Source organism: Amborella trichopoda, chromosome 3 (assembly GCF_054954075.1).
Source record: "Amborella trichopoda isolate Santa Cruz 75 chromosome 3, AtrichopodaSantaCruz75HAP2 v2.0, whole genome shotgun sequence".
Lineage (NCBI taxonomy): Eukaryota > Viridiplantae > Streptophyta > Magnoliopsida > Amborellales > Amborellaceae > Amborella > Amborella trichopoda.
The window spans coordinates 35123862-35192160 of NC_142338.1; the positions used below are offsets into that span (position 1 = coordinate 35123862).

Consider the following 68299-nt stretch of genomic DNA (forward strand, 5'->3'; position numbering starts at 1 on the left):
CTACTTATATGAATTTGTTTATCCAAATACAATAGAAAACATATAAAAATTTTGGTCTGCCTGCTATCTCATTGTGATTGTATTTCTCTAGCTCTGTTTCTTCTTTGATTTCTTATTCATGTCTTTGATGGAGCTGTTTATAGTAAATACTTCGACTATTGGCTCTCAATCATGTCCACTAGTTACGATGTAGTGTGTGTAGTGTCTTAATTTCTTGTCTTAATGACGACGTGTGGTCTCACACAATTGTTTACGGATTTTGGAATGTTCATCTCATCTTAAACATATGTTGCGTCATCTTTATCAGGCACATCATTCTAAAAATATGTAGTATTTTTCATCTAAATTGACATATTTAGTGTATGTAATCTTCTAGAGCATTTTCACAAATATTCAGACTTTTAGGCTTTAGAATACGTGAGTAACAATCAGAGATATTTTGTCAATAATAACCTTTAAAGGAATATGATAAATGTATTAAAAAAGTATAAAATAGAATAACAATAGTTATTTTTTATATCCACCTCGTAATGGGTGCAAATTCGTCAAAGAGTCTCGTAATAGGTAAATGAAGGTTAATATACATTTTAGAACTATACTAGGGGGTCATAGACTTCATCTGCAATACTTCATGAATGTATCAAAGTATCAACTCAAATTTATGCGAGTCTAATATTTTAGGTCAGATTGAGTATTTATCATGTGTAACTTAAGTAAAGAAAGGAGCATATGTTGAGCAATAGGGATTTCTCAAAGATGTATTAAGGCAAAGATAGGGTAGATCAAAATTATACCCAAACATGAACAATTGAAACACGAGGGATATAATATTGAGGTAGGATTTGGGAGAGTAGGAGGAATATAATATTGAGGAAGGATATGAGAAGAGTGGTGTGGTGCACCTCTCATTCTCTCTCAACATCCTAATTCCCTTTCTCTCTCTCTCACTGAGCATTTAAAGGTGGCTTGATCCCAAGGGTGTATCCATTGCCTTACAAAGGAAACCCTAATCATTGTGAAGTCATCTTGTACCTATCACTTTTCTCTTTATTTCTCTATATTGCAATTAAATTCTATATATTCCAGCATTTTCAGCAACATATTAGTAAGCTATTAATGTTCTAAAGGTGTGGATTTGCCCATTCTCTACGAGCCTAGTTGAAGTATATTGTTAGTTCCATATATCATATTTGCTCATATTGATATAATTTATTATTAGAATAAAACAAAAAATGGTGGATGATAGATTGAGCATTTGATTTGAAATTTTAACGTGTATGATTATGATTCTTATGTGATTTAATTACATGCATGTCAAAGTGTTTGTAATCTTTTCAAATATGGGTCAAAGAGATATTTTAATCCAAATCCGATTTTACCTTAATTCACATTAGTAGCCATCTTAAAATCGATCCTAACATTAATAAATTGGAATTCCTAGTCTAGTGTCGAATGTTTATGATGTTAAATATGGTTATTGACATAAATAATTACAATCTTTAAAATATAAGAAAAGCAACAAGGTACTATAACACACTAAAGAAATATATTTCCTAGGAACGCTTAAAAATCATGTTGGCCATCTTATAGGTTCATTACTACTTTTAAACTATAAGAACCTTCACAGTTATCGTTCTAACCCCCTACATAGGATTTTAGTCGTCTTCTATATTTTTGCTTCCACATATAAATCCTCGGGTATATATATGCATACTTGGTTTAGTATATACTACAGCTTGCATAAGCTATGTATGATCAAATCAACTTAGTTTTTTTTTTTTTTGTGACAAATGTTATCTTTATTATAAAAAAGAGTTACCTACGCGAGATTACATCATCATAAACAGAAAGAGAAGGTAAAGAAGCTCCCCCTTAGCTAAAACATCAGCTAATGAGTTTTCTTCCCTAAGGATATGCACGAAAGAAACAATCAGCTCTTATGTTAGATCAATTATCTGCAAACAAATTGTTTTAAGCTACATGGCATCCTTTACTTTCTTGGGTACTATCTAATGACATTCAAAGGGTGCCTTCAAAACCCATTGATTGCCCAAATTCCTAGTACAAAAAATATTCAAGTCATGAAGAAGGCCATACATTTCAGTGTGATTCGCATTTGCTTTACCTAAGGCCTAGCATATGTAAATACAATCTGACCATTCCAATCACTAACGACTACCTCAAAACCATTTCCAACTGAACTACTAGCTAAATTTAGCTTTAGTGTCCCCTGAGGGGGGTAGAGTCCACAAATTCCTAGGCCAGCTGCTAACCACTCCCAAAGACAATAAGATTTGGAGATTGATCATCACATCTACCTCAATAATTCCCCATCCCTCCTTTGTAGCCATCCAACACCATAATCTTTCTCCATATCAAGCTCGATGACCACCCTTGGATTTACTCATTTGGCTCAAGTGTATACATTCCTAGGCCACAAGGACACTATATGTGATCAAACGATCTTGGATAAAAGTTGAATGTGGGCCCGAAATGATTAATGGTAGAATACCTTTCAACCTCTTAGCGTCTAAGCCAAAATTTTAGTCACTATTTTATACAAGCTAGTAAGGAGGCTCATCAGTCTTATATCAGATAATTTTGCAATTGCTGCTTTTTTTTTATCAATGCAATATATGACTCCTTTAAAAAGCTTATCATGATTTAAAAACTTTCATCATCTCCAATAATTCACTTTTAGTGAAGTCCCATAATTTTTGGGAAAAACAAATAAGGGGTCCTTGTGACTTATCCCTAGGTAGAGCAAAAACAACCTTTTCAGCTTACATCCACCTCTAATTGTGCCTATAACTCATGTGATAAGCTTCTGAAGAGAACTTGGTCCATTCTTGCTGCAAACCTAACTTCAAAGGACAAAGCCTAGTGTTCAACAATTGCGATTTCCATAGTATTAGTATCTTCGGACATGGCATGGTGATACACGAGATATCATTTTGCCTTTTACGAGCACTAGCTATGATGTGGAAATATTTGGTATTTCGATCTCCTTCTTTTAACTATTTAGACCTAGATCGTTTCTTTCAGTAAATTTCTTCAACCCTTCTAAATTCCTCAAAGGATTTTAGCTTCACATTCTGTTCAATTTTAACTTCTTCTAAATGCACCCCACTTTGCTGGACATTAAAATCCAACATCTCTATATCAAACAACACCTCCTCTATCTTAGTTTTCACTTGATATCTATACTACTTCTTCCACTTGATAAATTTATTCTTGATATTAAGCAACTTTTTATGCAGTTGAAAGTCAACTGAGCCAAAAGTTATAGTACTTTCTCATGTCGCACGAATAAGCTCAATAACCTATTGCTCCTTCAATCATCCAATCTCTTTTCTAAATTGTTTTGGAACCTCATTGATAACTCTAGAAGTGAGCATTATTGGGATGTGATATGAAGACAGATTAGGTAGTGCTCTAACATAGGCTAGAGAAAATGCATCTACTCAATCCCCAGATATTAAAAACCTATCTAACTTAGATATGGATGGATAGGTTGGTAATATTATCATTTGGCCAAGTGAATTTCTTGGAAAATCCATCAAAGAATGAGATTCAACGAAACTATTGAACATCGTCATTGTAGAAATGAGGGAAGTACCTAAAGGAAACTCATCAGGCCATCAGATGATATTAACATCACCCCCCAAACAAATAGGAAAAATGAAAATCAAGAATAACTTTAGACATATCAGAAATACAACTTTCTTTTGAAACAGGTAAATTTGGTCCACAATCATTCAGAAAACACCAAGGAAGCCTAGGGATCGGCCCATTTAAGCGCACAAGTAAAAAGATATCCCAAACCATAGTAGCAAATCTTTATGAGATCTGAGCATCCCATAAAACCCCCAATCCACCTGCAGCACCAATAGGGTAAATACCCCTAAAATCAACAGCCTAGGCCCTTAAAAGTCCTTAAATCCAGAAACACTAGGGCTGGGAAGTTTGGTCTCCTGAAAATTCAGTACTACAGGACAAAATTTAGCAACCAAAAAAGGACATCATGCTTTCGTCTTTGATCACCCAAACCCTTTACGATATAATAATCATTAAAAAAGAGATTTAGAGGAAAAACTTGGAACCTCCACACAAGGTCCTCAGTAAACCTCTTCCCGCATTAGCATTTCATCCAGAGCAGAGGATCCCAAAACAAAAGAATCTGAAGATGAGGAAGCACTATTGATCTCCATCACATACGGCTCCAACATTGATACTCCTTTCGGTTTCCCAACTCCCTTGATGATGCCACTGGAAGCAAGACGAGTAGATGAGTACGATGCCCCTTGAAACTTCTTGTCCCTCTCAGACTTATCAATCTTTGTAGCAGGAGTTTTGTCTAGATTGGAATCCTTCTTTCCAATAGACTTTACCAAATTAGTTTCATCAGAAAGTACCCTCTCTTTCTTTTTTGCTTTAATATCATTGAAAATAACAACCACAGGTACATTGTATCCATGTCCATGTCCCCTATCATATTATTGACCCTATTTTTTTCAGCTTCGTCTGTAGCTTTCACACCCTCAGCCACATCTTTAGCAATAGGATAGTCGGCACAGACAGAGGAATGGTGGGCTGTCTGCAGTCTCAACAAGGGCCAACTCATGATAAAAAATCTTCTTCTTTGAGGTGCTCTGGCATTGCAACATCATTGTTGACATCCTCCATGTTTTGCATCACCTGAAAATTGTTCTCCTAATTATGCTCAACCACCATAATTACCAGCAGAACAAAGCATCAAAATGAACCTTGTTTCTGCTAGCCTGACCCTTCAAAGCAACAAGGCGATGGGCACATCTTTAGGTAAGGGTAAAAGCCAACAAGAACCTCAAAGCTTGCTCAGTATGCCGACAATGGAGACGACAACTTTTCTTGAGAGAAACGAACGAGACGACTATGGAGATAAGCTCAGCTATCTCCCTTTTTCTATTGTCCTTGGTGGAAAAGATATTAGAAATCTCTTGAAAAGAGGGGAATAATTCCATGTATGCCTCAGTCTCCTTTTCCAAGGGGAAATGTCATTATCCTCCTGCAGAACTATCGTTCTAAATGTCATCTCAAAGCTGTCAAAAAAATTCTTATCAATAAGATTTGGTAGGCCCGATGGTGTATCAACTTTAAGTTGCCCCTCTACTACATCAGATGAAACATAAGGGGAATAAGAACTTTCCTTAAATATATATGCTTTCCAATTGAATGGTCAGTCAAAGTATCTTTCAACGAAAGTCCTTGATGCCCTGTCAAATCAGATTATGCTACATTTGGCAAGACCAACAATGAATTAAAAAACTACCAATAGGGATCCATCGTTGTTAATTTTAAAATTTTGATGGCAAATTGTTTCTCTCATTCTTTCGGTATTGCCTTTTTCAATGATTCCTACCGAAAAACGTATCTCCACTAGCTCCATGGACAAATGAAGGTTCAAGTTAAGATTTTCTCTGATATGAAACCTTTTACCAACTATCTTCCTTTTCCCTGATCAAGAGACCTTTTCCTTTGTCTGCTAAAACTCAATCTGAATTATTCATAATATTTCCTTCCACCGTAATGGAAAGCCCTAAAATACTCCTTATCTACCTGCAATCGGATTTTCTTGGGAACCTCATTGCCATACAATCTCCAAATTTTAACTCTAACGAATCTGCAATTTGTCCCTAGGAGGAAGTCCTAATCAATATTACCATGATCTTGCCACTTTTTGGACAATATTTAAATTCCAAGCTTGAAGAGGGATATCCCATACACTAATTTCTTCTCGTTGCATGAAAGACTCATGAACAGTAGGCTTCCACAAATCTAGGGATATGAGTTTATCTCTTACTTTACAGAATATACAATGTAAAGCTTTAGCAATGTCTTCTTCGACCATAGCATAAAAGCCAGCTTGTTACGTCCTAAAACTTCCACGTTCGAAGCATATGTCAATTCCCAGCCACGTTTGACCTAGTCACTTAGACCAAAAGCATCATTCAATGGGAAGGTAGAAGGAACCTACCACACATAGCTAAGTCTTACATATCAGACCTCCCACCAAAGAAGGATCATATAGAAAGCAAAGTGAAAGATGATGCAGAGGACACACCACCCTCCCTCTCGTCTTCCACTTCCTCCATGCTTTAGGCTGCTCCTAATAAGAGATATCCTGACTGTCATGTTCTTCCATAACCCATTTTCAACTGGGTTTTATCTAAAACTTGGTGGATTGATTTGAAATTTCATTGAAAGATAATTATCCAAGCTTGATAGTATTGGATTCCATTTGAAGGAACATCTAAATTCAATGTGGTCTATGAAGACTCTATCTATGCGAGTGACAGTTAACTGAAAACCCTATCAATGCAACTCAATTTGACATGAAACTAGCCGGATGATTTAGAAATTTCTTAAAAGATAAACTATATTAAGTTTTATATAGATTAGGTATCATTTTAGGGTACATTGAAACACATCGTGATCTAGATATACTGGGAATATTTGGTACGTGTCAAAATACTTTTGTGAAAGTATTTTGTCACATGAAAAACTCCCTCATGTCTGGGAGTTTTTCACATCAATTGGTGCTAAAAACATGTTGGGAGCAATTGGTGTGAAAAAACTCACATTTAATCAAATGTAAGAATGTTTTACACGAAATACTTTTACAGAAATACGTACCAAACATGCCCTTATGTTAGACAGGTGGTTAGTTCAAGATCTCATCAAACCAGTTAAGAATAAGTTAAAACTTGTTGAGGCAGTTAAAGATGGTTTAAGAACATGACCATCCAAATTTTGGGAGCTTTGGATGACATTTGATCAAGATTCCCCGAAGTTATAAAATGAACAACCAGTCGTCAACTCTAGCGAAGTCCTAATTCATACCCTGATGTAAGTCAATGAGGACTCCATTCTTTCACCTTAATTATTATTTTATAATTGGCTAAGTTTCTAAATTTCCTACTACTGTAGAAAAATACCACAAAATAGTTTAATAAACTCTAGGGGCCATACTAGCCTAGTGAACCCATGTTCACTCTAACCGATATTCCATAGTCCCAATAACCCTTAAAATCTATGTAAATTTACCCAAATCTAGTCATGTTTACTCAAACTACCAAATCTGGCCCAAATTTGACAAAATATATCAGGAGTGATCCTCGTTAATCCAAACTTAACTGGAATAGCAAGAGAGACTCTAAAGATCCAAAAAACCCTAATTTGGACCCTTGAAGACATCATATTTGAATTGGACCACCACCGTTGGATTCAACATTGTGTCAATACCAGCCCTAGAAAAGTGGGCATGAGAAGACTCAACAATGTGAGGCTCATTGCTAACCTACAGAGGCTTAGCAACACTCCTCATGTGATTGTCCCCTTTGGACTAGTCCCAATCCCAGTGTTGGTAAGGTTATGTTGATAAATATCATATTCTATTTTGTTTTCAGAGCATATTTCCAAAGAATTTTGGGAGTCTTAGTAGCCCTAGAGTTCCTAATTCATAGTCAAAAGTTAAACCTAGATATAGATCTTGTAATTTCTTATCTTAGTACAGTTGGAACCAAATTAAAGCCTGTATTAACCCTCCCCTGATCTCCTTTAGAATATAACCTATAACCTATGACTTAAAAACATTTGGCTAGAGAAACCCTATGAGCCTTAGAATTTGGGTCATCCCTAAACCTTAGATGTTCAAACCTCATAAATCATAAGGCCTCATGCATAATTCCCTTCAATTCAATCAGCCCTGAAACCATACACTAAGCTTTAAGAAAAACATGTTGATTTGTCTTGTATTCCAAGATAAGTCTCGATTAGGTTTCCATATTTTGTTGAGATGTAAATCCTAATTTTAGGAAACAATTTTTTTTGGATATCTCTAAATTGGCAAGAGATAGGGACATAAAGATTTTACTCTTAGGTGTTCTCTCTAGGTTTCCTATTTATTTGGGTAGAACCTATTATTTAGGATCTAAGTTTACGGATAAATCCTATTTAGATTAGGATAGAATCTTAGGTCCACAAGTAGATAAGGATAAATTTCCTTTTTGATAAAGTTAGAAAAGTTGAAATTGGTTTGATGTACTTGTCTTTAGGGCTTTGTTATCTTTCTATAAAGATGCTTTTCTAGAGAGAGAATATAAGTACGGAAAATATAGGCCATATGTAGGTGCACTTTTGAGTTTGTCCTCTCTTATTGAGATCTATTATAGAGAGATAAAGTTCATAAAGAAAGACAGAGGGAAACTTTTGGAAGTTTTTCGCATATAGAAAAAATTCTAGAGAAGAAGTCTTTATGAGAGATTTGAGTCTCTAGCTTTCTCAAGTAAGTTGCCTTGTAATTTTTTTTCTTTGATTTAGCGAAAATCATCGATCATCTTCACCCAAATATATAATCACATCTGTGACGAACCACGTAAATCCTGTGTTTTTCTTTTATTAGTTATTTCCTACTTTATTTTTGTTGCATGTTGCTTGTTGCTTGTTTTTATCGATTATTTTTTTCGTATTTGATTTACCAAAAAAAAATCAACCTATTGGGTTTAGAGCTTCCATACACAACAAGTAGTATCAGAGACTGGTTTGGGGTTGTTAGTATAACGGTAAAATTTTCGAAGGCAAATTTTGAATTGGAGATATTTGATGGAAAAAATAATTTTTGAATTTGCAAATCAATATTCGGGATTTACTAGTGCAACAAGGTTTACATAAAGCTCTGAAAGGAAAGTCAAATAAACCAGAATTCATAGTCAAAAAGTTAAACCTAGAGATAGATGTTGTAATTTCTTATCCTAGTACAGTTGGAACCAAACTAAAGCCTATATTAACCCTCCCCTGATCTCCTTTAGAATATAACCTATAACCTCATAACTTAAAACATTTGGCTAGAGAAACCCTATGAGCCTTAGAATTTGGGTCATCCCTAAACCTTAGATGTTCAAACCTCATAAATCATAGGGCCTCATGCATAATTCCCTTCAATTCAATCAACCATGAAACCATACACTAAGCTTTAAGAAAAACATGTTGATTTGTCTTGTATTCCAAGATAAGTCTCGATTAGGTTTTCATATTTTGTTGGGACGTAAATCCTAATTTTAGGAAACAAATTTTTTTGGATATCTCTAAATTGACAAGAGATAGGGACATAAAGATTTTACTCTTAGGTGATCTCTCTAGGTTTCCTATTTATTTGGGTAGAACCTATTATTTAGGATCTAAGTTTACGGATAAATCCTATTTAGATTAGGATAGAATCTTAGGTCCACAAGTAGATGAGGATAAATTTCCTTTTTGATAAAGTTAGAAAAGTTGAAATTGGTTTGATGTACTTGTCTTTAGGGCTTTGTTATCTTTCTATAAAGATGCTTTTCTACAGAGAGAATATAAGTACGGAAAATATAGGCCATATGTAGGTGCACTTTTGAGTTTGTCCTCTCTTATTGAGATCTATTATAGAGAGATAAAGTTCATAAAGAAAGACAGAGGGAAACTTTTGGAAGTTTTTCGCATATAGAAAAAATTCTAGAGAAGAAGTCTTTATAAGAGATTTGAGTCTCTAGCTTTCTCAAGTAAGTTGCCTTGTAATTTTTTTTATTTGATTTAGCGAAAATCATCGATCATCTTCACCCAAATATGTAATCACATCTGTGACGAACCACGTAAATCCTGTGTTTTTCTTTTATTAGTTATTTCCTACTTTATTTTTGTTGCATGTTGCTTAATGCTTGTTTTTATCGATTATTATTTTCGTATTTGATTTACCAAAAAAAGAATCAACCCATTGGGTTTAGAGCTTCCATACACAACAAGTAGTATCAAAGCCTGGTTTGGGGTTGTTAGTAGAACAGTAAAATTTTCGAATGCAAATTTTGAATTGGAGATATTTGATGGAAAAAATAATTTTTGAATTTGGCAAATCAATATTCAGGATTTACTAGTGCAACAAGGTTTACATAAAGCTCTTAAAGGAAAGTCAAATAAACCGGAATTCATAGTCAAAAAGTTAAACCTAGAGATAGATCTTGTAATTTCTTATCCTAGTACAGTTGGAACCAAATTAAAGCCTATATTAACCCTCCCTTGATCTCCTTTAGAATATAACCTATAACCTCATAGCTTAAAACATTTGGCTAGAGAAACCCTATGAGCCTTAGAATTTGGGTCATCCCTAAACCTTAGATGTTCAAACCTCATAAATCATAGGGCCTCATGCATAATTCCCTTCAATTCAATCAGCCATGAAACCATACACTAAGCTTTAAGAAAAACATGTTGATTTGTCTTGTATTCCAAGATAAGTCTCGATTAGGTTTCCATATTTTGTTGGGATGTAAATCCTAATTTTAGGAAACAATTTTTTTTGGATATCTCTAAATTGGCAAGAGATAGGGACATAAAGATTTTACCCTTAGGTGTTCTCTCTAGGTTTCCTATTTATTTGGGTAGAACCTATTATTTAGGATCTAAGTTTACGGATAAATCCTATTTAGATTAGGATAGAATCTTAGGTCCACAAGTAGATAAGGATAAATTTCCTTTTTGATAAAGTTAGAAAAGTTGAAATTGGTTTGATGTACTTGTCTTTAGGGCTTTGTTATCTTTCTATAAAGATGCTTTTCTAGAGAGAGAATATAAGTACGGAAAATATAGGCCATATGTAGGTGCACTTTTGAGTTTGTCCTCTCTTATTGAGATATATTATAGAGAGATAAAGTTCATAAAGAAAGATAGAGGGAAACTTTTGGAAGTTTTTCACATATAGAGAAAATTGTAGAGAAGAAGTCTTTATGAGAGATTTGAGTCTCTAGCTTTCTCAAGTAAGTTGCCTTGTAATTTTTTTTCTTTGATTTAGCAAAAATCATCGATCATCTTCACCCAAATATGTAATCACATCTGCGACGAACCACGTAAATCCTGTGTTTTTCTTTTATTAGTTATTTCCTACTTTATTTTTGTTGCATGTTGCTTGTTGCTTGTTTTTATCGATTATTTTTTTCATATTTGATTTACCAAAAAAAAATCAACCCATTGGGTTTGGAGCTTCCATACACAACAAGTAGTATCAGAGCCTGGTTTGGGGTTGTTAGTATAACAGTAAAATTTTCGAATGCAAATTTTGAATTGGAGATATTTGATGGAAAAAATAATTTTTGAATTTGGCAAATCAATATTCGGGATTTACTAGTGCAACAAGGTTTACATAAAGCTCTGAAAGGAAAGTCAAATAAACCAGAATTCATAGTCAAAAAGTTAAACCTAAAGATAGATCTTGTAATTTCCTATCCTAGTACAGTTGGAACCAAATTAAAGCCTATATTAACCCTCGCCTGATCTCCTTTAGAATATAACCTATAACCTCATAACTTAAAACATTTGGCTAGAGAAACCCTATGAGCCTTAGAATTTGGGTCATCCCTAAACCTTAGATGTTCAAACCTCATAAATCATAAGGCCTCTTGCATAATTCCCTTCAATTCAATCAGCCATGAAACCATACACTAAGCTTTAAGAAAAACATGTTGATTTGTCTTGTATTCCAAGATAAGTCTCGATTAGGTTTCCATATTTTGTTGGGATGTAAATCCTAATTTTAGGAAACAATTTTTTTTGGATATCTCTAAATTGGCAAGAGATAGGGACATAAAGATTTTACTCTTAGGTGTTTTCTCTAGGTTTCAATATTCGCATATTGATGAAAAAAATAAAAACTAATTTTGTAGGACCTCCATTACTTATTGGATTATTAAGAAACAACATTTATAATGAATTTTAATAATTTTTTTGAATTTTTTTTAAAACTTAATCTGACTGATTCGGCTGACTCACGATCCAAATCACCGATTCACCAATCCGAATGGGCTTTTGAGGTGCTCGATCCGGGGCACCAATCTTTTTTTAAAACTTCTAAAAAAGTATATAAGTTTTATGTTGTAGAGGAAGCATAGAAAGCTTGCCGCACATTCTTTTCTATCGAGTTTTAAGCAATTCAGTTGAGAACATAAATTAGATAAGATTTCATCTAAGATCTTCCTGGATTTGGCTGTAAATATGTACAAATCAATATGTCAAACAATTATGGACACGTTTTCATTTATGGGCACGTACCGTCTCCTTCTCAAGACAATTTCGATTCCAACATATAAGAACTGATGCTTATAAAGGCTCTCCAGACAAATTAGTCCTCAAGACACAAAGAAATGGAAGATCTAATTCAAATAGTTTTCCAATTCAAATGCAGTGAACCAGCGAGATCTAGAGCACTAGCATTTTCCTCTAGTTTAGATAAAGAAAGTTGATGAAGGAAAGAAAACGGTTTGAAAAACTGTAAAAACTGTCTACAAAAAATTTGAAAGCTATCTACAGAGATCTAGAGCACTAGCATTGTCCTTTGGTCAACATAAAGAACGTTCATAGAGGAAAGACAATGGCTAGAAAAACTGTAAGAACTGTCTGCGGAAAATTTGATTTCTATATACATAGAGAGAGAATGCCCTTTCGTTTTGTGAAGGTTCAATGTAATTAAAAGATAAAGAGTTCTCGAATTTTTACTATCATAAAAAGGCTTAATAGTCACTATTTTCATGCGACTGTATACCCAAGTCAACCGCTGCTAAATTCGATCCTCAGTTTCCAAACTTATGAAAAACTCTGGAGCTCAAGCTTATGAAAAACTCAGCAATGCCATTTGACACTCCATTGACATGTTGCAACACAACTAAAGTTTAGACCATCTATTTCGCCCAACTCTTGAGGCAGCTAGTCGAGAAAACCTTAAGAAGACAACGACTGCTAGTGAACAAAATCTTATGAAATTAAAAGGACATGAATTTCTCTCACCTCTTCTAGGAAATGAACCCTCCTCATCATCTAGGAAGTTCCATCTCTCAACAACCAAGTGAGAAAACTCCTCACAAAACTGTGCACTCTCTCTCACTGGAACTGCACTTGACAAATCTTTTGCAGTGATCAAGCAGTTGGCCAAAAGTGCAGGTATATAATCACTTGACTCATCGCTTGGACAAATCCAGGAATCATTGGGCTCCCAAACCCTCGTTGGAAAGACATTCAAGTCTATCTCAAAGAACTCTTCTTCCTCTTCTCTCTCTTCTTCACATTGTTCCTTTTGATTACCATGGGAACAATAGCCAGTCCTGTTGGTTTTCTTCTTTCGTAGAAGTTTTTTGAGGTGAGCTGCCACGAATCAGAGATTCGAGAAACATTTGCTCCCATGATACAGTATGAAGATGGCCATTTCTGATATGTTGGTGCTGGCTCTTTAAGCAGCAAGAAAGTCAGGAGACTGCCGGCTTAGCAATGATGAGAAGGGGGCACTTTTTATGTCCAAATGCAATTTCATGGACATGATTAAAAGAAGGGCCAAGTCCTGCGGGGAGAGAGTGTCAAGAACCTTCCCCTGATGTGAGGAATTATCGGATAGTAAGCAGTATATAGGATATAAGCACGAGAGCCACTTATAAACATACCACCACATGAATCAAGGTTCATTGTTTAATAGATTAGTGGATGCCAATGGCTGATCTCTCTCTCTCTCTCTCTCCAAGAAAAAAGAAGGCAAGGGCCTATTATAGGTCAAAAACGGTCAGTTTAGCCACCATCACCAGCTCCCATCAGTATCTTCTAGAGAGAGAGAGGATATCAAGTTGGTGGGACAGTTGGTAAAAACTAAAAAAATAAAATAGGAAAGTATAACCAGCCATAACTACCATACCATTGGAAAAATCACATGTATAATGGAAGGGCGTGAAATGAACCTCAATTTTATGGTACCATGGTATTTCCATATATGATAGAGCCAAAATAGCAAACCAAAATTCGTGTCACTGACCTCAATGTATAACCGATCTCGATTAATTGGAAAAATACTATGATGATACAACCCACCTGAAAGCAAAACCAGCAAATGCATCCAGGACTCACGTTAGTAGAAACAGGGAACCCATAAAAATTGCCACTTCCACAGCACCATAAAAAATGGCACTTCCGGCTAAACCACCCACTTTTTCTTTCAACGTTTGTAAGCATAAGAACCTGTTTGAATGGAAGCAGCAGTTCCTTTGAACGATTACACATTTTGATCCCAGTGATTATGTACTAAGACATGTTAGGATCATTCATTTGCTTAGAAAATAGATGATGTATTGATCTTCTAAAGCCATCGCCCACCCCAGCACAACCCAAAACATCTCTATCAAGTTTAGGAAGTAATGCCAAACCTTCTACATAATAACAATGCAAACTAAATATTATTTTGTGAATCCAAGTTTTCTTCAATCAACTGTTTGGGAGTCCAATGGCGATAAGGCAAGGGATCAAAATTGATCCAGGTAGTAATAATATTCTTAGGTTCATCAAGTTCAAGAAATCAAGTTTTATTTTTATAATATCTATGATTTTATTCTATATCTTTGCAGCCAAGCCAACATGGTTCACCAAATTTACAAAAGTTTGCCATTTGGATCTTAAACCTAACCACTTCCTCGTTTGGTTGTGAGCGTAATTGGAGTACTTTTGAAGTAGTAAAGGTAATCTATATAATTGTATTAGTAATACATGAACTATAGATTTTAATTATTTAATATTTATATTAATTAATTTCATTTGATTTTGTTAGATTTGTACAAAGAAAAAGAACAGGCTTGAATCAAAACGGCTCAATGACCTAATCTATGTCAAGTATAATTGATTCTTGAAAGATAGGTTTGCTAAGAGAGATAAAGCCTCAATGGTTTAATCTATGTCAAGTATAATTGATTCTTGAAAGATAGGTTTGCTAAGAGAGATAAGAGAGACCCCCTAATATCAAAACATATGGACATATAGAGTGGTTATTTGATGATGATGAGGTCGAAAAGCATGAAGGATTGACGACATGATCATGGATGCTTCAAGGACATCAATCGTCCCTCCTATGGCCACTAAATCTTCTACACAGAGGACGAGGGTCGAGGAAGAGGAAGAGGAGGAAGAAGACGCAGATTCAGAAGAGACGGAGGAGGACCACCAATGTTTTGAGGGTGACTCCGATGCATATGATGCAAATGCAACTGACTCTACTTTTTCTGCTGATTAATGATGAATAATAATAATGACTAAACTTTAAACATTGATTGAAGATTCTTTTGAGTCTTCAAGCATTACTTTCATTTTTGTTTTCTTCCTCTTGGTTGCATATTGTGGATTGTGGATTTGTAGTTCAACTGGTTTGGTATTTGGTAACTATGGTTAAAGTTTTAAGTTTTAATTGGATATGAACCGACTTATGGTTATGCTTATGGACTGTGTGCTGATGTGTAGTATACTTCTGAATATTAATGCGCTCTAAATACCTAATTCTTATATTTTATACAATAGATATACTAATAGAAACTATAGAATCCTCATTTGATTCAACTGGGCCACCCAGGTTCTAGGCGCCTGCCTAGGCATTGGGCAGCCTAGACAGCCCAGACCACCTAGCACCCGCATAGTGCTTTTTGAAACACTGTGTATCAAATTCAAAGAAGTACCCCAATCCTAATTAATATGTCATGAGCAAGAAAGTGAAGGAAAACGCAGATCAATTGTTTTTCTTCCGCATGATGGCTGCTCAAGTACAGGCTTCCATTCTAGGTCTTTTTGAATAGTACTAAGTTTGGCCCAAAAGCATTGAGGTCCTTTCTCCACCTATTTCTCAGATCCATTTCCTGCGGCAGGTCTATTTTTATGGTGAGCGACCATTCTTGCCTCAATGGCAGTTGTGGCTCAACAATGCGAGAACTTTCAAAAGCAAAATGAGGAACATGGGGTAACCAGGGTACGGATTACCTGTCCCCTTAAGATTCAAGCCTTCAATTAGCATACTTTATCCTAGAAAGCTCTTGAAATGTATCAAATTCAAAGAAGTACCCCAATCCTAATTAATATGTCATGAGCAAGAAGGCCAAGGAAAATGCAAATCAATTGCTTTTCCTCTGTATGATCGCTGCCTAGGTACAGGCTTCCTTAACAGTAAGTTTGGCCCAAAAGCATTGAGGTCCTTTCTCCACCTATTCCTTTCTCCACCTATTCCTCTAATCCATTTCCTGCTGCAGGTCTATTACCATTCTTGCCTCAATTTGGCATTTGTGGCTCAACAATGCGAGAACTTTCAAAAGCGAAGTGAGGACATGGGGTCCCTGTGTTCAAAAATATAAATGCCCCAGTCACATTTTCGGCGCAAAATTGTATGACTTTTGGTGGCGTCTCATCTGTAGACTTTCTATAGAAATGGGGAAGCATGAATCACACTTGGCCCATGGGCATCACAAGACCAGGTTTATACAAGTCTCCTCATTTGGGGGTTGTCAGGCTCCTTAGGAAACCCTGGACCCTCAGGATGGATGGCCTCTTCAGGGACCTTCTAATCCATTTTTTGCTCTCGTATTTAGGCCACATTGGGTACTCACCAGCACTGAGGCCTTGGCACTTCTCAAAAGACTGGAACTGTTTGACTCTTGTTGCGTCACTCACTCCAAGTTGTTGGGGATTCATTCAATGTCATCAAATGTGCCTCCAAACAGCTCCTTGCCCCCAGCTTGAACCTTTGTTTGACCATAAATTGGCGTTTGCTAGCAACCTTCAGGTCTCATTTAGTCACATATGGCAGGAGGCTGATACTCTCGCCAAGGAGGTAACACGAAAGAGTTTGTAATCAACATGTTACAGTCCCAATGAGACAGTTTTGTAATACATGATGTTCTCTTCCTTTTCTTCTAGTCGTTGCTGAAATTGCCAATTTATAACAGTATGCAACTTGTAATTACTCTTCACAGAAATTAAAAAAAATCAACCTTTATCTCAAAAAAAGAATGACCAACAGGCATCTTTACCTTCTGCCTACAACACCTCTATTCCAAATTTTATTCAGTTTCTCCCATCACCACAGAAACTTTTAGATTTTTCTACCTCACTATGTTTTTGAGATCCCCGCTCATGACTTTATCCTCTAATCCACCTAATTAGCCTTCTCATACTTTTTATTTAGCCACTGACAAACAGCCCTTACTCCTCACATCCTAGAGTACATCTTAATAACCTATCAGAAGTACAACAAAAGCCACTATAAAGTACAATAAATATCCTTCACCTATTGGAGAAGCAAGATCAAAACCTAGTAAACCAAAAGCTACCATAGAAAAAAACCGCAAGCTACAACATGACACCAAGCGTCAACCATTTTGGCAGGCCCCTCTCCAAAAATGTTAAGGGTAACTCATGCATCGTACATGTCACTCACACGATCGTCGACACTTTTTCTAGAAAGAGGCTTCTTATAGGCAGGTTGAGGAAGATACAGTCACATGGGTGACTAATGACTGCAGACAAATCACCAAAAAAAAGTGCAGGTCAAAAACAAAACATTATGGGGAAAAACTGATACACGTTAGGATAACTTGCATATTGATTGGAATTTCTCGAATATATGCAATTCCTCTCGATTCGTAATTCAATACAAAAAATAGTTGGCTATATGATACTAGATATATGTTGTGCAATATCAACTATTTCCTTAGAAGGTGGTGAGATGATATCTTGAGCAGTTACATATTTAGGACCCCTGCATAGATAATTGCATCACGAGTTCCATACAGATCAAAATCAAAATATCAGACATGTTTAAGTCAACATGGTCCATGTAGTACCATGTATGCATCATGCACTTCTGAATGAACTAAAAAGGACACCAAAAGATCAGTTGCAAAACCTAGGAGTTAGGGAAGAAAAGACTCCCCACTCTGAATCCTCAATCCTGCTCCACTATCCATCTTGAACCTCATTCTTTAGCCAACTACAAAATCCTTCCAAATAATGAATTTTCTCACTTCCACTTTTGAAATAATAGCATACGCTAATGCTTCCAATATAGATCATCCCTCTTGCTATGCACCTGCATACAAAAACTTGGGATTCTGCTGCTGTTTTACACTTTGTTAAGCATCTCATTAGAAGACTCAACTTTTCCATAGATATAACCCCATCAAATGGCCCACAAATCACTCATTTCAAAATAGGAATTATGCACATCTCAATATATTCAACCAGTCCTTTTCTTCGACTTACATGTTCAAATATGAGAAGTCTGAGGCAAACTAACATTTTTTTTTTTTCTTTAGAAAGCAGTGCATATCATAATTATATCAGATTTTCATCACTTATTGCAACTCCCACACAGATGCACCATGGGGCTGTTACAATTTCCTTGGTCATAAGAGAATGGAAGGCAATTTCCTTGGTCATAAGAGAATGGAAGGCACACAAAAACTTATGTCACAAGTTGTTGGCCCTTGGTATTCAAGGAGATCAAGGCTTCAAACCATGAAGTTTCCCCACAAAAAAAAATCTGATCTACCCCTTTTTTTGTCCGTTGTGCATTGACCTGTCGGTAGACGCCTCCGTTTTCAAGTGAGACGTCAAGCATTCAACAAATGAAGTTTGTCCAAAAACAAACCAAGCTGGTCTACCCATTCTCATTCCTTAGCTTTGGCCTAGCTGCATTTTTATTTGTATGTTTTATTTTTTTGTAGGGGGTGGGAGGGGTGTTTGGGTTGGTGATTTCAATGGTAGGAATCGAACTTGAGATATAGCATTGCAAAAGTCAACCACTAACCAGTTATGCCCAATTCCAAGCTTGGAATTAGCAGTAGACATCCCAGATTTGTAAGCAGGAGGTCAAACGTTCCACCCTCAAAGTTTATCACCAAAACAAGATAAACTAACCTGTCCTTTTCTTTTCAGAATTCAGGCATGAGTTGATTGGTTATGGTGTTGACAATAGCAACACCGCATGCCACATTTAAATCCCAACAAAGATCTGTCCCAAAAACTCAGTCCACAGTTATCATCATTATAACTCATTCGACATGATGACTGCAATCACAAAGGACTCCTGTAGATCTGAACAAAATGCAAGTAATTGGTTGTCGTCTTGAAAATAGAACTCATACGTTGATCCCTTCAAATAGACAGGGACTTTAATATTTCCCTAATATTGCCCACATCAACTTTGATAATATTGCCAGAGGGAACAAGAAATAGACTATCAATTACACATGATTTTCGATGACTGAAATACAAGAAACTAGAATTTCTTGAAACAACATCTAAATGCATGGCCAATGTGAACCAAGAAAACCAGACCCAAAACCTAAAACATAACCCAGCATCTCATTGCCTTAGACACATATACACCAGAGAATGGAACTTGAGGAGAAACACAACAACGTACATATATAACAACTATGTGGAGCAAGTTGTAGCTATTAATTGTCAAAAGAAATAAAAAATTCACCAATAACGCCCCTCTATGTGAAGTTCAATAGAGTGATGAAATCCATTAAAAAAAAACAGATCAATAGAGTGATGAAGAAAATATGTTCAATCAAAAATCCAAACAAACAATAACTCCTAGAGTTGAGAACCTACAAATTTACAACCTAAAGCCAACTGGATGTTTTGCATTTAGTCTAAAAAATGAATTCAGGTCAGATAAATAATACCCTAAGAAGTAAAGGATGATATGTTCTTCTTTTAAAAGTAGTAGTAATTAAATCATAATTCCTAGAAGTTCTTTTTTTACGAGTAACAAGTCCAGAATATTCTTAGTTGCCCATCACATAGTCCCATAAGGTTCCAAAGAGGTAGCTAGGATCCAGCCTTCGCAAGTAAAGGTCCAATTTGGTTCTTTCCAAACCAAATAGACAGATGAGAAAGCTCAACCACAACTATAATACCAGTGATCTTCTTACAATTTCATTTTTCCATTCTTTCAAGAACATTACCCGCCACTTAAATAGATTTTTGAAATTGAGAGCCATATCTGTTCATTCAATATGAACTGAATAAGACAATAGCAATCCTTGCCCCAGGAGCCAACTTAGTTAACATATTCCACCCAAGGTTTATAATAGAAATAAAAAGATCATGAATGAGTACATATGTCACATCCATTGTGAAACATGTCAATTCAACAGCCACAAGCAACAATAGCAATGGTAAAATGATTGCAGTTCCCATGAATAGAAGAATGTACACAGAAGAATACAAGTAAAAGATCCACATGACATCCTAATATCCTTTATAAAAAACACAACCAACTCCGAGAAAAGAAAACAACACATTCATCAGACAGGCTTTACAATATTAACCGAATCCAAAAACAAATAGAAAAAGAAGCATTTTACATCTTTAAAAAAGAACTCTCTCGAGTTCAATTTTCGAGCTCCTACCAAAAATACAAATCCAAATCCAAAACCTCTGCACCATCAGAACAAAACCAACAAAGAGAATAGCAGATACACCAAGCAACAAGCATAAGCCACCAATCCTCTATGCTCTTCCCCATAAGAAGCAATACCAATACGAAGCTTGGTACTAGTGTCCCCCGCACACTGCGCCTCTGAGAAATGCTCAACTCAATCCCCAACATGGTTCCCAATAACTGGACAAATCAGGATATGGATAGTCGGTAGTAGCTAGAGCGATATAGCAATTGACGAATGATAGAAATTCTTCAGCTGGAAAAACTGACCCAATCGTTACTATCCATTTTGATCGAGGCCAGGACTCGACTTCAACTGTTAAGGGGGCCCACCTCCCACTCCCCCTCCCTTGGTCAATCAAGGGCAGTGAGTTGATTGACCAAGGCCTCCCCTTACGACGATGGATTTTGTCCATTTAATACCTCAAACATAGAATACAGATGAGATCAAAAACGCCTGGGCAAACAATGCAATAGCTTCGGTTAGAGCAAAGCCCAAAAAGGCATAACCAAATGATTGTTTAGCCAATGATGGATTTCCCACATCACGAAGAAGGCCCCCAATCCATACATGACCAATGTCCCTTGTGGAATAAATAGAGATAAAATAACAATGGGGAGCATACCATATCCAACCAAGCTCAAGCAAGTGTACAACGTCAATGTCCCATTACTCCCAGCTATCATATTGAAGGTGACATAGATAAAGCAAGCTAACACCGAGATCCACCCCAATATGATACCAAAATGCAGCTTTCCTACAAGTAATTGGAACAATCCAAAGAGCAATAGATAGAGAAAGGGGCCAGACAAATCTCCATCATCAAAAAAACTAGGATTTGATTTAAAAGGGTTGAGAATCAATTGGGTTTTCCTATAAATTTGTCAAGTGTTTATACTGAGCTCTTCAAGGAGAGGCAGATCGTCTTCAAATGTAGGGTTTCCATAGATGGGAGCTGAGAAATAAGAGGAGGTGGAGGCGGAAGCAGAGCTCATGTCAAAAGACATGAAAGGAAGATTGGGGGATTAGGATTAAGGGGGTGAGACTGAAGTATGGTTTGGGGTTGGAAAGGAGCAGAAGGGGCTCTTCTTTGTTGAGGGCCAGGATTTGGGAAAATCACAGGCGGGACGTTGAATTCTATAGATGAATGCATTGAAGAGAGAGCGGAGAAACCGAGAACAAGAAAGAGAAGGGCCCGTAAAAAGAAAGGCCTGCAATAGGAGCAAGAGGTAGGGAGAGAAACCTGCAAAAAGAAAGAAAAGCAAACCCCGGACTTGAGATCTGAAAAACTTGGAGAACCCTAGAAAAGCAGTAACTTGTTTATTGAGCAGTTTAGACAGAGAGAGAAGTGAAATAAAGACTCTGTAGGATGAGAGAAAAAAATAAACGGGCAAAGCCCTATAGAGAGAAAGAGAGGGATATTAACAGAGGAATGAAGAAGCAAGGTTAAGCTTTGAAGCGGGTGCCTCACGGATGATGCCTCTGGTGCGAGGAAAGAGAGGGTGGGGGTTTCTTTCTTCCTATTGGAGGGAGAGAGAGAGGGGGAGGGGGAGAGGGAGGACGGATTTTTTTTGGGTATCAAAAATATGTGCAATTAAAGGGGCAGTAAGAAAAATAAGCCGATTTCGTTATGATTTGTCACTACTCGCAATCCACATGTCTGTTCAGTGATGAGCGGTTAAGGTGGCGTGGAAGCCTGCTACACTATATTAAATATACACATTATATGTGGGCCTAAGATTTTTTGAAATGCATATTTTTTACATGGACGCAGTCTTATCACAATAGTTCTGGTGTCAAAAAATTACGTGAAAAATATATCACACTCGTTAGATTCACATGCCATTTATTCCTAATGATTCAAAAGCATTCATCTACAATAATAAGCAATCAGCTCATGATATAGCACTACAAGCTATTGTAGAAGTAGTTTAAGAACAATCAATTATAACACAAGAATTTGAACTGAATTAGAGGAAGCCATCAGATTCACTTATAATAGAGATTATGAAATCTAAAAAATAAAAAGAGGTTATCTAAAGTGAGAGCGACCTAGACAAAGTGAACAATTTTGAATGCTTCCTTGCTCTCAGATGGAGGCCCCTCCGACTTGCTACCAAGGCATATCACACAAAAAGACTACTCAAATCTAAGATTTCTCTTTCCTATTAGGTGGAACATAGAGCCTTTACTGTTAGTATCGTGGACTTAGCACAAAGTCCTTGCTGTTAATACCTAATGCAAGTAAATCTCTATAGGTCAAGGCCTTCCCTAAGAAGACATAAGTTTAATAGAAATAATGATGTGGAAGAGGATCACGTGCAATGAGGAGTGAGAGAAGATAGGCAAAGAAAGGGGTGAAATGAGGAACAATAACTTATCGATGTTTAAATTCTCTCTCTAGGATTGGCTCTCTCCTCCAAGATACATTCTCTTTTGGTGCTAATTGTCTTTGGGCCTATAGCCTTTGGGCTCAGATGATCTATTTGTACTAAAGAAAGCTATCAAGGCGAGCCAGGAATCAACATAAGAGGTCTGAGAGGAAGGAGGCGTCCACGAGGAGTGAAAAAGTCAGTGACAAAAGGAAGAAGAGAGTATACAAATCTATGAGGAACTACACATGATCAGAATCCAGAGTGGTCACCTGACTTGTTGATGAAGGATGGTGCAAATCAGAACCCGGGTCAATGAGATCCAATATTGACTCAATAACCACTGGTGAGGTCGAGCAACATCAAATCAGAGCTTGGATCATAGAGAACCAAGATTGAGACCGATTCATAAGCCTTAGAAACAACACACAATAACAAGACAGGCTCATGGAACAGAAGGATATATTAGTGCACCTATGGTCCATCTATAAGAGCAGCAACATACCGAGTCAATGTCTGAGCAAAGACCACAGATATTTTCCATGTTTTCAACTGCAACATATTCACCCTGGGATAGTTTGAAAATGTTCTTTTTCCTGTCAATGATTTTCAAGCACCCATCCGGCTGCCATTCACCAATATCTGCTGTATGCAATATAACTTCCAATTGAATGAATTCTATGTTGAAACATGAAACACCTTTTTTTTCAGAAAATGACCATGACAACATTAATTTTGAAGTACTACAGACAAGATACCGGTTTCAAACATGTAAGGCATGTCAGTGGTCTAATAAAATTATAGAATTGCTCAGGTAAAAGACTAAAATAAACTTTTCTGTTGAAAATCAGACCTCTGTGAGGAGAGGGTGGTGGCAGGTGTCAGTTGTTCCAACGAAAAATATTGCTGGATTTTAAAAGGTTATTATGGTTGCTTCTGGATTTTACTAGCCAAATTTTCCACCAGTGATATCAAATAGTAAATTTGATATGAACACTCCCATGGACAAACCTGTGTGAAACCATCCATCAATCATAACCTCCCTAGTCAGATCTTTACGTTTGTAGTATCCAGAAAACAGGGTTTTCCCCCTTACACAAATTTCCCCACGAGGTGTGCTTGCAAGAGCATCATAATTCATTTCAGGAGCAGACACCAAGCACACGTCCACAGTCCAACTGTCCCAAGCACAGAGAGCTCATTTGGTAGGGAGATAAAAGTACCTGTACAAGTTTCAGTCATACCTGGAACAACAGTCAATTGCATTAGTGCTAGCTCCTAAAACTAAGATGGAAAACTTATTCCAGATAAAATCAGTTACAACGAGGCCTCCGGAAGAAATTATAATTGCATTGCATATTTTACAACAAAGGAAGAAATATTTTAAAAACGTGCAAACTAAAGTCAACCGCTAGTGGATGTCTCATTACACTGTCAGACTTTTATTATTAACCAATAGAAGCCATCAACTGTCTGAAGAAGTCGCAGTTGAAAAAACAAAAATCTGATGAGGTTGAAAAAAATCTCATTACACTGTACTTTGCTTGTGGTAAAGTATCTTCACACATGTGACATTGATCATATTTGGGCTAGAACTTTAAAGCCATTTACTCAACATTTGAGTACAAGTGTAAAGAAAATCATAAAAGTGTAATATTTTTTTTTTTTTTTAAAGTTTTTCTTTTGATAATTGAGTCAAATCTGATATTTGTATTGGAATATATTGAAATTTAGGTTTGCACATAATCAGGGCCCCGAATCTGTCAACAATTATGTAGATATGGATGATCTGGTAGTTATAGACCTCTACTAGTTTTAGGGAGAGCATGCACAATATTTGAAAGACAGCTTGTGATCTATATGCAAATGCTTTTGTTGTTTCAGACCCACCGATAGTTCTAATGGATTTTTATTCATTAGCACATAAATATTTTTAAATGCATGATCCAATATTGAGATTTATCAGATTAGTCCTGTTCTAATGTCCATTCAGGATAAGAATTTTGGGGATTTCTTTAATTTTTTTGCAAATTGTGTAGGCAGGTCAGGTTCTCTTGGTACTTCCATGCCATTTTTTGAGAATTCAGAATCAGCCCTTTTTAGTGCAATGGGCAACTAGAAGTTCTTTGAAATTCTTGATGTGCTCTATTTTCATATTGGCAGCTTTTTTCTGAAGCTATGAAATAAAATTTATGCCTAAAGCTCTATAAATCTTCATTGTTATCTCTCTCAATTCTCATCAATTTTTAAGATATTTTGTACTCATGCTTCATTATACCTCGTTTACCTTTAACTCAATAGGTGCTGTTTGAAGATCAAAATTGTTGCTTAAAAAAAAGCACAGAGACATATTCCTCTCATAACCCAGATTGGTGCTATATAGTTACTTCCAATGAAGAATCTCCCAAGGTTTCATCACTTCCACAAGCACTCAGTGTTTAGAATCTTTTTCACTCTGCACTCCCCTAACAGACACTAGCTACACATTTCTACTTCAACAAAAGCCAGTGCCCTCCTAGGGAAGAGGGCAGCTAGTTTGTTAGGGTGCCATATCATTAAGAACTCATTTGCAGTGTATATACGCTTACAAATATATCTAATATTTATCAAAGATTTGTGTCTAGCAAGTTTTCAATTATGCACAAGAGATACTTAGGGGTTTTGTGTTTACATTAATCAAGCCTAGAGCCCTGTTTAGTAAAAGGGATACATTCGTCCTAATGAAACGTCCACAGATGTTATTTAAGTGCACTATGATTCATCATAGGGTTTGTCACATGTTAGCGAGGTAACATCTACCCGAGCAGCCAATCACATCCATCTACCATATAGGATGGATTTCACACATTAGACAACTTAATATGTGGCCTTGCGTGGGATTCTTAGATTAGGAAGTGATTGTAAGATGCATGAGGATATATTTCCACTTGATCATTCCGCTTTGATATAAAACATAAAAGAAGCTTCAATAAATAAAATTTCTGCACATTGAGAAAGAGAAGTTGAGCACAGAACCTGGTTGGATTTAGAGTGGTTATTATTTTGCACGCATTACCGTGCCAATGAGATTGATCAATTTGAGAGTTTTTTCCTGCATGATGAGAGAACTATGTCCCAGTTTTTCTTTCCTTGGAAATCTTTCAAGTATGTTTGCACCCAATCCAATGTTAATACATGACACGATTTCTTAGAAGTACTTTCTCAGTCTTTGCCTTGGTATCATAATAATTTCAATGAAATTCATCTAACATTTGCAATGCAAGATACCATAAATATATTTTCCTTGTGATCCATTTAAGGCACCAGGTATAAGGAAACATGTTTATATTGGTCAAGCTCATAAGTATGCTTTAAGTCCTCTGATATTAAGAATTTGTCAGCTAAATTCTCTATATTAAATACTGATGGAAAGTTTAAATATGCCTTAGGTCCTTAGCTTCATTGGAATACACTTTATAGCAATATAATAGCATCTGCTGTTGCTATGGTAAAAGGAGAAGCCAGTATGACTCTACAATTACATCATTTCAGAAATTCAAGCAAAGATATCACAAATAGAAATCTCAAAGCGATAAATACCATAGCCTTGTAGAACATGAGCGCAAGTCACCACTCGTAGAAAAGCTTCCACATGGGAGGCAAGGGGAGCTGCTCCATATAGAATTAGTTGTACACGCCCTCCTAATCCTTGTTTCACCTGTAAACAATATAATAATCAAGACAGAGAAAGTATAAATTATCCCAAAAACAAGTAACAAGCATAATAAGAGTAATTTGATACGGCCATCACACCACCTTGTTGAAAACTATCTTATCAAAAATTGGCGCTGCCTGATCATGATTGTATCCCTTCTTCATGTAATTAAGTTTGCTCTGATTATTCATTGTAAACATCAGAAAATATGATTATAAGAAGAATGGCAGTAACAGAACCTCTAGACATTGCATGCATAATGTACATGCCAAGCTTTCTGAGGCAACACAAGAAAGCAAATCAATTGTGGCAGAAACATCAAAAGCAAGACATGACACTAAGATATGTGTTTGCAACAGAAAGAAAAAATTACGACCATGAGAGTTTCCTTATCAGAAAAGGTTTATATCTAAACCCATAAAAGATCAAGGGAAAAGAGTCACTGAGAAAAGAACTCCAATATAAAGGAACATTTAACAGATGCCAACAAGAAAATTATGACGAGAAGGAAAAGCTCTCAGTAAGAAAAGAATCACTAAGAAAAAATCCCCAACATAAAGGAACTTTCAACAGATACCAACAAGAAAATCATGACGAGAAGGAAAAACCCTAATGCTGAGCAATATGGTACTCATACTTTCCTGACATATCATTCTCTAAAGCAAAGCTGATTAAATTACAAGCTCAAAAATAATATCTTCAGTGGAGAACTTATCAAAAGAAATAAGAAATTTTCAGTTGAGATCTTACTATGCATGTGCAACATCAAACAATGTCTTCTTGAATCTACCCCCGGCAGAAATCTTCTGATTCAAACCTGAAATCCATGCAGAATATCCATATCCCAAAGCCCTGAATATTGCATTATACATATAAAACAGATCTCCAAGCCACAACTGTCCTCTGAAACATGATGTTTTCAACTGAATAAAGTCTGCCTATATATCATCATCACAATAATTAGAATTTGCCTATGCTCTTTTTTTTCCCCAGATGTTTAACTACTTTCGTTTAATTAAAAAATGTGTTTACAAGTATAATGTTCGTAAACAATGAATTCTATGCATACGAGACTCCGCTGAAAAAAAAAAAGTAATTTAGACACAAAAGGACTCTATGATATATGAACTTGACGCCTTAATTCATCACTACATACTCAGCCAAAATATGCTACCAAACGTGAAGTTTTTCATTTGATGGACTCAAAATTTCATAAGCAAATGACCTTTAAGGACTACTATATAATATCCCCATATATTTGTGAATGTGGATGTTTTATCATGTAGACCCAATATTCTTGTGAAGATCTCTCTCTCTCTTGCTAACTAATATTAGGTCGTACTCTCTCTCTCTTGTGAATATCATTATATAGTTTCAAATTGTGACAAACATCAATGCATGGCTAATCATCATCTACAGATCTATCACACTTGTTACATTCACGTGCCATATATTCCTAATGATTCAAAAGCACTCAACTACAATAATAAGCAATCAGCTCACGATATAACACTACAAGCTATTGTAGAAGTAGTTTAAGAACAATCAATCATAACTCAAGAATTTGAACTGAATTAGAGGAAGCCATCAGATTCACTTATAATAGAGAATGAAATCTAAAAAACAAAAAGAGGTTATCTTAAGTGAGAGCGACCTACACAAAGTCAACAATTTTGAATGCTTCCTTGCTCTCAGATGGAGACCCCTCCGACTTGCTACCAAGGCATATCTGAAAGAAAGACCTATGTGATTTCCTTTACCGGGAAATACATTTTAACTTTTTTTTTTCACCTCTTTCTTTTGGCAAAATATCACTTACAAATGGTCTTTATTATAATAAGATAAATTTCAAAATAAAATTAGAATGACAATAAAACCAAGATCTTAACAACTTGATGTCATTGCAACAACTATGCATTATGCTTGAGAATAAAAGATAAGATTGCAAGAAACAAAAGGAAGAGTGCCGAAAATTACCTCAACCGTGCTTATTACACCCCACACCGAGTTACCACTATCCGATGGCGCGGGATCAACGGTCTAGCTTCAATCTCGAACCGGGAAAGCAAATTTTGGCTAAGCCATACAAATGGAACATAAACTCCTTTGATCACAAACTCAAACCCTAAGTGAATTATCTTAGCAACTTAGTTTGAGAGAGATGGATTATCTTTTTACTAAACCCTAAAATCCTTAGCCATAAATCCATATTTGAGAGATAGAAGAGAAAAACTCCATAACCTAAACCATTAGGTTCTTTCACAATGTGAGAGAGAGAGACCAAACATGAAAGAGACAAACTTTCTTAAGAGAGACAGATAGAAAGATGAGGTGTAGAGATTTTTTGGTAGAGACAATCCCTTTTTATAGGCTTTAAATAAGATTAAGGTTTCTTAGGGTTTTCTTTGGCTTGCCTCTTCTTATGATATTGAACATAGACTGTCGATCAAGGGTGACTTGTGGGGTGAAAGATCTGAGCGATCCGTTCCATAAATGGGTCGTCAACATTATGGAAGGTACACGAACCCTTTCCTAAACCATTTTCTCATCAATATAAATTAAATAAATGAAATTTAATCAAAATATTGTGCATACCATAAAATAGTACAAGTCTACTCAATCTTTCCACAAAATCTTTCAAAGATATATCAAGTCAATATTTAATCAATATCTTCCAAACATATGGCCACATGCCATATCACCAAAAAAATAGGAAAGAGAATAAGGGTGGGGTGTGCCACCCAAGGGAGGCATTCATGGGCCCCACCTTCTAAAGATATGGTGAGCCCATGTGCACAATGGGCTCCCATGATATTTTTATATATTTAAAATTAATAAAAGGATTTTAGAATATTATTTGAATATTTATATCATTGTAATATCAATATCTTTAATTTTATAAATCCAAAAATTATAAATAAACTATCCAGGGGTTCATAAAAATTCAAATAATAATCTTAAAATAATTTTCATCATAAAACAAACACAATTAAATTAATTTGATGGGAAAATGATCTATATGGTTTAGAAATCAACATTCATAGAGCACTCCACCTTCAACTGTGGACTATAGATCACACTTGCTTTATCAAACCGACTCAGTATTTTTCATGACCCACAGTCCAAGTAGGGACTCATTAGCGGGTCACTAAAGTCCAGCCGATGAGCCAAGGGATCGCAATCTCAGTATGTGGATTTCAGGTCCTCCCCTAGAGATAAGTCAAGGTCACCAAGACTTTATGCGACTACAGCTCTATGGCGCATAGGGGTATCTCTCGTACATGCATACGCTTCACCCTAAAAGGTGGATTTCTGGCTTTTCCAAATGATCTATCGATATGCATGTCATGTTATGGTACACGGATGAGGTTTTGGCCCCTATCTTTGTAGGCCACCATCACACACAAGGGTCACACAGTCCCTCGGCTCACTCATCCGAGAATGTTCTCCGACCTCATCAAGGGCTAACGCATAAACCCTCATCGGTTTGTTCTTCATACCCAGGTAACTTAGGTTTTTTCCAACCGACTGGCCTAGATCATTATACACAGAACGGTATCAGCAAACCATCGTTTGCTTAGTATGGTCCACGAGGGACCACACTTCCATTGAGTTCATGTTCCACTATATCATTTCATGTTATAAGCACTCATAAAGCCTTTAAAGGTCACATAAACCCAACATCTCTTATTTGGCCTTTGAATGCCTTACATTCTCTCTTTGTCATTTCTCTTATTCTCATCTCTCTCTCCCAATTACAATCTCTCTCAAGCGTTTTTATTTATTCTCTCAATACATTCATCATGGCTTTCGTCATCAATCCTTTCACAAAAGAATTTGTAGAGACAACACATTTTTCTTTTTGCTGCTCGAATCTCATCTCAAAAATGGTCGTAGCTCATCTTTTACATTGCATCGCGAATCATGGACCTGTTGTCACAAAAGACTATCACGTACCCTCATCGCATGGGTCGTATGTTCATGGGCTCAAAAGAATTCTTCAAATATTTAGTTTATCTAGATCTCGATCTTTTTCAATCTCACCTCATTCCTCAAGTGATAAAAACATGGTTTTACATGCTTGGAGTTCTTATGGAATCGTGACTCCTTTGACACGCATATCGTCACCATACTGTTGCAAAAAATTCTTACTGTCTCACAGTGCACGAGGTGAAAGTCGACTAAGAAATTTTTTAATCCATACAGCCTCCTCGATCACCAAACAACACGTCACATACTCTGCTTTCATGGTGGACAATTTCGTCACATTTTGTTTATTTAATTTTCAAGAAACTGTACCCTCTCTAAATATGAACACATATCCAGATGTAGACTTCGCGTCATCTGGATCTGTGAGATAGCTTGTACCTGTATATTTGAATATCCAAGCCGCTAAAAAAACATGGGGCTATAGCAGCTCCCACTCAATTATTGCACATACAACATATACATTATCAACATTCTTATGCATATATTATGAGGTAGCATATCAAGTCTCATGCAATATGTAATTCAATACCCGTTGGTTTCACAATATGCAAAAACCTTTATGACCCACAAAGGTTCAACCACACTAGACATCTTGGTAGTAAATTCATACAAACTAAGTTATCTAATCAACACAATATATGTCAGGGAAGCCCAACATGATGGCATTCCTACAACATTCCCTATAGTTCAAAGTTTTAGGTAATCGAGGATTCTAAATAACTAGAAACATGGGTCAAGGCATATAGGTATTTAAAAAAATAGTGCATGATAGTTTTTCTCCTACTTTTATAAATACCTTCAAGACATAATGTTTTTCATTTTAATAAAAACAACTGACTTGGTAAATATATATGCATTCACAAGCAATAGTTATATAATAGTATGATAGTTTAAAATGATTTTCATAAAAACTTAATGAACCTTGCAAGACTATGTGGTTTTCTCAAAACCATATTCATAGACTTAGGCTTTTATCAAAATATCTAATTTAATTATAAAATACATGCTTAACTTTCATAAATCATTTTACCGCATTCACCTTTAATTTCCTACCTAGTCAAGTTCATGGCCCTAAAAATAAATCATATATACCATCTTATAATTTTATCCAAAATAAAGCACGACTAAATAATGTTTATTAAAGCCTTGACAAACTACTTCTTTTTTGGCAATTACGGAGAATTTATCAAGAGATCATCATCACATACAACACATCATACTATAGACATTATTAAGAGGATGGTCACCAAGACCAAATTCCATCAGAACACTCTTTTTGTGCTTACATATTTGAATGAGCCACACCCTTCTCTCGTGTTCCATCTTTAGGGCTCAAAGCCCTTTATCAAATCACATCTCCATGTGTATCACTACCTTAAGTAGTTCATACTCAAGCACAAGGAGGCACAAAAACACAAGTATTCAAAACCAATACTTTCAAATTTGTTAGCACTTATCACTTAATGTCCATACACTCCATACATATTCATAAAACAATTAGGCAAAATATATTATACTCTAGGAGAATTGTCTGTTGAAGTTTGTGCCACAGGCCTAGAAATATGCACAAAACCTAAAACTAAAAAAACAATTAAAAAAACAAAACCTAACAAGAAGAAAAGAGTTAGGTAATTTTTGCGAAGAATTTGGTTTGAATCTATAAAGACAAAACCCCACAATTCTCGATAAGAAATGATCTATTAAAGCATACAGGAAAAAATCTAAAAGATTTAAAAAAAAATTTCTAAATAAGTAAAGGGATATCATATATTATTGTAAAATACATACATATGTCTACTTGATTTATTCTTCTATTAGAGGCTTGAAAGAGCTCATATGATTCTTTTGGATTTTCTAGATAGATGTCTGGAGTAGGTCCACAGTACAATATCCATCTTTTAAACCATTGTGGAAATGTAGTTATTTTAGTGCTTAGTCGGAATTGTAAAAACCAACTATGGGTCCTTTGAGGATTTTGAAATAGCAAGACTACATCCTAAGCTTTTATGTAGTCATAATAATTGCAAGCCTTGATTTTTAGGGTTTCTGCAAGATATTTATGTTTCAGGGGATCAAAGCCCCATTCTTCATATGTGATGATATTTAAGATTTGAAATTTTGAATAGCCAATAATTTTACTGTTCTTATTAAAGTGGAAAATTCTTATTGACTCTGATTCAGTCAATATTCTTTCATAATATTCTCCGGTTTTGTATCATGTTTTAGGATGCATATTATCTATAAGATAAAGATCAGCTACCTAATTAGGCTCTTTTAGAGCGTGCTTATTTTCAATGACTATTATAGGTATTAACGCCTTTTCAATATATGGTGTTATGGGCTTAGTATTTGGGCTTTTAGCCTTTCACTGGGATCCTGATTGTAAGAAGAAGATCTATTCTGATTTCTGCTATTAGATGTATTAGCCTCTATTTTCCTTCGAGTGTCCCTGTAAGAACTCACGGGTTAAGAAGTCAGGCAGGGAGTTAGACTCTCCATTTATATATTCTGTAGTAAAATCAAATGAGGAAAGAATGGCTTGCCATTGGCCAAATTTTGTTTGGATGTGATGTTTTTAACATCTTTATCTAAAATATATTTGGCAGCTTTGCAATCTACTCTTATCAGAAATTCTTGGTTTAAAATGTCACTTTCAAATTTTGTAATACATTTGACAATTGAAAGAATTTCTTTTTTAGTGGTTGAATAATTTTGTTGTGCTAGGTTCCAAATTCTTGAGGCATATCTCACTAATTTTTCCTTTTTAATTGGCTGAAATCTTTGTTTTAAGATTCCAACATAACTGAGCACAGAGGCATCTGTTTCAATAACCGAGCACATAGGAAAAATAGGAATTGGTATAACCGAGCATATTTTTCCTATGTGCTCGGTTATACCAATCCCATATTTTTCTTATATATACCAAATACAGAGCAAAACCTCGGGGGCTTCTATTTCCATCTCTCCCTCTGGTTTTCACTCCTCTAAATCCCAAATAAGGAAAGCCCATTTCTGAGGTAAAATTACTCTAAATAAATCTGGACAAACAATGTCTCAACTACAAAGCAATTTTATATTAATTTTTGCTCAGATTTTGCATACAACTCACAGGAGCTGATATAGTCTCTGAGCTAAGGCAGCTTTTGAAGTTATTGACGCTTTGTTTGTATTTATCAAAGAAGTCATTTCTGCTATTTTTAGAGGAACTTCCTAGGAACCTTTTGGTCGTACTTTAAAATTTAAGAGAATTCCTCAAAAAAATTTGTCATGGACATTCCATTGTCATGTGAGAAGGTTTAAAACTTGTTTGGATCTCTTTTCTTGTCCGATTTGATGCTGATTCTTGCATTGGTTGTTTAATGAAATGGAAATATTTGTTTAATGATGGGCTGGTAAATTTTTATTATCACCACTCGCAGGAATTGATAGGTTTCTTAATTAGATCTTTCTTAAGAACAATCGATATTTGAGACATTTTTGGCCCAGCTTTATTTATAGCAATTTTTGCTCAGATTGGGTTTTCCCATTTTAATTTCAATGTTAAAGAGAAACCTATCAATTTCCCAAACTTTTTTCCATTTTAATTTCATTGTTAAAGAGAAACCTGCAATTCCTGCACGTGGTGATAATAATAAAAATTTACCAACCAACATTAAACAAATATTTCCATTTCATTAAACAACCAATGCAAGAATCAGCAATAAATTGGACAAGAAAAGAGATTCAAACAAGTTTTAAACCTTCTCACATGACAATGGAATGTCCATGACAAATTTTTTTAGGAATTCTCTTAAATTTTAAAGTGCGACCAAAAGGTTCACAGGAAGTTCCTCCAAAAATAGCAAAAATGGCTTTTTTGAGAAATGCAAGCAAATAGTCAATAACTTCAAAAGCTGCCTTAGCTTGGAGACTATATCGGCTCCTATGAGTTGTATACAAAATCTGAGCAAAAATTGCTATAAAATTGCTTTGTATTTGAGATATTTTTTGCCCAGATTTATTTATAGCAATTTTTGCTTAGATTGGATTTTCCTCATTTGGGGATTTGGGAAAGTGAAAACCAGAGGGGGAGATGGAAATAGAAGCCCTCGAGGTTTTGCTCTGTATTTGGGATATCCAAGAAACCAGTTAAACTTGCTGTAAAATTGCTTTGTAATTGGGACATTTTTTTGCCTAGATTTATTTATAGCAAGTTTTGCTCAGATTGGGTTTTCCTCATTTGGGGATTTGGGGGAGTGAAAACCAGAGGGAGAGATGTAAATAGAAGCCCCCAAGGGTTTGCTCTGTATTTGGGATATTGACGAAACAAGCACAAAATCTGAGGCAAAATTGCTCTAAAATTGCTTTGTATTTGGGAGATTTTTTGCCCCGATTTTTTTATATCATTTTTTGTTCAGATTGGGTTTTCCACATTTGGGGATTTGGGGGTTTTGGTGTAACTCGAGAGTAAAAACCAAATGGAGGGATGGAAATAAAAGCACCTGAGAGATAGAGAGAGCCCATACCTTGACGGGGGGAACCCTTCTATGTGAGATCTGTGGATGCCTTGTGTGGGATTTGTGGATGCCTTGTGTGGGAGAGAGAAACTTCAAAAGAAAGTAGCGAGAGGAGAGATGAGCTTCATTTTGTGCAGTGAGAGGTGAGGGAAGTTTCAAAGCAGTCAGAGGAGAGAGATTTGGGTCATTTTTGGCTGAGGAGAGAGAATATACAGAGAGAGTGTGAAGAGAGAGACGCTTCAGAGGGAGCCTACCTTTGTCAGTGCCCTTTTGTACGATGCTGATTTTGTCGAATTTTTAAACTTTTCACACCTCATTCGGCGGTATCGCATCATGGCCATCGGATTAGGAAAATTAAATCAGTTCCGTTGGGTGCAGCTGAACTATATGAGCGAGGCGGCCAATCCCATACTTTTCCACACACACACACACACAGATATATATATATAATTGCAAGGCTCTGAACAATCAAATTTAGGGCGTACTTCAAAAATTCATTACAAGAGTTTGTTTTAATGCTCAAAATTCGCCAAATTGATCATCTCAACCTGAAGATTTATGAACATATCAAAAAAATAAATTCAAGCAATGGAAATGGTGATCTTGTAATGTATTTTTAGAACGTTAATTTTCAAGATTTTTGAGTGTTCATAGATCTGCTCGATCTACACTATTTTTTTTAAGTTTAAATTTATTAATTAGATATGAAAATGATTTTTAGGCCATCACAAAGATTTTTAGTATTGAAACAACATCTTTCAACACTATTTGAAAGCGCGCTGTACTGTGATGGTGAAGAGCCTAGGCCTCACATAAACTACATCCTCAAAAAAAAAAAAAAAGAATCGATTGGGGAGGTCTACGAGAAAATAATTGCATTTAAGGAAATACATGAAATTGTAATTTTTGGATTATGAAAATTTGAAAATTTAATGTAAATTAAATCTCAGAGTTTTGAAATCCAAAAATGATCAGTGATGCTAAAAATGTAACTTTTGGACTTTTAAAATCCAAAAATTCAGTATTTTAATTTTTTATTTTTAAAATTAAAAATTATTGAGATATTAAAATAAAAATTTCAAAATCTAAAAAATTTAATTTCTCAAATAAATTAATTTTTAAAAATATTGGGGATGCTAAAATGCAAATTATCAGATGTTTAACAATAGAAAGTGAGCAATTTAGTCATTAAAAATCGTGAGGTATTATTGTAATAACGGGTGAAAAATGGGTATAGATGTAAAAAAAAAATAACACTAAAATTTAAATAACATTTGTGAAAAGGGTATATCAAAATTTTAATTTAACCGTTTACGTGAATTCACCAGAAAAAGAAATATAAAGGAGAGTAATTGGAAATTTTAGATCGCTTTAACTTTTAATAGAGCACATATATTATGTTTTTCTGGGAGCATAGTTTATTTGTAATTCAAAGGATAGATGATCTATTTGGAAGGATATTTTCAATTTAAAATAAAGAAACAATGTGATCGACATAAACATCACTAGACGGATGAGTCATAAACATCGCTTAGATCTTCCTTTTTAAAAATTGGATGGTTCACATTTAATCTTGAGATGGTACTTTGTTTTAAGTGTTGTAGGGATCAATTAGGAATGAGGTTAATCTATAGGTTGAAGAGGTTATATTCCAAACTCTGAGGTCCTAAAACTAAATTTTAATTGAAGGAGTATATAAACAGTATACTCCCAAGGGACGAGATTACGTTTTCACCTTTTAATAATGGAAAACTTTTCTATTTAAATAAGAGAGAGAAAAGGAGGTTTTGTCGTTCCTCTCTCTTTTCTCAAGATTCAAAAATCAAGAAAAGCCAGAAGCTCCTCCAGCAAGTTTCTACGGGTTCCGGCGGCCAGCTTCAACAGTCTCAGGTGAGTTTTTTGGTTAAATATTCAGTAGTATTTAAAATTTAGTGCTTTAGGTTTAGAAAATAGGAAAATAAGGAAACATTCGTTTCCAATTTAGGTTTAGATCAAGAATTAGGGTTTTATTGTTTTGTATTGTTTTTTTTTTTTTTTTCTTTTGGGCTTCGATTTTAGGTTATTAAAGAAGGGTTTTACAATTTGTTAAAACCCCTCAAATTACTACCCGAAAATATGAAAATTTGAACAAACCCTATCTTTTTGGTTTTTTTTAATATATTAGTTTTAACTTTTGATATTGAAATTTATAAGGGCTTAGACGATGAATCCTAAATAAAATCCAAACAATGAAATAAGGAGAAAATTGAAATTGCAATTTCTGTTTTAGTTTATGTTTTGTAAAGGACATTAATAAACCAGCAAAAAAAATGAAAATGCAAAACAACAAAGTGAAATTCATATGGGGCATTTTTTTTGTTTTTCTACTTTTCTGTTTTCAATTTTTGGAATGGGAAATCGAAAATGCAGAAGAGAGAAAGTAGAAAATCTAAAAAAACAGAAAAAATAAAATAAAATTTAAGAACAAAGAACGAAAATAAAAAAAAGGAAGAGATAGAGAAAAACTTTCTGTTTTTCTTTTTATTCTTCGGTTTTCTTTTGTATACTTATATAGTTTTAGCTTTTAATGTTGTAATTTGCAATGGCTTAAAAGTGAATCCTAAATAAAATCAGAAAACATAAGAAAATAAAGAAAAATTGAAATTGAGTTATTATATTATTAATGAGTATTTATGTGTTCTTTACAAATACTGTTATTGAGTATTTATTTTTTATTGTTTCAAGAGTTATATTTGTTTCTAGTATTTCCTACTTTTTCTATATTTTCCCAAATTTTCCTTATTTTACTATTTTATTAATTATTTAATTTCTTAGACCTCAATCTGTTTAATTTCACTTTGATTTACTCCTTGCATTATATTGTGCAAATTGTGAGAAAAGAAAAGGACATGGGAGATTTTCTAGAGAGACCAAACTCGAAAAAAAGGATGGAAATGAGATCTACTGGGCAGAGACAAATAAGAAGGCAGAAACAAAGAAAAAGGAAGTCCTCTGAAATCCCATCTTCCCAAAACTCTCCACACTACTCTCCCTCTTCCCCAAACTCTGCACATTAGTCTCCCTCTTCTCGTCCTCCTTCCCCAAATTCTCCACATTACTCTCTCTCTTCCCCTCCTTCCCCAGTACTCTTTCTCCCAACTCTCCAGAATACTCTCCCTCTTCTCCCCAATACTCTCCATCTTCCCCCAACTCTCCAGAATACTTTCCCTCTTTTCCCCAATACTTTCCCTCTTCTTCCCAATACTCTCCCTCTTCCCCAAACTCTCCACACTACTCTCCCTCTTCCCCTCCTTCTTCTCACTGTCCCTCTTCCCCTCTTCCCCAGTACTCTCTTTCTCTTAACTCTCCAGAATACTCTCCCTCTTCTCCCCAATACTCTACCTCTATCTCCAAGTCACCAAAATACTCTCCCTCTTCTCTCCAATACTTTCCCTGTTCTCCCCAATACACTCCCTGTTCTCCCCAATACTCTCCCTCTTCTCCCCAATACTCTCCCTCTTCTCCCCAATACTTTCCCTCTTCTCCGCAATACTCTCCCTCTTCCCCCAACTCTCCAAAATACTCTCCCTCTTCTCCCCAATGCTTTCCCTCTTTCCCCCAACTCTCCAGAATACTCTCCCTCTTCTCCCCGATACTTTCCCTCTTCTCCCCATTACTCTCCCTCTTCCCCCAAGTCTCCAGAATACTCTCCCTCTTCTCCCCATTACTCTCCCTCTTCTTCCCATTACTCTCCCTCTTCCCCCAACTCTCCAGAATACTCTCCCTTTTCTCCCCAATACTTTTCCTTTCTCCCCAATACTTTCTCTCTTCCCCCAACTCTCCATAATACTCTCCCTCTTCTCCCCAATACTCTCCCTCTTCTCCCCAATACTCTCCTCAATACTCTCCCTCTTCTCCCCAATACTCTCCCTCTGCCCCCAACTCTCCACAATACTCTCCCTCTGCTCCCCAATACTCTCTCTTCTCCCCAATACTCTCCTCAATACTCTTCCTCTTCTCCCCAATACTCTCCCTCTTCCCCCAACTTTCCTCAATACACTCCCTCTTCTCCCCAGTACTCTTCCTCTTCCCCACAGTACTCTGACATGAACTCTACCGGCTCCAATTCTCCATCTCCCTCTCTCTTGTATTCTCCCCTCTCTCCGTCTCCCTACTCTCCCCATTCATCCTATGGTTATTGTTTTTTTGTTTTTCTATTAAATTAATATTCTTTTGTAATTTTTATTATAATTAGAAAATTTAATGTTAGCTATTTCTTAACAATTTTTTCCTTGTAATCAGTGCCATTATGAATTTTAATAAGAATTATTTCTTTATTTTCTTTCAGTTCACTTGCAGGGGTATCAGCGTCTCATGGAGGCATACATTTAGGACGCCCAACACTCTCGCAGATCTCATGGCAAATAACGAAGCCGACCTCACAAACTGTCTTGGACTACCTCTAAGCTAGCTGATGAGCCTTTCTCTCCTTTTTGTTAACTACTCACATACATGTTGTGAATAGGGTGTTATATAAACCCTTGCAGAGCCAACTCATTGTTGTCACAGTATTGGACTCTTTTTTGGCTTTTTTGTAAAGGGATTACCTTGCCCATTAGGGTTCTGGGAGATCCCAATATTTGTAAGGGACGCTAGAACCAACACCTGTATTTACTTCTTTTTTTTATTCAATGAAACAATTAACTTTCTGAAAAAAAAGAAGAAAAATTAATGTGGTTTGTCTCTACATTTTGCAATGTACTGAAATACAATGTTTTGAAATTGAGTATAATTGGAATTGTAGACAAAGAAAATTGTCTAGAGCTTTGTTGTTTGTTTCTTACACGACTGTATTCAGTAAAAATGGACCAAGGTTTGCAAGCAAATTATAATTTATCCTTGTTTGATAATTGTATGCCCTGTTTTCTGTTTTGGGCATTGTGTTTGTGCCTTTAGCAGTGTGATGTGGTTCATATAATTTGCATCCAATGGAGCCCATGCCATATATTTGTGGTGAGAAAATTGAAATTAAGCTTTTGTTGTGTACTTCATCCTATTTTGAAATCTACAGGCTAGCAAAATTTGTGGGACAATCTTTGTTTTAGAGTGATGCTTTATTTATATGTTTCAAGCTATGCAAGAGCTCCATTGAAAAATTCAGCAAGGTGGTGCAAGAGTTAGAGTTTTAGAGAGAGAGAGAGAGAGAGAGAGAGAGAGAGAGAGAGAGAGCTCCATTGAAGAAAATCGGTTGGGTGGTGCAAGAGCTAGTGTTCATAGGTCGAGTCGTGGCAATAGCGCTCTGTCAAGCTGTCCCAGCCCTTGCTTTTTTTCCATGGCAGTTCAACTCAGACAGTAGAGTGAAGCCCTCCCCTCTCTTGGTTGCAGGTGCAATTTTCTATGCTGATCTCTCTCTCTCTCTCTCTCTCTAGAATTAAGCATACATGACACTGTTTCTTAGGTGATTTTTGACATTCTTGTGGCTTCTTGTGTTTACTTGCTTTTTTTAAATTTCATGCTTTTGATGGGTTCAGTTTCTGTGTGTGATATAGGCATCCTTTATAGGCTTCTTGAATGTGGAAAACAGCATCGGAGTGTCACTAAATATGGATGCTTAACTGAATTTAACCTCCACTGTGGTGTTTCCCACTAGGGATGATGCTGGGATGTGAATTTGAAAGGTCATAGCTGATGTTTGTTAAGCACTTGGTGAAAACCATGTCCTAGATTGCCACCATTCTGGAAATGGTCATTTATGATTTGAATTTGACCTCTAAAACTTTTAGTGGGTTATTATATTGACATGCTAACTTTTCTTACTGTTTATCTATATTGTCCCCTTGAAATGTTAGAGGCAAAGCTACACTCGATACAAAGTTTTGTGCATTTATATGGCAATCTGTTTGACGAACGGTAACGTGGCACCTGGTCTGTTTGTGTTGGAGCCCTATTAAATTTGCTTTCAATTTTGGCTCGGCCTTCAACTCTCCTTGTACTAAATTTCTCTTTCTATCATTCTTCTGTTTTTATATGAAATTATGAATTCTATACTACCACATTGGTGCTGTTCTGATGAACACAAGAACCACCTGTTCTTACTTCCAAAATATTAAGAATTTAGATTTCAGAGAACTTCTCTTCCCACTCACCAAGAAAAACACACACACACACACACACACATGTTTCCAATTGGATGTCTATAGGAAACGAGTCGCAAAGGAAATTGCAGTTTTGCAAATCGAGGAGCATGCGAGGTACCTCCAAAAGATGGCCGATGAGTGACAAATATGCGGTGAGAATCTAGTCTGAAGCCAGAATTTGTACAATCCTTTTCAGAGAAACATCTCAGAGATCTTGAAACATTGAATCAAGTTTAAATTATGAACTTTTGGACTGGACTCCATCAAGATTTACTTTAGGAGATGGCCAAGAGTCATGAATGAGCTGGTGGCCGTCTTAGATTGCATCTGGGTTGTGGCTCTTACCCTAGCATAAGACAGTGATGCCATCAGAGTAGGGACAAGTCAATTCATCAATATATATTGTCTGGGGGTCATCTTAAACCGGTAAACTATAACAATTTACCTCCAATATTTCGAACTTATGCAGTATTTACTTCATGGTGTATATATTTTTGGTAATCATGTTCAATACCTATTGCTTTTATCCCTTACGACAATGGCTGAAATGTTGAGATCTTGAGATTTTAATTACTTTTGTTAAATATTTAAGCATTTTTGCTTTCAGTTGGTTTACCTTCTCTTAATTTAATGGTAACATGGTTTGGAACCGTTAGCATGATGTGGATGTGGAGCCGTGACTGGTGCAACTCCTCCTACCTGAGTCCCGAACTCTTGACCATCATCCATGAGCTCCTAGTCGATACACTTGGCATGGAATGCAGTCCAGTTTTACCCAACTCTTAGCTCTTATGGCTAATCTCTCTCTCTCTCTCTATCTCTCTATGTTCGTTTTTTGTCTTTGTTTCGATGGGTCCTTTGTTTGTACTCTGGTTATGTGTATTAATGCATACTGGTTGTTGATGGGTGATCTGTCTCTCTCTCTCTATATATCTCTCTGTCTCTCTATCTCTCTCTGTTATTTTTTTTTGTTTTGATGGGTTCCCTGTTTCTACTTTCTTTCTATGTGTATTAATGCATACCGTTGTTGATGGGTGATCTCTCTCTCTCTCCCCTTTGCTCTATGTTTTTTGAAGAGATGCTGTGTCTCTGGATAGTTCTTACTTCTAAGTTATCTGACTTGAATAATGTGAAGGCGAATAAATCTGCACACAAAGAGTACGTTTGTGACTTGAGCTACGTGTTTGTGACTCTCTCAATTTTTTTTTTTTTTTTTTTGAACTTTTGACCATTTAACTTTTAGTTGCAAGCAGACATGTATTTATTAATCATCCATGGGCAATATATGGAGCTATTCTTTTTCACAGTTTCTCAAGGATGGACCTGAAGTTTTGCTCTTGCTCTGATGATGATACTATAAAAGTATGGGACTTTGCTTGATGCTAAGAAGAGCGGACCTAGGAATTGTGCCTTACTTATCGAGATGGCTTTGGAGAACCTTTAATTTTTTGTGTTTAACGTACTAAATTTTGGGAATGGGGTTGAGGTTGTGGCAGTAACACCAGTTGAGTCTCTTCAGCTATTGGTTTAGGTTTTCATTCCCACTAACGCATTCGAAAACTGCTAATTATTTCTAAAAATGGGTAGGGGTTTGTATTTTCTGTGTTTAACATACTAATATAGCGCCATGCATAGCATGACATGTACCAAGATCAATGAACTATGGAAAAATGTTCAAATCAAAGCAATTTGTAGTAAAATTTGAAAAATAATATGAACTAGTGCAGTAGCTCTTTGGTAGAGAAAACTTTCATTGTTAATGAGATTATATTCATTGTTGAAGCTGGTATAGTACGCATCAATATACAAATAGATTGGTAGAGAAAACTTTCATTGTTAATGAGATTATATTCATTGTTGAAGCTGGTATAGTACGCAGCAATATACAAATAGATCAGGCTTCTGATGAACTAAAATAAACTCCTGGAACTCTGAAGTCTGAAGCTTTCAAAGATAAATCTAGAGGAAAAGGTAGTCTAATCAAAGTACTCAATAGAAAAAAGTAAAGAGCAAAAAAACAAAGAAAAACTAAAAAAAGGGTCAAATTAATAGACACAAAACGTGTATTACCAATGAGGTCTTTTGCATACTCATTGTTAAACTTGCCAAAATGTACAGACAAATTGATTATTTTCATGTATCATGTTATCATGTCCTATGGATATCATGTCCTATGGATATCTCATTTGGGGATGTCTTTGTGTTTGTGTGTAATTGGACTCTACTTCTCTGTGTTAGGTATCTATCCTATATGCTCTATCATATTAGGTTTCTCATATCCAACCCTTAACAGTGGTGCTATATATGATAATAGATAAAATAATAAAGGGATTGTGGCACATAATACAATTGAGACCACTGGATGTACTTGATCCCCTGGACTATGTAGTTCAATAAGATACTTTTACTGAGCGCAATCAACTAACTAATATGCCTTTGTAATGGGCTCCATCAATTTCCTACTTTGCTTCTCTAGTATCGAAGCTAAACTTATATTCATTCATGGAGAACATTGGTCCGGATTGCAAGTTTAAGCATACCTGATTCTGATATAACTACTCCAGTACTTTTGTGAGCGCACAAATGCTTCACTGGCCCCATCATTTGTTTCTTAACTGCTGATCTGGTCCTTCTCCTACTTCTTTCTTGTAGATACTTCTTAATACATTATTTAAATCTGCACATCATTCGTTATCTCGTTGGGGCTTCACCTTACGGACTCAGGCCCTTATCCTTGTGAAATACCTAGAAGCCTCCGACGATGTATTAACTCTACCCATGCTCCTCCGTGAGAATCTATTAGCATAAGGTTACTTCGCATTTGACTATTAGTTCTTTTTATGGCTCATTACGTAGTTATATGCAATTATTTATCTATTGGAACTCTTTTTTGGCCACACTAGAAAAGATGCATGTGATGGGGTATAGAGAACATCTCTCTTCCAATTCAAAACTACACCTTGCTGTAGAGTTGCCTTTTAGATTATTTATCTTGTTTATATCATTTATTCTATTGAAACTCTTGCTGTTTAGTTTTCTTATAGCTCATTACTTGGTTATATGCGATTATTTATCTGTTGAAACTCCTGTTGAGCTAATATTCTTTCCTTGGTGAGTGTTCAATCACTATTAGATTTATTGTGCATGCACTAAACTGTGTTTTTTACGTCTTTCATAATTATTTCTTATTTTTGCGGTCGTAGTACTTTTTATTTCATTGTTACATTTTCTCATTTTCTTGTTTGATTCTCATTTTCCTTCTTTCTGTTTGTCCTTCCTTATCTTCTTCGTTCTCCTCAAGCCATCATACACTTTCTCCTTGTTCCAAATATTCTTCTGAAACCTAATCTAGAAATATGTTTACACCCTTGCTAAGAAATTCTTTGATAACTGCACTTGTTGCTTTGAACTGGATGATCCAGGCCTTGGATGATACATTTGATTAGTTTTATCATGTTAAAGGGATGATACATGCAATTACTGCAAACAAGGGATAACCTGAGATTCTTTTTTGTGTTTAAACTCAGACAGGTCACCTATGGGATGTAAAGAGTGGTTACTGGCACCCTACAGAATCTTTGCTCGTTTCAGGGTCGGATGTAAGAATTGTGTTACATATCCTGCACTTTGCTTCATTGCTATGCAGTGCTGTTATGATGTTTTATGTACCGAAACGGTTATAGGTGGCAAGGAAAGCCTTGTGAAACTTTGGGATGCAAACTTAGGGAAAGAATTTTGTTCGTTGTGGGTTGGAACACATTTTCACTAAAAGACGAGATTTGCTTCGATGAAAATTTAATGATTCACTTCCATTTAAATATAAAAAATACAACTTGGTTATAAATGTGCAAATATGGTCACAAGAATTGGGTGTTTTTTGTCAAATGGAATCAAAATTGTAATTGGGTGCTCACTTCTTCAAAAGATCAGATCATTAAAGTCAGCACCTTCCGTAAGTTCATTATTTTGCCTTTCTAGGTTTGTCATGTTTCTTAATGTTGCATCTTGAATATGGATGTATTAAATAATCTGGCCGTTGCCCGAGATCTGGCAATTTCGATGGCTATCTATGGCCTACTTTGAATTAATGTGTTCTTTTAGCTGTGAGCTTATCTTCTTGTTCTTGATGAAACCATTGCTTCATGATCTTGTATTATAGTTTGCATTTTCCATCTCAGTATTACTGTACTAAGTTCGGAACAGATGTAGTAAGAGGTCTTCTATGTTGAGACTGGTGCTTAACATGTTTTCTACAATCATGTTTCTTTTAGTTTAAGGAAGTAAGGTTGGGAACTTGGAGGGTTCTGGGATGAAAGTAGCCATATAATTATGGTGCTAATGATCAACTTTGGGGTCACTGCTTTCTCAAGGACTGGCGCCTTGGAGTGTAGTCATGCATTTTTGTATAAGGCCTCTTAGGATTGCTTTTTATATAGGGAACGTTATCAATATCATTTGATGGGGAGATGGATGGTCTCCCATACTCCCATTATATTTAGCATTATTATTTTATGGTATGAAGGATATTTCGCGGTTGATTGCTGGATAGTTGTCTCTTCACATGGCATGGCTAATGATGTGGTGGCAGATGATGTGGTGGCAGGTTAGCAAATCATGGTTATCCGGATGATCATGAGGGGCATTTTGATCGTATATAGCTTTTTCTTTCATCTGGTGGTGATATTCTTTTGCTGTAAATAGAGTTTTTTTTAATATACTTGCTGAGAGGATCTCTTGCTTTTTTGTTACTTCAGCAGATCTTTGGAATGAGTTATTTTTAATTTTTTTTTCATCTTTTGAGAATGTCCGTATGAAGGCTCATAGTGCAAATTAATATGCTTTTGTTTGAGTTCACCAAATGCCATGTGTTGATTCCACGTATACCTATACAAGCACGCATAAATGTTCGTTGACTCTGTGATGGGTGCATAATTTTTTAAAGGCTTGCTGATGCATGCATAATTGTTTGTCAGACATTCTTTTTCCTTAACAGTGTATAATAGTCCATTAACTTGTTCCCCAGTGTTACTATCTCGACCCTACTCACCATTTAAACCTTTATCATATTTTCAATTTTATGATACTATGAAGGAGCTTGAATCTTATTGTGGACATAGCAAGGATGTAACTGGTTGGTAATTTGTTTGTAGCTTATTCTTTTCTAATTTATTATTTTATACATAATAGAAACATCTCCAATGGCCAGTATACTTCACTTGGAATCCATCTGATAGACTCTTTTTTTTATTGTTTACTTACATTTTACTTGGTTTTACTTTGCAACAACGAACAAGTAACAAATTGATTTGGTTGTATGCTAATTGTGGACTCAATTGGTATGCGTGGTAGTTGCTTTCTTTTTTTTATTATATCTGCCCATGCTTTGAACTCCTGTTTTTGGCTTCTTCTGCCTAAATATTTATATATATCTATTTATTCTGTTTGATGGTGCCTGTATTTAACCCAATCAAGGATGAGTTTCAAGTTTGTGATTATACAAGAATTTCTTAGTATCAGATATGATATCTACAACTCTATTGTTGATGTTGTCATTGATAATATTTACGTTTCTCTCAATTCTTTTTTCACCACAAGCACCGTATGGACTTCATCTGAGGGGCTAAATTCCAGCCTATGGTTCTAGACTATCTAGGGTCCGTAGATGCTTCGATGCGAGTTCACCACAAACTTGTTTTATTTTCAATGTAATTAATGAATGAATGAGAAACATTAACAATTTCATGTAAGCTCTGATCATTTTTATCTACGTTAGGTATCAATATAGGGAGACCATATCTGATAATGTATTCTTAAAATAAATATTTAAAATAAATATTTGCTAGCTTTGGCATGGCATCCATTTCATGAAGAGTATTCGTGAGTGGGAGTTACGATGGATCTATCTGTCACTAGCTTGTTGGGTAATGTCTCTTTCCTTTCACATGAAGCCACATGAAATGAATAAATCACACAAGTTGTTGGCAGTATAAGCTTGTCTGTTTCTGTCCTATATATATGTTAGTGCCACTGAAAAAGGTAAATTGATTTCAAATTTATCTCAATTTTCCTCTTATTTAGGCAAGTAGATTCCTGATTTATAAGTTGCTAATCCAGTAAGCATTATTTTTTTAATACATTGTGATGTAGAACCAGAAAATTAAACATATTCCAAGTAAAGCACATGCAACAATTTTGAAGGGAATCAAGGTTTCCTCACCAAAACCCTAACTAGGGAGCAAAAAGCTTCATTTTCCTTTTTGCTCCCTTTTCAAAGTCATGTGAATAGGTTCTTAACCCTCCATGCACCTCTTTTTATATCTTAAATGGAATATGAAAAGCCCATAGTGTCGTTCACCAAAATACGATTGACTAAATAGTCCTCACTTAAAAAAAATTCATAATAACATGTCTACAAACTCTACAGCTGATAAGACAAAATGTTCCATAAGCACACTCCAACTACTTTTTTAAACAACTCCTAAAATCAAAAAAATATAGAAAACCCTAGAATCCCTAAAAAACTTAAAAATGCGGAAAATAACCCTAGAAACAAATTAATATATACATCCTTGAAAATTAAACAAAAAATGAAAATTAGAATAATTTGGTCCTACATCATACTCCCCTAATTGGAGAAAACTCATCCTCAAGTTTTGAAGTACGCTTCGCAGTAGTTCCAAACCTTCTTCAAACTCAACATTATGCTTTGAGATTATGCATTGAGATTGGGGCTTCGAAATCAATAGACTAGCACATTTTGAGAACACCTCGAGGAGAGTGTCATTGTATGTTGATGGAGTCTGTCCAGCCACATAAACTTGTTGAAATGGCCTTAGTTCAACCCTAGAACGTACCGCGTGGTCATCTTTGAGATGACGGCTGGATTCGATTGTCCAACCAACAACTTCATCAATTGATTCTCCTTGGACTTCATAGTTTTCTTTCCCAAAGATCGGCTCAACCATGAAATATTGTTTGTTGTCGTATATTAAATTTTCTACAAGATATTGCACTTCAATTGAGCAAGCTCAAAGATTGATTGAGAATCCCAATATACAGCCCATTGATTTTGGAGACAATGTGCGTTAAAATCATGAATGTCCTCCAATTTGAAGAACCTAAAGTAATGTCCCCCCCATCTAGGTCTTCTATTACTTTCCTCTTCACTTGATTCCTCATGCAGAACATGGGCTTGTACTTTACATCTTCTTTGCAGAAAATTCATCATCTTACCCGTGATTGATAGCCATGAGTTGTTGTTCAAGCTGCTGAACTTGCCTCATGAGATCCTTAATCTCTTCATCTTTGGCATCTTAGGGTAGGTCTACAGGGGCTCTCCTGCCACGATCCCTTCTTTCTGTCATAGGTTCAATGATATCACAAATCCTAGGGACAAAATCAGCAAACTCTAAGCTGAATTCGGCAAGTTCTAAGCTGAAATTACTAAACATGGGCTAAGTGAAATTAACAAACTCTAAACTTGACCGAAGACTTCCACCCATGCTACTCAAGAGTCATGTGTTCTAATGCCAATTGCTATGGATATTTATGAAAAAAAACAAATTAAAAGCAAAGCACAAGCACTAATTGAAGTGAACTAAGGTTTCCTCCCCAATAACCGAACTAGGGAACAAAAGCTTTCTTTTCTTTTATTTTTTTCCTCTTTACAAAGGTACATGATCTAGACCTCCACCTGCGTCTTTTACATCTCTAGGATCTTTTGCAAAAACTATGAATAGCTTGATCTCTTGTGAAAACTACTCCGCTTCTTTGCCCGTCTTACGTGCCTTAGGTGTTGTTCTTTTTATGTGTGACGATCCTTGTCGTTGTGTTCCCTCGACTCCCTTCACCAAAACAAGATTGACAAATAGTCATATCTTAAATCAAAATTAGTAATAGTATTTCTCACCTAATAAAACAATTATTCCATAAGCAGCTTTACCACTTTGCTAAACAACTCATAGAATCCTAAAAATATAAAAAAAAACCCTAGAATCCCCAAAACACTTAAAAGCCCTAAAAATATACCCTAAAATCAAAATTAAAACATTACATAAGAAGCGAAAATAATAGTAATTTTGTCTTTCATCACAGTACTAATAATGACATTTTGTTTTTTATAGTTATGGTTTTAATTTGTTTATACCTCATCTTGTGGAATTGCAGCTACCAGCCAATAGGAAAAAACAAAAACGACAGAAGGAAAAATAGAACAGAAAAACAAATGAAAAATGACTGGCAAGGGAATTTGATTTAGAAAGTATACAAAAGAGACTATTTCCTTTTAATAAAACGAGGTCGCAATCACTCTTGTCCATCAGATTTCGAATCAGGTAGTTGTGAGTGTGTTATTCACTAGGCTCAAGCTTCAAAAAAAAAAAAAATCCTCAAAATTTCTCGCACACCCGAAGCCATCCAATTTGATATGTAATGGCTAGTAGCAATCGTGCTCTCTTTGAAATAATATAACTAATCTTATAGTATAGAATTCCATATAAAGCTATATTAGGGGCGGGGGGGTGGGGGGGGGGGGGGGGGGGTCTGATCCAACATATAACAATTTGCGCCCATATATCAAATGGGAAATAAAGAACCTATGGAATGTTATATTATTATTTATGGAATTGTTACTTAGAAATTTAACAAAATGAATTTAAAGATGTTCCATCATTATTTTATAAAGCTAAAAAAGATTTCATTCCCCCGTGAGAGCATTGACTCCCTCGGTTAATGCTATGATTATTTTTAAGACTTCAAATTTTCTTGATGTAAGACAATACATGGGTTTTTTTTTTTTTATGGTGCAAGGATATTACAATCATCTATGACCATCAGACTTACCTATTACCATCAAACGTAAAATATAACATGTTTCGTATGTCATAAAGTTTGGTTAAACTTTGTTTTGGCCTAGTCAATAGAACAAACTCAACCATCTACTTTCACATCCAACGATCAAGTTTGATTGTAACATCCATATACTAAATACAAGTGTGGTCTTCTAGTTTATTTTCCCATAAAAAACCATCAACCACCCCCCTCTTCTCTCTCAATGGGGGAGACCAAAAGGCATTCAAATAGATACGTCCCATTCCCTCTCTTCCACTTTTGGCTTTGTTGTGGCTTCATTTTTGCTCATGTAGGGTTCCACTCTCTAAAGGTTTCAACCACATACTCAATCTTCTCCTTTTTCTACATTCTTTCTTTTACTAAAATTCAGATCTCATTATCTTCTCCACCTACTCAACTTTCTCCCACTACAAAGTTACATGCTCAATCTTATCCTTTTTCTACATTCTTTCTTTTGCTAAAATTCAGATCTCATTATCTTCTCCACCTACTCAACTTTCTCCCACTACAAAGTTTCAACTTTCTCTCACTATAAATGTATGTACATGTCACCCAATCACTACACATTCAAATCTCACCCACATAAACGATCCTCTCACTAAACAACACAAACCAACCCACACAAATTATTTTTCTCACTTCACTTCTCATAACTCACCCATCCCTCACATCTCTATCTCTCCTCTCTTTCTCTCTCTCTCTCTCTCTCATTGTGGAAGCAAAGGCATGTTGGCCACAAATACACATTCTCTCTATCTCTGTCACTCACACATAGGCATCTTGGCAACATAGCCCCTCGGGGTGTAAATAGGCATGGGCAAGGCCAACATGGTCTTTATGTCACACATTGGCTCGGTTATGGCTTTTCTATTTAGAAAAGTATACTATGAGATTATTTTTATTTGTTTCAAGGAGGTCACAATCAGCCAATCACTCCTAACAATTAGATGTCTAATTAAATGGCTTGGGGTATCTTGGACAAGCGTATATATATATATATATATATCTGGAAAATGTTAATATAGTGCTGGGGCTCTAAATAATCAAATTGGAACCTACCACAAAAATTTCACTAGAAGAGGTTGTTTTGATGCTCAAATTGATCATCTCGACATCAAGATGTATGGACATGAGAAAAAATAGATCTCAAGTTGTGAAAATACGGTATTTTATAAAAAATTTTGGACGGTCAACTTTCAAGACTTTCAAGTTTTCATAGACCTGTCGTTCTACAATATTTTTTTAGCTTTAAAATTTATAAATAAAGATGAAAATATATTTTAAAACTATCAAAAAAATTTCAGTATTGAAACCACATGTCTCGATACTATTTGAAATTGGGCTCTAATTTGATTGTTTAGAGCCTAGTCTCTATACAAACCACACCCAATATATATATATATATATATATATATATATATATATATATATATAAATCGGAGTGATATAAAATTTAGAGTGTGTGTATATAAAAAATAGGTGAATCTTAGAAAAATATTAAATAAATATTTTACATAAAAAATATTGACCAAAATACCCCCTATAAATGTTTTGGGGTATTTTAGTCAGTTTGATTTTGCAGATTATGTTTTTATATTTTTATTAGGTACGCCTTGATGAGAAGAACATACACCTAAAATTTCAAGTGATTTGGATTTATAGAAAAAAAATAAAAATTGAAATACGAAAAGAGGTTGTGACCGTCAGATCGACTCATATTCAATCTGGGCCATTAGCATTTACTGTACTGGTTGGCAAGTGGGTGTACTAAATATATATATATAGTGGGTCCACTATATATATATATATATATATATATATATATATATATATATATATATATATATATATATATATATATATATATATATATATATATATTGAAAATGATCCTGTAAGCCAGTGGGCTCACAAGAAAAAATGAGCAACGGCCCAGATTGAATCTTGGCTGATCTGACGATCATGGATGTCTGGTAGTAAATAATAACAATTCTAATATAGCTTTTTATGGATTTGTTAATTTTTTTTACAAAATTAGTAAATCCACCATTCACAAATCTCTTTATTTTTTACCCTTTGTAATTTGAAAGGTTGTGAAGTTTAGATTATCCCATATATATATATATATATATATATATATATATATATATATATATATATATATATATATAGTAATGATCTAATAGGACCATTCCCCACCTATGGGTGTAGGACCCCAAGAGATCACCATTAAAGTTGGCACGCATCTTTAAAAAAGTTATCACATGAGTGTGGGACTTGACTTTTCTATAGATCCGTGCCAAATTTAATGGTGATCCTGTGGGGTCCTACACACATGGGTGGGGGAGGGTTCTATAGGATCATATATATATATATATATATATATATATTGGAAAATGATGGGATTAGCCCACTAGCTCATATGAATATATGAGCCCAACCGCCCAGATTGAATCTGGGCCGATCTGACGGTCATGACCTCATTTAGTGTTTTAATTTTAATATTTTTTCTACAAATCCAAATAACTTAAAATTTTAGGCTTGTGTTCTTAGAAATAGTATAATCTAATAAAAATATCAAAAACATAATTTGTAAAAAATAAATGGACCAAAATACCTTTGAAAAATTTCGGAGGATTTTGGTCAATCTTTTTTTTTTGTGAATTATTTTAAACTGTTTTTATTAGGTGTGCCTTGATGAGAAGAAAGAATGCCTAAAATTTCAAGTTATTTGGATATATAAAAAAAACATAAAATTAAAACACTAAATGAAGTCGTGACTGTCAGATCGGCGCAGATTCAATATGGGTCGTTGGCTCATATGTTCATATGAGCTAGTTGACTATGTTCATATGAGCTAGTTGATTATATATATATATATATATATATATATATATATATATATATATATATATATATATATATATATATATAAACTTTACAACAACTGGCCAGCTATAACAAATAGCATATAGGTGGAATGGGAGCCGTCAGATCTTCATCATGATGCTCAGAATGTTCATCATTATTTTAATTTTATGTTTTTATATATATATATATATGATTAATATGAAAATTTGGGTGTATATACTTAATACTATTGCACACCATATAAAAATATAAAAAAATTATTTTCAATAGTTTAAAATGACCAAAATACCCCCATCGTATTTTAGGGGTATTTCAATCATTTTATATTTTTAGAAATATTGTATATTTATTTTTTATTTATGCGCCCTATTTTTTAGTACACATGTCCAAAATTGCATTATGATCCAATTTATATAAAAATAATTAAAATTAAAAAAGTGATATACATTTTGAACCGTATGATGAATATCTGACGCTTCTCATTCCACCTATAGCACTATTCATTGTAGCTGACCAGCTTTTGTTAGCTTATATAATATATATATATGGAAAAAGCTTGGGTGAGCCTACTAGCTCATAGGAAAAAATGAGCCCAACGGTTCAGATTGAATCTAGGCCGATCTAACGATCACGGATGTCCGGTAGTGTTTGAATTTTATTTTTTTTCTTTCTACAAATCAAAATCACTTGAAATTTTAGGCGTGTATTCTTCTTATCAAGCCACACCTAATAAAAATATAAGAAAAATAATTCGCAAAAAACAAATTGACCAAAATACTCCTGAAACCTTTCGGGGGTATTTTGATCAATTTATTTCATGTAAAATATTTTTTTGATATTTTTCAAAGATTCACCTATTTTTGATGTACGCACGCTCCAAATTTTATTGATTTGGACTTGTAGAAAAAATATTGAAATTCAAACACTACCAGATATCCGTGATCGTCAGATCGGCCCATATTCAATCTTGACCGTTGGGCTTATTTTTTTATGTGAGCTAGTTGGCTCAGCCTAGCATCTTCTTATATATATATATATATATATATATATATATATATATATATATATATATATAAGTGCAAGGTTCTGAACAATCAAATTAGGGTGTACTTCAAAAATTCATTAGAAGAGTTTGTTTTAATGCCCAAAATTTGATCATCTCAACCTAAAGATGTACGAATACATCAAAAAAATAGATTTCAAGTAATGGAAATAGTGAAACTTGTAATGTATTTTTGGAACATTAATTTTCAAGATTTTTGAGTGTTCATAAATCTGCTTCATCTACACTATTTTTTTAAAGTTTAAATTTATTAATTAGATATGAAAATGATTTTCAGGCCTTCACAAAGATTTTCAGTATTGAAACATCTTTCGACACTATTTGACAACGTGTTGTACTGTGACAGTAAAGAGCCTCGGCCTCACATAAACCACACCATCAAAAAAAAAAAAAAAACAATAGGGGAGGTCTACGAGAAAATAATTGCTTTTGGATTTTTAAGATCCAAAAATTCAATTTTATTTTTTTTATTTTTAAAATTAGAAATTATTGAGATAATAAAATGAAAACTTCAGATTTTCAAAATCTAAAAAATTTAATTTATCAAATAAATTAATTTTAAAAAATATTGGGGAATGCAAAAATGCAAATTTTCAGATGTTTAACAATAGAAAGTAGGCACTTTAGTCATTAAAAATAGTGAGGTATTATTGTAATAATTGGTAGAAAATGGGTACAGATGTAATGAAAAAAATTAACACTGAAATATAAATAGCATTTGAGAAAAGGATATATACAAATTTTTAATTTAACTATATAAGCTGGTGACTAAAATTACTACTACATAACCTTAGCGGCCATTTTCTTTCTCTTGTTTTTACTTCTAACTTTAAGACAATTTGTAACTAATTGAAGTGAAGTAAGTTTTCCTCCTCAATAACCTAACTAGAGAAAAAAAACTTTCTTTTATTTCTTTTTTTTTTCCTCTTTACAAGGTCATGTGATCTAGACCTCTATCTGTGTCTTTTACATCTCTAGGATCTTTTGTGAAAACTATGAATAGCTTGATCTCTCGCGTAAACTACTCAGCTTTCTTGCCCGTCTGGCATGCCTTAGGTGTTGTTCTTTTCGTGTGTGACGATCCTTGTCGTTGTGTTCCCTCGGCTCGCTTCACCAAAATAAGGTCGACAAATGGTCCTATCTTAAATCAAAATTCGTAATAACATTTCCAACCTAATAAAACAATTATTCCATAAGCACTCTAACTACTTTTCTAAGTAACTCTTAGAATCCTAAAAATACAAAAAAAAACTCTAGAATCCCCAAAACAGTTAAAAGCCCTAAAAATATACCCTAAAATTGAAATTAAAACATCACATAAGAATCGAAAATAAGAGTAATTCTGTCTTTCATCACAATACTAATAATGGCATTTTGTTTTTTATAGTTATGGTTCCAATTTGTTTATATCTCATATTGTGGAATTGTAGTTGCCACCCAATGGATAGGCTTGAAAAATCTCATGATGAAGTGAATAATGCATATGAAAGCAGTGTGTGGGACCTTGCCTGGTATCCTAATGGCTATATCCTTTGCAGGTGATCACTGATCTTGTTCTGGGTAGTTAAGCAAAATTGCTTCACCATCTTTAACTTTTTCGTATTAGGACTTCTGATGTTTTCCACAATTATAATCAATTATGTAGTTTTGATGGAAAACAATTTAGCTTCCTTTGATACTTCGCCAAATTTCCATACTCTCATTCTCACCAAGCCAACCTGACATGCATAGGGCATATTTGTTGTTCAATTGTGTTCTTTATACTTAAACCAAATGGGGTTCCTTTTTGCTCAGTGGAACATTTGAAAGTTTGAATAATTTATTGGTTTGATGGGCATCTTGCACTACTTGTTTAAAACGTGGAATGACTATATAGTTTAAAAGAAATGTCTAATAACTGAGAATAGACTTTAAAGCAGAGTGGTCACAATCTGCTTCTTTATACTTAAATAAAAAATGGATTTAAGTAGAACAGGCTGAGAACAGGCTCTAAAGCAGAGTGATCAAAATAGCTGAGAACAAGCTCTAAAGCAGTGTGGTCACAATTTGCTTCTTTATACTTAAATCAAAATAGATTTTCTTTCTGTTTAGGAGAACATTTGAAAATTTTGAATAATTTAATGGTCAGATGGAATCTTGCACTTTCTGTTTAAAACGTAGAATGACTATATAGTTAAAAAGAAATGTCTAATAGTTAAGAACAATGTCTAATAGCTGAGAACATGCTCTAAGTAGAAGTGGTCAGGGTGGTGAGTACCACAACATGGCATCTAGAGTTCGATTCTCACAAGGTTCCAAGTTAATATTAAGAAATAAGAAATGTTTAATGACTGTATTTATGGGAATCTCTGAACTCCTTGTGACTTTGCTGACATTGTCAGATAATTCTAGTGAGCCAATGTTGAACCATATTCGATAATCACTAAGCATTGTGCATTTTTCCCTCTGACATATTTAGTGGTTAATTGTCAACTTCCTGTGGCAAGAAGCTTTAACTATCCTTGCTTGAAGCTCTGCTCCATAAAGACAACTTAATTAGCAGTCATTTGATATAATGCAGTGGCAGCAATGACCACACTGTGAGAGCAATGGGGATGAGAGAAAGTGAGGAAGAGATAATGTAAGGCCTTCAAAGACCAAGTGGGATATGTTAGATTTATGTGGCCTTTAAAGGCCTTATGAGTGTGTAATGAAATACATTTATTATAGTGGAACATAAATTCAGTGGGAGTGTGGTCCCTCGTGGACCATACTAAGCAATAATATTTGCTGATACCGGACTGTGCTTGACGATCTAGGCCAGTCGGATGGAAAACCCAAGGTACCTGGGTATAAAGAATAAACCGAGAAGGGTTTTGGGTTAACTCTTAATGAGGTTGGAGCTTATGCTTGGATGAGTGAGCCGAGGGACTGTGCTTGTGATGGTAGGCCTACAGAGATGGGGGCCAGATCCTCATCCATGTTCCATCACACGGCATGCATATCGATAGATCGTTCGAGAAAGCCAGTTATCCACCTTAGGGCGAAGCATATGCATGTGTAAGAGAGATATCCCTATGTACCATAGAGCTGTGGTCGCATCAGGTCGTGGTGACCTTGACTCGTCTTCGAGGGTGGACCTGTAATCCACAGATTGGGATTGCGACCCCTTGGCTCATCGGCTAGACTTTAGTGACCCACGATTGAGCTCCTGCTTGGACTGTGGGTCATGAGAAAATACTGGGTCGGTTTGATAAAGCAAGTGTGGTCTGTAGTCCACAGTTGAAGGTGGAGTACCCCGTGATCGTTGATAGAATTTTTGAACCATATGAATCCATTTCCCATCATATTAATTTAATTGTATTCATTTTATTATAGAAATTATTTTAGATTTATTATTTGAATTTTTATGAATCTTTTAATATTTTATTTATGAATTTTGAAATTCAATAAATGAAGTTATTGATTTTACAAATTATATAAAATTCGAATAATATTTAAAGAAAATTTTAAAATATTTATAAAATTTTCCTGGGGGCCCATAGTGCACATGGGCCCACCATGTGGCAAATGGGTGGGGGACCCACATATGCCACATATGGTTGGAACGCCCCACCCAATGCTTCCTTTGTTATTACTTTGATATCAAGTTTTGTAATTTTTGGAAAGTCCATCTTATAAGCATATGGTCAAATATTGTTTGGGAAATATTGACTATATCTTATATTGATTATTGATAGAATATCTTGACTTGATATTTATTGATATATTCTTATGGAATATATGATATGGATAATGCGATTTTATGGAATGTATGATATATTTAATAGATTTAATTTATTTAAATATATTGATGGGAAAATGGTTTAAGGAAATGGGCATAATGGTTCATGCACTTTCTATAATGTTGATGGCCCATCTATGTAATTGATGACTCAGATCTCTCAACCTACAAGTCACCTTGGTCAACGGTCCATATTCAATCTCAAGAAGGAGACAAACTATGAGAAACTTTAAACCTAAATTTCACTACAAATAGGGGTGCTCTCTCCCATCTCAACACACCTCTCTCTCTCTCTCATAAACTCTCTCTCTCTCCTCCCTAGGGGCCACACACCTCTCTCTCCTTTCAGGCTTTCTCTCTTGAATTCTCTCTCTGTCTTAAGACCCATAAGTGGCACGTCCCAACCCTAGATCTCCTTCTAACATTCTCTTGACTTAAAAATACTTGGGAAAATTAGGGTTTGAGCCTAATTATTTTGAAGTTAGGGTTTTGTAGAGATTTAAGGGTGGTTACCTAGTTTGGTCGAAATTAGCTTTCCCAGTTCGAGATTGAAGCTAGACCTCTGATCCGACGTTTAAAAATATTTATTTATTGTAAAAGACCGTCTGTAAGTGATCTTTTTGCCAAAATAAAAAGGGATGATTATTATTATTAAAAAAAAAAAAAATGTGTTCCCTGGGAAAGATCACGTAGGTCTTTCTTACATTGATATCAAAGCTGGTTTTACTTGATTGCCATTAGGAGTATTTTCTTACTTTTTTTTGCTTGAGAATAGAAAAGTATGGCTGCTCGTACTTTCATCTCAGAGATTCTGAAAGCTGAAAAGTTTGATGGGACCAACTTTGCTTCATGGAAAAGAAAAATCAAATTTGTGCTCTATAAGGAAAACTTGCATGAGGTACTCTTTGAGGACCGACCTTGTCGTCCAACTAACTACTCATCTCAAGAAATGAAAGATGAGTACGCCAATTGGAAGAGGAGGAATCTGAGATGCAAACACATTATTTTATTTACCATGACTGACTCTTATGCTTCTGAGTATAAGTCAATCTATACTACAAGTGAGATTTATGATAAACTTAAGAGAGAGTATGCTGAACCCTCTCTTATGAAACAAACCATGGCTATGAGGAGGTATAATGAGTTGAAGATGGCAGGAGGTACCAAGTTTACAAATCATATGCACATCTTTCACACGCTAGTCAGAGAGCTAGAAGACACAGGCATGAAACCCAATGAATCTATGCAAGTGATTCATCTTTTGAATTCACTTCCTAATTCATGAGAGACCTTCATATCTTCTATCTCAGCTAGAAGGAAAGCACCAAAATTGGAGGAGCTCATCACTGTACTCGAAGCAGAGGAGGAGATGAAAAACTCAAGGCAACTACTGACAACAACTCCAAGGGAAGCCGTGCATATGATAAAATATCCACCTTCTTTTAAATTTAAGAAAGGAAATAGAAGAAATAATTTTGGAAAGAGAAGATATTTCAAAAGGAGAGATATTGGAAATAAGGGAGCAAGGAGAGAGACTTGAACTTGCTTTATTTGCAAGAAGGTGGACCACATTGCCAATAGTTGTCGGTTCAACAAATCTGGAGGGAGCAACAAGGAATTGGCTTGTGTGGTTTTTGAGTCTATGCTGACTGACCCAAGGGAGCTTCTTGGTGTCTTGACTTGGGGGCTATGGCCCATGTCACAAACACCAATGATGGTTTTCGTTCTTTCACTCCCATGGGGCCAAGACTGCAACATATTTACATGGGAGGAACTCAGAAGACTGATGTACTTGGAGTTGGAGATTTCGAGTTGAAACTGAGGAGTGAGAGCACCTTGATCATAAAGCAAGCACTTTATGCTATTGATATGATAAAGTACTTGGTTTCGGTTCCTAAGATGTCTATGGCTGGATTCATAACCACTTTCATGGGGGAGAAAGTGGTGGTCAAGAAGGGGAATGATGTGATCATGATTGGACGACTTGTAGACGAGTTATTTACTATTGAAATAAAAGAGAACATTGCTAAATGCTACCCTATGGCATATGAGGTTAGGGCAAACGAATGGAAATATTAAAAAGGGATGAGATTCTTCAAAATTATAAAGGAGATTTATCGAAAGTGTGCGAGTCTTGTGTGTAAAGAAAACTAATAAGGAAAAATACCACCAGGGCAAAAAGAGCTACTAGCGTATTGAAAATTACTCATAGTGACATATGTGGACCTATGAATGTGACCACCAAAAGCGGAAAAAGATATTTTATTTCTTTTATAGATGATCACTCGCGATATAGTTATGTGTACCTTATTCATGTAAAATTAGAAGCCCTAGAAAAATTCAAAGAATATAAGGCCTAGGTAGATAATCAAATCAACTTGAAAATTAAAGTCTCTAGAACTTATAGAGGGGGGAATATTCATCTAACTTTTTTAAATAATTGTGCATTGAAAATGGGATAATCCATAAGTACACTATGCCTTATACTCTTGAACAAAATGACGTAGCTTAGAGAAGGATTATGACCTTAGTGTAAATGGTAAGGAGTGTGATGGGGATGCAAATCTCTCATTGGAGTTTTGGGGAGAAATCGTATTAACAGCATGTTACATCCTTAACCGGACTCCCCACAAAAGCTGCCCCACTTACTCATGAAATTTTGACAGGTCGTACTCCCTCTCTTGAACACCTGAGAGTTGGGGGTTGCTCAGCCCATGTCCTTATCCCACATCAAAGTAGAATCAAATTGCAACTCAAAACTGTGAAAACCATTTTCATTGGTTACCCATATCATGGTAAGGGGTATCGATTCTACAACCATGAAACATGTGTGGTTATTGAAAGCCGTGATGCTCACTTCTTCGAGGAAGAGTCATTTGAAACAAGGGTGAGTAGAAAACATGTTGACTTTTATGAAGAGGCCAAAACCAAGGATGTAGTTTGAGACCCTGAACCTGAAACTTCTAAACCAACCCAATCTGATCCTGAACTCCCTAAAGAAAGTGAATCTTTACCTGAACCAAGACGAAGTAACCAAGGCAGTAGATCATCTCTTTACCTAGAATAATTTGTCTGTCTTGGGGAACATTTTGATAGGGTTGGGGAAGATCTAGATTCAGAACCGAAAACTTACAGTGAAGCCTTGACCTGTCCTGAAAGAGATTACTGGGTAGAAGCTATGAAAGATAAGTATGCTTCCATTAACCAAATCCATGTATGGGAATTAGTACCTCTACTTCAAAGCATAAGGCCATTAGTTGTAAGTGGATTTTCAAGAAAAAGTTGAACTCTGAAGGAAAAATAGGAAAATACAAAGCTAGGTTGGTTGCAAAGGGTTTCACCCAGAAATAAGGGATGGATTATGAGGAAACATTTTCCCCTGTTGCCAAATTTCTATCCATCCGAATCCTTATAGCTATAGCAGCCCATTTTAACTTTGAGGTTCATCAAATGTATGTCAAAACAATATTTCTAAATGGGAATTTAGAAGAAGAAATTTACATGACCCAACCTAAGGGATTTGAGGATAAAGGGAAAGAGAACCTAGTGTGCAAACTTAATAAATCCCTTTATAACCTGAAACAAGCATCGCAACAGTGGTACATAAAATTTCAAGGGACCCTTACTCTTGCCGGGTTCTCTACAAATAATGAGGATTATTGCATATATCAAAAGATTAGTGACAGAGATGTGGTCTTTATATCGTTATATGTGGATGATATGCTAATTGTCAGTAGCTCAATTACCCTAGTAGTAGAGACGAAAAATTTCCTTGTACAACACTTCGATATGAAGGATCTTGGAGAAACTTCATGTGTTGGGCATCAAGATAATAAGAAATAGGAGAGAGAAGACTATCCAACTTTCCCAGACAACTTACTGTAAGAGGATACTGAAAATTTTTGATATGAGTATGTGTAAGCCCATGTCTACCCCAATTGATAAAAAAACGAAGCTTAGTAATAAAATGTGTCCGACTGAAGTCATGGATATAAGAGCTATGGAGAGAGTGACAGACAGGAGCGCAGTTGGGTTCCTTATGTACTCCATGACGGGAACAAGGCCTGACTTGTCCTTCGTCATGAGTCTGGTGAGTCGTTTCCAAAGCAATCCAGGAGATGAGCATTGGAAAGCAGTTAAAAAAATTCTCAGATATTTAAAGGGGATCATAAACTTTACACTCACATATAAAAGGGGAACTTAAATAGCAATAGAGGGATATTTAGATGCAAGTTATCTCGCGGATCCAGATGATGCAAAGTCTATATCTGGGTATATGTTTATGCTTGGAGGGGGTGAGATTTTTTGGAAGTCAAAGAAACAAGATATTGTGGCTTTGTCTACCTTGGAATCCGATTATGTGGCATGCTGTCTAGCAGCTAAGGAGGCCGTGTGGATTAAAAAGTTTCTTAATCAACTTAATTTTCATCTTGTATGTTGTGAGGCAGTACAAATTTTTTGTGACAACACAACAGCTATTTATGTCTCTAAGGAGCCTCGGTTTCACAAGATTTCCAGGCATATGAAGCCATACTTTTATCACTTGAGAAATAAGGTGAGATTGAATGAGATCGAGATCAGCTACATTTCTACAGATTTGATGATTGCAAATCCTCTGACTAAGGGAGTTGTCCCTAATATTTTTGTAAGACATGTGAGAGAAATGGGGATGAAAGAAAGTGAGGAAGAGAGAGTGTAAGGCCAAGTGAGAGATGTTGGGTTTATGTGGCCTTTAAAGGCCTTATGAGTGTATAATGAAATACATTTATTATAGTGAAATATAAACTCAGTGGGATGGTGGTCCCTCGTGGACCATACTAAGCAAATGATATTTGCTGATACCGAACTGTGCTTAACTATCTAGGCCAATCGATTGGAAAACCCAAGGTACTTGGGTATAAAGAATAAACTGAGAAGGGTTTTTAGTTAGCCCTTGATGAGGTTGGAGCTTATGCCTAAATGAGTGAGCCGAAGGACTGTGTGACCCGTATGTGTGATGGTAGGCTTACAGAGACCTGGGCCAAATCTTAATCCATGTTCCATCACACGACATATATATCGATAGATCATTCGGAAAAGCCTGTTATCCACCTTTGGGTGAAGTATATGCATGTGCAAAAGAGATACCCCCATGTACCATAGAGCTGTGGTCGCATCAGGTCATGGTGACCTTGACTCGTTTATAGGGGATGACCTGTAATCAACAGACTGGGATTGCGACCCCTTGGCTCATCGGCCAGACTTTAGTGACCCACTAATGAGCCCCTGCTTGGACTGTGGGTCATGAGAAACACTGAGTCAGTTTGATAAAGCAAGTGTGATATGTAGTCCACAGTTGAATGTGGAGCACCCCGTGATCGTTGGTAGACTTCCTGAAGCATATGGATCCACTTCCCATCATAATAATTTAATTGTGTTCATTTTATTATAAAAATTATTTTAGATTTATTATTTAAATTTTTATGAATCTTTTAATATTTTATTTATGATTTCTGAAATTATAAAAATGAAGTTATTGATTGTACAAATTATATAAAAATCGAATTATATTTAAAGAAATTTTTAAAATATTTATAAAATTTTCATGGGGGCCCATAGTGCATATGGGCCCACCATGTGGCAAATATGTGGGGGCCCACATATTACGCCCCACCCATTGCTTCGTTTGTTATTACGTTGATATCAAGTTTTGCAATTTTTGGAAAGTCCATCTTATAAGCATATGGTCAAATATTGTTTGGGAAATATTGACCATATCTTGTATTGATTATCGATAAAATATCTTGACTTGATATATTCTTATGGAATATATGAGATGGATAATGCAATTTTATGGAATGTATGATATATTTAATAGACTAATTTAATTAAATATATTGATGAGAAAATGGTTTAATGAAAGGGGGATAATGGTTCATGCATCTTCCATAATGTTGATGACCCATTTATGGAATTGATGGCTCAAATCTCTCACCCCACAAGTCACCTTGATCAGTGGTCCATATTCAATCTCAAGAAAGTGGCAAACTAGGGGAAACCCAAAAGAAACCCTAGACCTAAATTTCACTATAAATAAGGGTGCTCTCCCCCATCTCAATACACCTCTCTCTCACTCTCCTCCCTACGCGCCTCTCTCTCCTAAGACCCATAGGGGCATGCCCCAACCCTAGGTCTCCTTCTCTCTTTCTCTTGACCTAAAAATACTAAGGGTTGGGAAAATTAGGGTTATTTTGGAGTTAGGGTTTTTTAGAGATTTAAGGGTGGTTACCTAGTTTGGCCGAAATTAGCTTTTCCGGTTCGAGATTGAAGCTAGACCGCTGATCTTGCGCCATTGGATATGGTGACTCGGTGCGGGGTGTAATAAGCCCGGTTGAGGTAATCTCCGGCATCTTCTCTTTCACTTACTTTGCTCTTTTATTTTATATTCTTAAGCATAGTATTAAGTTATAAAAATGACATCAAGTGGTTGAGTTTTATTTTTATTGTTGTCCTATTTTGAAATATTTATTTATTGTAAAAGATCGTCTGTAAGCGATCTTTTTGCCAAAATAAAAAGGGGTGATTATTATCATTAAAAAAAAAAAAAATTTATTCCCCTGGGAAAGATCACATAGGTCTTTCTTTCACACACAACCAGGTTTTGGTGTAGAAACTGACCAGAAGATACTTCTCATGAGAAACATGTTGCTGGCTACAATCAAGGTATGGGTTTATAACCTTACAATCAAGATTACCTAGGAGTAATAATCATAGTAGCAAAACAATGATATCCTTTATGATTGCCCAGCGAAAAATCACTTCTTTTTAACACAAGACCAAGGTAGGATACTCTCAAAAACAAGTATAAGGGTTCCTTGTTCTGCCCTTGTCTTAAGTTGGATCACATTGTACTTACATGTGGATGTTGTCCTGATATATTTATTTTGCTCCCAAATATTTCTAACAGGCAAAGAAATATATATTTATTCTGCTTCCAGTCTTCCACGGTTTCATGTCTCGTTCTTTCTAAGTTCCAAAATAAAAAAAATAATGTCTTGTTCATTTCTTGCTCTACAGGTACCGGTGATGCTGCTGTTCTTGCAGGCCACCTTTCAAGCAATTTCCCATTATCAGAAGCCCTATCCATAAGCAATTGCACGAGAGCTTATGTATGTGGAAGTGTATATCAATGGAAAACCTACTAAGGCTATGATAGACACCATTCAAAATTGGAGAGCATGACATACCTTTCAAAAATACAAAATGGAGGGCATGAAATGGGTAGGGAAGCATGAAGAATGAGGGATGAATTTAAGATATGTATAACACCTTTTCTAATGGCAACTATGGCTTACTCTGCAACATATATAGGCCCGGGTTACATTTTCTTCCTTAAAAGCATAATTATTAGTTTTAGAAGTGTATTTTTACTTGGAGAATACAAATCCTATTTTCTACATTCATGGCTTTTAGAGTTAAGAGACTTGGAATTTTGTGAACTGAAACTAGGAGATGAGAACATGCAAATTCACATGCAAACCGACAAGAAGATATGTAGAAAAAGATGTAGTGGAACTAGTCTCATTTGAAGGCCCCGGATCAAATTAATTTTATTTTTCACATAAAAAGGAGATTATACTTGTGATTTCATAGAATCACTATAGCAATATTTACAGCCACACCTTAAAAATATGATGAGAATTATTTGTTGATAAATAAATAAATCAAGTACACATACTTTATCACGAAACCCTTCAAAATAGTCATGAATATTGGAATCCTTGAATATTTGAACTCTTCAGCAGGCATTTTAATTAAATTGTTTAAATAGGTTGAATTCAAGGACATAATAACTATGGTTTTGAAAGGAGGATGCAATATTTGTAGATAGAACATGGAATCTCAGGTTAACAACACAAACAAAAACGAAAAAGGAAAAATAAAAAAGAAAAACAAATGAAAAATGACTGGCAAGGGAGTTTGATTTGGAAAGTACAAAAGAGACTATTTTATTTTAATAAAACGAGGTCACAATCACTCGCGTACATCAGATTTCGAATCGGGTGGTTGTGAGTGTGTTATTCACTAGGCTCAAGCTTCAAAAAAAAAAAAAAAATTCCTCAAAATTTCTCGCACACCCTAAGCCATCCAATTTGACATATAATGACTAGTAACAATCGTGCTCTATTTGAAATAATATAACGATTCTTATAGTATAGAATTTCATATAAAGCTATATTAGGGTGGGGTGGAGCTGATCCAACATATAACAATTTGCACCCATATATCAAATGGACAATAAGGAACCTATGATGGAATGTTATATTATTATTTATGGAATTGTTTCTTAGATGTTGAACATAATGAATTTAAAGATGTTCCATCTTTATTTTTAAAAGTAGAAAAAGATTTCATTCCCCTATGAGAGCATATATTGTTCATTAACTCCCTCAGTTAAGGCTCAATCTTAGATTATTTTTAAGACTTCAAAATTTGTTGATGTAAGGTAATTTATCTTTAATACATGGAGTTTTTGTTTTTTGGTGGTGGCAACAATTTTACAATCACCTATTACCATGAGACTTACATATCACCATCAAACTTGAAATATAACATGTTTGGTATGTCACAAAGTTTGGTTAAACTTTGTTTTAGCCTAATAACTAGAACAAACTCAACGATCCCCTTCCACATCCAATGATCATGTTTGATTGTGACATCCATATACTAAATACAAGTATGGTCTTCTAGTTTATTTTCCCATAAAAAAACATCAACTGCCCCCCTCTTCTCTCTCAATGGGGGAGACCATAAGGCATTCAAATAGATACGTCCCATTCCCTCTCCTCCACTTTTGGCTTTGTTGTGGCTTCATTTTTTCCCATGTAGGGTTCCACTCTCTAAAAGTTTCAACCACAAAAATAATCTTCTCCTTTTTCTACATTCTCTCTTCTATTAAAATTCAAATCTCATTATCTTTTGCAGCTACTCAACTTTCTCTCACTACAAATGTCAACTTTCTCTCACTACAAATGTATGTACATGTCACCCAATCACTACACATTCAAATCTCACTCCCATAAACTATCCTCTCACTAAACAAGACAAGCCTACCCACACAAATCATTCGTTCCCTCACTTCACTTCTCATAAATCACCCATCCCTCTCACTTTCCTCTCTCTCTCTCTCTTATTGTGGAAGCAAAAGCATGTTGGCTACAAACACACATTCTCTCTATCTCTCTCACTCAAACATAGGCATCTTGGCAACTTAGCCCCTCGGGGTGTAAGTAGGCAACTTAGCCCCTCGGGGTGTAAGTAGGCAAGGCGGGCCCAACATGGTCTTCATGTTGCACATTGGCCTGCTTATGACTTTTCTATTTAGAAAAGTATATTATGCGACTATTTTTATTTGTTTCAAGGAGGTCACAATCAGCCAATCACTCCTAACAATTAAATATTTAATTAAATTGCTTGGGGTAAGTTCAAAATCTAAAAAATTTAATTTCTCAAATAAATTAATTTTTTAAAATATTGAGGGATGCTAAAATGCAAATTTTCAGATATTTAACAACAGAAAGTGGGCAATTTAGTCATTAAAAATCGTGAGGTATTATTGTAATAACTGGTAGAAAATAGGTACAGATGTAATGAAAAAAATTAACACTGAAATTTAAATAACATTTGAGAAAAGGATATATACAAATTTTTAATTTAACTATATAAGCTGGTGACTACAATTACTACAACATAACCTTATCGGCATTTTTTCTCTCTTGTTTTTGCTTCTAACCTTAAGATAACTTGTAACTCTTGAAAAATATAAACATCATTTACGTGAATTCACTGAAAAAAGAAATATAAATGAGAGTAATTGAAATTTTAGATCGCTTTAACTTTTAATAGAGCACATATATTATGCTCCTTTGGCAGCATCGTTTATTTGTACTTCGAAGGATAGATGATCTATTTGGAAGGATATTTTCAATTTAAAATAATGTGAACGACATAGAAATCACAAGATGGATGAGTACTCTCAAAAAACAAAAAAATTAAAATTTGAGTTTTTAACACTTAGATCTCCCTTTTTAAAAATTGGATGGTTCACATTCAATCTCGATGGTCCCCAAATGCTGCACATTACCCTCCCTCTTCCCCTCCTTCTTCCCCAAACTTTCCACATTACTCTCCCTCTTCCCCTCCTTCATCCCCCCAGTACTCTCTTTCTCCTAACTCTCCAGAATACTCTCCCTCTTCTCCTCAATACTTTCCCTCTTCTCCCAACTCTCCAGAATACTTTTCCTCTTCTCCCAACTCTCCAGAATACTTTCCCTCTTCTCCCCAATACTCTCCCTCTTCCCCAACCTCTCCACAATACTCTCCCTCTTCCCCTTCTACTTCTCACTGTCCCTATTCCCCAAACTCTCCACAGTACTCTCCCTCTTCCCCTTCTACTTCTCACTGTCCCTCTTCCCCTCCTTCTCCCCAGTACTCTCTTTCTCCTAACTCTTCAGAATACTCTCCCTCTTTTCCCCAATACTCTACCTCTTCCCCCAACTCTCCAGAATACTCTCCCTCTTCTCCCCAATACTTTCCCTATTTTCCCCAATACTCTCCCTCTTCCCCCAACTCTCCAAAATACTCTCCCTCTTCTCCCCAATACTTTCCCTCTTCTCCCCAATACTCTCCCTCTTACCCCAACTCTCCAGAATACTCTCCCGCTTCTCCCCAATACTTTCCCTCTTCCCCCAACTCTCTAGAATACTCTCCCTCTTCTCCCCAATACTTTCCCTCTTCTCCCCAAT

General features: G+C 35.5%; 1 long non-coding RNA gene and 2 pseudogenes across 3 annotated transcripts; 1 reads left to right on the plus strand and 2 right to left on the minus strand.

Annotated features, from left to right (window-relative positions):
* Window positions 1–12501: 12501 nt before the first annotated feature.
* LOC110007321 (long chain acyl-CoA synthetase 4-like) lies at window positions 12502–27711 on the minus strand (annotated as a pseudogene). The gene is made up of 6 exons (XR_002281018.2): window positions 27117–27711; window positions 26468–26545; window positions 26252–26369; window positions 23684–23916; window positions 13850–13905; window positions 12502–13387 (listed from the first exon to the last, which is right to left on the minus strand). The product of XR_002281018.2 is annotated as a long chain acyl-CoA synthetase 4-like (transcript).
* On the minus strand, window positions 20032–21796 carry LOC18422486 (uncharacterized; annotated as a pseudogene). Its single transcript, XR_016052437.1, has 2 exons — window positions 20826–21796; window positions 20032–20412 (listed from the first exon to the last, which is right to left on the minus strand). The product of XR_016052437.1 is annotated as an uncharacterized LOC18422486 (transcript).
* An 8933-nt stretch (window positions 27712–36644) lies between the features above and the next one.
* Window positions 36645–43005, plus strand: LOC110007284 (uncharacterized). Its single transcript, XR_002280969.2, has 3 exons — window positions 36645–36742; window positions 39180–41394; window positions 41625–43005. It is a non-coding gene; the product is annotated as an uncharacterized LOC110007284 (long non-coding RNA).
* The last annotated feature ends 25294 nt before the right edge of the window (window positions 43006–68299 follow it).